At 54.9% G+C, this 70,012-nt stretch overlaps 1 protein-coding gene across 1 annotated transcript; it reads left to right on the forward strand.

Annotated features, from left to right (window-relative positions):
• Positions 1–3,540: 3,540 nt before the first annotated feature.
• LOC130021557 (vacuolar protein sorting-associated protein 33A-like) lies at positions 3,541–57,125 on the forward strand. Its single transcript, XM_056112316.1, is given in 18 exon segments — positions 3,541–3,591; positions 4,448–4,528; positions 11,963–11,968; positions 12,412–12,582; positions 37,137–37,199; positions 38,421–38,548; positions 40,268–40,454; positions 46,029–46,145; positions 46,636–46,810; positions 49,657–49,847; positions 51,443–51,569; positions 52,187–52,254; positions 52,907–53,036; positions 53,683–53,828; positions 55,000–55,012; positions 55,015–55,119; positions 55,122–55,158; positions 57,038–57,125. Coding segments are annotated over 18 exon segments (1,884 nt in total).
• Positions 57,126–70,012: the final 12,887 nt, after the last annotated feature.

The raw sequence follows: 70,012 nt of genomic DNA on the forward strand, positions 1-70,012 counted from the left end.
TTTCTAGCTACCTAGAGTCCGTTGCTAGGGTGGTTGCCAAGGGGGTAGAGTTGAGTGGTCCAAGGTCCTCTTAGAAATTCCTTTCCTGGCCTTTGTTCCTATTCCCTCGGGGGGTCCAGCCTGCTCTGGGCCTCCTAATGTGGGTTAATTTTGACCAGACCCTGGGTCCCGTGCCCTCAGGTGGTCTTTTGGTGGCCATGAAGCTATTGTTGACTTCCTCGGAGTTCCATTGCCATGGCGACGCTTCCCCCATTCACCTGTCTGCCTCAGTTCTGTGGGTTAAGAAATGCAGTTAATACTGGCTTGTGGTTATCAAACTTGGGCACCGTCACAAGGAACGAAGGAAACGCCAAAACCTCCTTCGCTCCCCTTTGGCGCATTTTTTTTCCTTTTTGGGTCACACCTGGTGATGCACAGGGTTTACTCCTGGGTCTGCACTCAGGAATCAGTCCTGGCAGTGCTCAGGGGACCATATGGGATGCTGGGAATCGAACCTGGGTCGGCCACGTGCAAGGCAAACGCCCTACCCACTGTGCTATCGCTCTCCAGCCCCCTTTTGGCGCAGTCTTGCTGGGCCCTTTTCCCTGGCACTTCTCAGCCCATAGAAAAAAGTGTGCCTGTTGCTTGCCTTAGCTTCTGTGTGTAACCCCGGGCCTCTCACACACATACATACGCACACATGCACACACAAGACCAGCCATCACTGCTGAGTCGCCTCCCGGCTAGTCAGTGTCTGGACGGGAAGGTGGTCAGTGGCACTCACAGTGATCAGGGACGATTTCTGGCTCCTGAATGTGTTTGGGGGTGGGTGTGATGCCAGGGAGGGCGTGAGGGTCAGCTGCCCGCAGGGCAAGTACCTGTCCCCTCTGCCCTCTGGCCCTGAATCTGCTGTTGTTTGTTTGTCTGTTTGGGATTGAGTTTTTGTGCAGGAATGACACTTGGTGGGCTCAGGGAGCTGTGCGGGAGGCTGGGGGTCGCACTCGGGGTGGCGAGTCTCAGACTGGCAGCTCTCTGGGCTCCGGAAGCTGCTGTGGTCGCTACCGTGAGACAGACTCTCTCCTCTGCTCTTCAGAGATTTATCCCTGAGAACGAGTGCGCCTCAGAAGGCCCCACAGTGGGCTCGAGAGTCAGGGCCCGGTAGTGGCCGCGGCAGCGTCTGACCACCTGACCATGAGTCTGCTGAGGCCCAGCGGGCTGAAGGCCCCCACCAAGATCTTCAAGCATGGGAGCTGGGCCCTGAAGGCGCCCTCGGCCGGTAAGTGCGCTCAGCCCGGGCCAGGGGAGACTCATTTCCACCCGGGAACCCCCTCCCGAGTCCTCGCCCGGGAAGGGCTCCCTGAGCTGTAGGCACGTTCGCGGCTCTGGGGACAGCTCTCACACATGAGTCTCACGTTGTGTGACTTTAGTGTCACGGCAACTGGTGACAGCTGAGGCGACCAACACGCTCCCTCCTAACTGCTAGCCCCCTCGCCCGGGCTTGGGGACAGGCTGAGGGAGGTGGACTCACCTGGACTAAAGGGCCTCATTGCCGGCCGTAGCCACAGTACAGTGGGGAGGGCAACCGGCACCCCATGTGACTCTCCAGCCTCAACCTCACATGAGTGACCCTGAGCGCAGAGCCAGAAATAGGCCCTGCGGACTGGCTGGAGTGCTCCCCCCCTAAAAGAAAAAGAAGATGGGCCAGTGGACACAGCAGAAATAAGACACTGTATTGGAGCTTTCGCCTGGCTTGGTCCCTAGCATCACGGGGTGTGTCCAAAGATTTCCCCTCAGCTGCCCAAATATGACTGTGGCCTGGGATGCTGCAGTAGGTAGGCACGTCCCCTTCACGGCGGGCCCGGCCAGGCTTCACCACAAGCAGCCCCCGGCATTGGCTGGGAGTAGTCCCAAGCACTGCTGGGTGTGGCCACCCCCAACCACACTTTAACTGGACCTGGACAGGCCCTTCCTGACCCTTCTGACCCTTCTGACCCTTTCTGCTGTTCCAGCGGCTGCTCCCGTTGAGAAGTCCGTGCCTGGGGAGAAAACCCCCAGCGCCCCCTCCTCGGAGACGCAGGAGGAGTTTGTGGACGACTTCCAGGTCGGGGAACGAGTCTGGGTGAAGGGGAACAAGCCTGGATTCATCCAGTTCCTCGGGGAGACCCAGTTTGCCCCTGGTCAGTGGGCCGGGATCGTCTTGGACGAGCCCATCGGCAAGAACGACGGCTCGGTGGCGGGTGTGCGCTACTTCCAGTGCGAGCCGCTGAAGGGCATCTTCACCCGGCCGTCCAAGCTGAGCAGGAACTGGCAGGCTGAAGATGAGACCAACGGCCTGCAGCCAGCGCCTGCTGCCCCGGCCACACCGCCCCGGTCGGCCTCCCCGGCCCCTGCCGCCGCCCCAAAGGCGCCCCAGCCCTCCACAAAGGAGGCACCGGCCGCCCCTCACATCAGCAACCTGACCAGGACGGCCAGCGAGTCCATCTCCAACCTCTCGGAGGCTGGCTCCCTCAAGAACGGGGAGCAGGAGCTGAAGCTCGGGGACCGGGTGCTGGTGAGTGCCGAGGGCAGCGGTCGCGGGTGGGTGTCCATTCGCCTGTCTGGTCCATCAGCTTTCCCAGACTCGCGGTTTGGGTGGAAGCACGAGCAGCCAGGACACCTGGTCCTGCAGTTTCCAGCGTGATGGATGCGTGCGGGGATGCTGCCAGTTTTACCAGTTTAGCCAAAACAGGGTGGAGGGGTCATGCCGTGGGGAGGCCGTGTGCTTTGGATGCCTCTGACCCGGGGTTTAAGTCTTGGTCCCATGTACAGTCCCCCAAGCACATCCCGGAGTGATCCCTGAGCACCAAGCCAGAAGTAAGCCCTGAGCACTCTGACTGTGACTCAAAAAACAAACCAATGTACGAAGTTGGAAATCGGTTCCATTTCTCTGGTTTGTGATGTTTGTGTTTGGGGCGTCACGGGGCTCACCCCGAGCCGCTCTGGGCCATTCCGTGCCCGGCTGTGCGCAAGCCCTGAGCCGTCTCTCCAGACGTGTGTGGTTTGGTGTTTGGGCCACACCTGGCAGTGCACAGGGCTTCCTCCTGGTGCTGAACTCAGGGATCTGGTAGGGTTCAGGGGACCATCTGGGGTGTCGGGGATGGACCCTGGGTAGGCCATGGGTAGGGACCCGTCTCCAGAACATTCTCAAAAGTATGTTTTGCTGACTTGGTTGCTTGATCTTCAGACTCAGCACCTGCTCTTGTGTTTCTCTGAGCAGCTCCTGGAAGCCCTTTGGTGGGGGCGAGGGGGCACCCCCGTGAGATGAGTTTCTGGTGGGGGTCACCAGGTCCCTGCACGTGGCATCCTCAGTCCACCCCAAGCCCATTCCTCTGCACAGGTCCCCAAAGCAGAGGCGCTTGGCTGTAGACAACTGTTCTCCCCCAGCAGAAGCACTCAATAACGCTTTCAGAACCCGTGGGAAGCGGCCGGGAAAAGTCCCCTTGGGAACCTCTGAGGCGGGCGGCTCTGACCAGACAGACTGGGGGCTGGCCCGGAGCCAGTGGCTTCCCGGGGACCACAGGGATGGCCATCGCCAGACCGGTGTCAGAGCTGTGGAGGCCGGAGAGGAGAGCTGTGAGGAGACCTGCCTGCAGGCGCAGGGTGGCCCTCGGAGGGTCCTGGAGGGTCACGGTCAGGGTTCAGGGATGGCCAAAGAGTAACACGGGGAGGGAATTGGAGCTGGAGGAGACACACGGTTTAAAGACTGTTTGGGGGGGCTGGAGCAGTAGAACAGCAGAGAGGGCGTTTGCCTTGCACTCAGCAAACCTGGGTTCCCCGGTATCCCATAGGGTCCCCCAAGCATCGCAGGAATGATTCCTGAATGCAGGAATGATTCCTGAGCATCGCCAGGTGTGACCCAAAGACCCAAAGAAGAAAAAAGACTTTTTTTTTTAACTTGCATTCACAACCGTCCACACCCGGACACAGGGACACCAGTGTCGTTGGAACAAGGGAGCGGGGACACCGCCACTGGCTCTGCAGTGAATAACTCTGATCAGTTATTCATTTATTGGTGGTGGTGCTCAGGGCTGAGTCCTGGCCCTGTGCTCAGGGACCACATCCGGGCAGGTGTGTGCAAGGCCAACGCCCTGCCCTCTGTCTGTGCTGTTTCATCGCTCCATACCTCAGCTAGAGCACGCCTTTCAAAAAAAAGTTTTTGGGGGTTTTTTTGGGGGACCACAACCAGCATAATGGCTGTTCTCTGAAAGAAGAAGGGGAAAAAAGAAAACCCAAACACTTTATTTGGTCTTTTTCCTAATTCAAGGAAGGTTTGCTTGGCACTCCACGGCCTAACGCAGCCGTGGTCAGGAGGCCGTGGCGAGTGGGGGCTGGCCTCGGGGCACTGAGGCGAAGCTCCCGTGCAGGGCTGGCGCCCTCCCGACTCTCCAAAGGGCCTCCTGCCCTTTGCCCCATTTTTCCCTGCGCACAGGAAGTCCAGGTTCTGTGCCAGCTGGCCTCGATGTTTACGGGACTGACCTCCGAGGAGCCCTTCGAAGGCTCTGACATGGCTGTTCCAGCCTCCAGGCCTGTGGAAGACGGTCCCCTGCCCCCTGCAGTCCCTGTCACTGGCAGTGGACAGACTGCCCCCATGCTTGTGCTACTTTGGTTCTCTCTGGAGACTCAGGGACCCTCATTGGGGTCACTGGAAATGCCCAGCTCTGACCTCAAGTCCCGTCTGTGCTCGCAAGTAGGCAGGGGTCGCAGAGCGGAACAGTCAGTCGCTCTGGTCAGTCTTATGGTGTCTCAGAGCGGGAGGTCACTCTGTCCGTCCTGTGGCGTCTCAGAATCCAACCGTGAGGAGTTTCTCCGGGCTGATGTGCGGTGGTTCTCCTGACCTTGGGAGATCACTTCCCTTCTCTCCAGCTGAGCTCTGACAGAATGTTCTGGAGACAGGCTTGCAGCAGTTTTGGGCAGATGATATTTCCAGGATATAATGTCAGGGTCTTGAGAGACTTGACTGCCTTCCAGCTGTGCTGTTCCAGGAGGCTGTTTCCGGGTCAGGGATGGCATGTTCTGTGCCAGATTCTTTGCCGATGAACTTTGCAGCCTCTTCTCAGCCCAGGGCCGCCACCCCAGCCACCTGTCTCTTGTTCTTTTATTCTTTGTCACACTCACAGTTCCCAGGGCCCACGCCTGGCCACGGAGGCTGTGCCAGGGCCTTTGCAGATGGGACTTCAGGACTCACAGAGACAGTCCTGGGTGACGCTGCTACCCCTCGTGCTGCGAGTGACCCCCGAGCACGTGAACCCAGTCCTGCCCCAGACCCGAAAAAAGAAAACCACGCTCTCAGGCATTATTAGTTGAGGTTTCTCTCTCTCTCTCTCTCTCTCTCTCTCTCTCTCTCTCTCTCTCTCTCTCTCTCTCTCTCTCTCTCTCTCGCTCCCCTTTCTGTTTTGACTTTTTGGTTTTGGGGCCACTCCTGACAGTGCTTATGGGTCACTCAGGCTTTGCACTGAGGAATCACTCTTGGCGGGCTAGGGGGACCATCTTGGGTGTTGAGGATTGAACCCAGGGTGGCCGCACACAAAGCAAGTGCCCTTCCCCCGGTGCTCTGGCCCTTTTTGTCAGCATTCCCGTCGGTGTCCAGCGCTGTGATTCTGTTTTGCTCTGCGTCCCAGGGGCCAAGCATCAAGCCAAGGCATAGTGAAGGAGAACTGGAAAATCGAACTCTGCTAAGATATGAGAACAGTCATTTTCCTTTAGCTGGTTTCTGGCTGAATTGTTCTCCAGCGGTGGGGTTGCCACGGCTCCGCTCCCACACCCGCGGGGCAGGGACCCCCTCGCCACACCAGGTGGCTGGCCTGGGTCAGAGATTCCCAGGGGTGTGGTCAGCCAGGCCGCCAGTGACAGCGAGTGGGTGTGAACGCCGCTGCCTTGCATGGACACTGAGCAGCAGCGTCTGCTCACCCTGTAGGGGTTGCGGGGGGAAGTGGCACCTTGACCTTTGGGGTTTCTTCCGGAAATCCCTACTCTGAAGCCAGAATGTTCCTTAGCGGGGGTGGGGGCACTGTGCGCAGTCCATGGTGCCTGACCCGCGTCCCTCTGGCAGGTGGGAGGCGTGAAGGCCGGTGTGGTGCGCTTCCTCGGGGAGACGTACTTCGCCAAGGGGAATTGGTGTGGCGTGGAGCTGGACAAGCCGCTGGGCAAGAACGATGGCGCCGTGGCTGGAACGAGGTGGGTCCTCCTGCCCCCCCCCCAGACAGCCTGGGGCAATGCACGGTGCCCGGGAGGTGCTGAGGGGACTGCAGGCCACTTCACTTGGTTCTTAGGCGGGGCCACTTCCGGTGGCACTCGGGGACCCTGCAGGGATGTGGGGACAGCCTGGGGCTCCCACATGCAGCTGTGCTCGGCCCGCAGGAACCCCCCGGCCTGCTGTCGCCCTTCAGATGCCGGGGAGGCTGCTTGGAATCGCCCCTGGTTTGTGCAGTGGGGGTGGGCGGCGTGCGAGGGAGTGTGTGTGTGAATGTATGAATGTGTGTGCTTCGGAGTGTGGATATGTATGTATGAGGGTGTGTGTATGTGAGCGTGTGAGTGTGGGGCTGTGAGTGTTGGTGAGGGCATGAGCATGTGAGTGTTGCTTGGGGGTGTGAGCATATTTGTGAGGGAATGAGAGTGTGTCATTGTTGGTTTGAGAGCGTGCAAGTGTTGGTTGGGTATGCGTGTGTGTGACTGTGGGGCTGTGGGAGTGTGGGAGTGTTTGTTGGGGTTTGAGTGTAAGTGTGTTTTTGTTGGGGTGTGAGTGTGAGTGTGGGACGTTGGGAGTGTGGGAGTGTGGGAATATCGGTTGGGGTGTGAGTGTGTGTGTTAGTTGGGGTGTGCGTGTGTGAGTGTGGGGCTGTGGGAGGGTATGAGTGCTTGTTGGGGGGTGAGTGTGTGTGAGTGTGGGGCTGTGGAAATGTGGGTGTGTTTGTTGTGCTGTGAGTGTGTGTGTATGTTGGGGTGGGAGTGTGAGAGTGTGGGATTGTTGGTTGGGGTGTGAGTGTGTTTGTTTCTTGGGGTGAGTGTGGGAGTGTTTGTTGGGGTGAGAGTGTTTGGGAGTGTTGGTTGGGGTGTAAGTGTGTGTTAGTTGGGGTTTGAGTGTGTGTGAGTGTGGGGGCTGTGGGAGGGTATGAGTGTTTGTTGGGGAGTGAGTGTGTGTGAGTGTTGGGCTGTGGAAATGTGGGAGTATTTCTTGTGGTGTGTTTGTTTGTTGGGGTGGGAGTGTGAGAGTGTGAGAATGTTGGTTGGGTTGTGAGTATGTGTGTTTCTTGGGGTGAGTGTGGGAGTGTTTGTTGGGATGTGAGTGTGTGTTCGTTGGGGTGTGAGTGTGTGGGAGTGTTGGTTGGGGGATGAGTGTGAGTTTGTGTTGGTTGGGGTGTGAGTGTGTGTTTGTTGGGTGAGAGTGTGTGTGAGTGTGAGGCTGCATGAGGGTATGATGTTTGTTTGGGAGTGAGTGTGTGTGAGTGTGGGGCTGTGGAAATGTGGGAGTGTTGGTTGGGGTGTGAGTGTGTTGGTTGGGGTGGGAGTGTGAGAGTGTGGGAGTGTGTGTTGGGTTGTGAGCGTGTGTGTTTCTTGAGGTGAGTCTGGGAGTGTTTGTTGGGGTGTGAGTGTGTGTTGGTTGGGGTGTGAGTGTGTGGGAGTGTTGGTTGTGTGTGAGTGTGTGTTAGTTGGGGTTTGAGTGTGTGTGAGTGTGGGGCTGTGGACATGTGGGAGTGTTTGTTGGGTGTGAGTGTGTGTGTGTTGGGGTTTGAGTGTGTGGGAGTGTGGGAGTGTTGGTTGGGGTGTGAGTGTGAGTGTTTGTTGTGGTGGAAGTGTGAGAGTGTGGGAGTGTTGGTTGCGATGTGAGTGTGTGTGTTTCTTGGGGTGAGTGTGGGAGTGTTTGTTGGGATGTGAGTGTGTGTTTGTTGGGGTGTGAGTGTGTGGGAGTGTTGGTTGGGGGATGAGTGTGAGTTTGTGTTGGTTGGGGTGTGAGTGTGTGTTTGTTGGGTGAGAGTGTGTGTGAGTGTGAGGCTGCATGAGGGTATGATGTTTGTTTGGGAGTGAGTGTGAGAGTGTGGGACTGTTGGTTGGGGTGTGAGAGTGTGGGAGTGTTGGCTGTGGTGTGAGTGTGTGGGAGTGTGGGGCTATGGGAGCGTGTTAGTCTGTGGGGGTGTGAGACTGTGGGACTCAGTGGACTCCGCGGTCGGCGCCTGTCTCTCTTGCCAAAGGTGTCTTTTGTCCCTCCCCTCCTCGATGTCGCAGGTACTTCCAGTGTCAGCCCAAGTATGGCTTGTTTGTTCGCATTCACAAAGTCACCAAGATCGGCTTCCCCTCCACGACGCCGGCCAAGGCCAAGGCGGCCCCTGGGAGGCGTGTGATGGCCACCACCCCCGCCAGCCTGAAGTGCCGCCCGTCGGCCTCCTCGCTCAGCTCTGTGAGCTCCGTGGCCTTATCCGTGAGCAGCAGGCCCAGCCACACGGAACTAGTAAGCAGCCCCCTCCCCCGCCCTGTGCGATGCTCAGGCCCCCACAGACTCCCAGGGCCCCAGGGGCGAGAGGCGGAACAGGACCGGGTGGGCTGAGCAGCTCCACGTGGCAGGCAAGTGGCTTCCCAGCCACCACCGGTGACAGGAGCAGGGATGGGCCTTTCCTCAGGTGCTCAGGGCTCAGGCCGCCTTAGGGATGAAGTGGGGGAGCTGAAGGGGGCGTCGGAGGGTCAGAGCGGGAACCAGAGACTCTGGGGAACGCTTGGTGCTTGGCGTTGCCCGTTTGCTCTCTCCGTCCCTCCCTGCTCCCTCCTGTCCCTCTGCACCCCTGTCGACACAGAGGGGCCTCGACTTCTGTCCATTGCGGGGCCGCAAGTCAAAGCTGGGGCCTCGTGGCTTCTCCCCTCACGTCTCTCTGAGTCCTAAACACTAAAGTGTGTCCGAATGTGCAAGGGTGTCCTGAGATATTGTCCACAGGGAAACGGGCCCACGATGGAGACGTGTCCCGGGGGGCTGGCTTTGCTGGGGGCTGCGCTTCCTGCCACCTCCTCTGCTCCCTGCATTGACCCTCGATGCGGAAGAGGAGGGAGTGAGTGTGTGTGCAACGGAAGATACAAAACAGGTGACACGGGAACGGGAGCCAGGAGGCCACGTGCCGTGGGCACAGGCCTGGGGCCAGTCCTGTCTTGCTTGACCACCACCAGGTTTCCCTGGCCTGCCTCCATCCTCACGTCCGACTCCTCCTTCCCCTCGCCTCGCCATTCAGGAGGGGAGCAGACTCAGAAGCCCCTCTCCTTCCCTCGCGAGCCAGCCCGTTTGTGGAATTCGGTTTTCTTTTTCTGCTTGACTGTGGGCCACACCCTGCAGTGCTTGAAGGGGCCGTTTGCAGTGCGGGGGTTGAGCCGGGGCCTCCCACATCCGAGCAAGAGCCCCACGCCTGAGCCGTATCTCCAGCCTCCCCCTGCTGTCTTGCTTTGTTCTGTTCTGGGGTCACACCTGGCAGAGCCCAGGGCTTTCTCCCGCCTCTGTGCTCGGGATTCTTCCTGGCGGGCCTCCGGGATTGAGCCTGGGCAGCGCTGGGGCTTCGCTCTCCAGCCCTTTGGCCCCTGCCTTGCATATCTTTACGCAGGGTGGAGCTCACTCCTACACTGCACATCACCGTTAGCGTCTATGACAGGGATATAGAATGAGTCTGTGTGACTTCATGGAAGTATACCTCGACAACATAATTCCATACGTGCACACACAAGCGATCACACACACACAGCCACTCATACATGTACACGTAGTGCATACCGTATATACACAGGCTGATGGGTATATACACACAGGCACGTACATGCATAAACACAACGCACACATGCACACGGGTTTGTGTAGACATGCCCACAGGAACGTACGTGCATGCATACATACATGCACACAGGTCCGTGCGTGCCCTGTGGGAGGCCTCCCGGTTCGCTTGTTGGCTGAGTTGCTCTTCTGAGGTACCAGGCTCCCACAGAGGGGCTGGCCTTGCTGGCATGGAGCCTGGGGCCTCACACACCATGCGCAGGGCAGAGGCTTTGGCATCAACATCCTGAGTTCAGTTCGTGGCCCCGACCTTGCCCAGCCCCTCAGCGCCCGCCTCCCCCCATGCCAGGGGTGCTGCTTTCTCCCTGCTCCAGCGCCTGAACCTCACAGTCTCATCTCCATGGTTTGCTTAAAGCCCTTCCCTCCCGTGCTGGTTTCCTCAGGGAGTTGTCTCGGACCCAGGAAGCGCATGCGTCCGGCCTGCCCCACCCGCTCAGGCCAGGAGGCTCAGGGAACACCGCCGCCCGCCTTTCCTAGTTTTTATTTTTGCTCTTTGGTTTTGGGGCTCACCTGGCAGTGCTCAGGGACTCCAGGCGTGGTGCTTGGGGGCTGCTCCCGGTTGAGGGGGTTTAAGCCCAGGTCTTGGTGGAGACCCCCAAGGCTGTCAAGCTCTTCCCAGCCACCCCTTGAAATCAGAGTTGAGTGCACTTCCCGGCAGCACTGCACATGGCTGGGCCCGAGAGCTCGTGTCCTCCTAGAAATTTTATTTATTTATTATTTGGTTTTGGGGCCACATTCAGGGGTGCTCAGGGCTTATGCCTGGCTCTCTGCTCTTGGGGTCACTCCTGATGGTGCTGGATCTTGAACCTCTGCAAGCACCTTCCCCCCCCCCCAAAAAAAAACTCTTTGGCCCTGGGGAGAGCATTTAATCTGACCAATATACTTTAAGTGTATTGGGGAGTCACGGCCAGATCCTTACGCAGAGGCAAGGATGAGCTGCTCCCCGGACAGAAACAGGAAGCTTGAGAGCTCCCAGCAGGCAAAGCAGCGGTGGACAGCCTGGGCCCTGCTGGGCCCGTCAGTCAGCAGGCAATTGGCAGCACCTCAGATGATGCAGGGAAGCGGCAAGAGACCCTGCGGCTGGCTCGCAGCAGGGCAATGGGTCAGGGGTGGCCAGGCAGAAGGAGCGGACGTCCTCGGCCACCCCCGCCCCAGCCCCCGCCACCGTGTGCCTGAAGAATGAAGACCAGGTCCCGCTGTGTCCCCGCCTGCAGGGGCCGTTGTGCCGCAAGGAAACTGGTCTGCAGAGCGACCATGAGTGACCATGAGCCCAGGACAGAACGGACAGGACCCCCGGTCCCCGCGGCCTTCCAGCCCACCCCCTCCCCTCCTCACTGTCTTTGCCTCTTCTCTCCTTCCCTTTGTGCTTGGTCTTCCCCTGAGCTGCCCTTGCTGTCCTGCTCGCTGGGCGTGAGCCCTCACAATGCTCACCCACCACTTGTTCCTTTTTTTCCTGGATTTTGGGCCACCCCCCAGCAATGCTCAGGACTTACTCCGGGCTCTGCACTCAGGACTCACTCCTGGTGGGCTCGGGACCCTGTGGGGTGGGTACCTGGGATCCAGCTCGGGTCAGCGGCGTGCAAGGCCAGCGCCTTCCCCGCAAATTTACCATTCTAGCCTCTCATCCCCCACTTTCGAAGGCAGATGGCACAGGGGTCTTTTATGGGGTCACACCCAGTGACCCTCAGGGGCACGGGGCCATTCCCAGAGACAAGAGTCTCTGGTTACTGCTGTTCAGGCCTGGGGCAGGTGCTGGGGAGAGCGAGGTGAGCTGGAAGGAAGAGGAAGAGAGAAGGGCCAGGCTGCCCTGGGGAGACCCTGATGGACGGACGTGCAAGGTTGAAGATGCTGGAGCCGGCCTCAAGCTCAAGCCAAGGGCTCAGCCTTAAGGAAGCTCAGGCCAGAGCGGGCTGTGGAGGGGGCTGCCTCCGGCTCTGCAGAAGAGTCTCTGGATTCCCATGAGGCCCGAGGTCAGTGGAGCCCAGGTCCCGTCCAAGGATCTTCGGGAAGGTTTCAAGACGCTTCTGCTGAGAGTCAGTGGCCCATATGCACGGATGCAGCGCTCCTCCATCTGCTTTGCTGAGGATAGCCACATGCATGCCCGCGTCCGCCGCCCCCACCCCCTTCACGTCTCTTTTTCCTTTCCAGTTGCCGGTAACTTCCTCCCGCTGCGCCCGCAAGATCTCCGGCACCACCGCCCTCCAGGAGGCGCTGAAGGAGAAGCAGCAGCACATTGAGCAGCTGCTGGCCAAGCGAGACCTGGAGCGGGTGGAGGTGTCCAAGGCCACGAGCCATGTGGGGGAGATAGAGCAGGAGCTGGCCCTGGCCAGGACGGGCACAACCAGGTGACGTCTGTGCAGACGGCAGTGCCGGGTCCGAGAGACACCTGCAGCAGAGGCTGGGCGCGAGCTTGGTGCAGGCAGTGCAGGGAGAGGCAGTGGGTCCCCGTCTGCCATCGTTGCGGTGGCGTCCGCCAAGTGGTTTGATCGCATGCACCTTCTGCTCGCCCCGTGGGGGTTCAGGGAGCGCCGAGTTGTCCCCGCCGGTGCTTTCGTGCTGTGTTTCCCGTCCCGCCTTCCAGAAATGCTGCATCTTAGGTGGGAGACGCGTTCAGCGTGCCACGGTGGCAGGTGGCGGTGCCAGCCCACAGAGGGCTGTCGGGGGCGGGCGAGGACACTCACGCACAGTTGCCTCCACAGTACATCCTGGAGCTGGAGGCCAAGATGGACGAGCTGCGGGCCATGCTGAAAGCGAGCGACTGGGAGAAGGTGGAGCTGCTGAACCAGCTGGAGGAGGAGAAGAGGTGAGGCCGTGCCAGGAGCTGGGGGGCTGCCTCGGGTGGGGTGCTCCTGGCCTTCCAGGGCTGTGAGAACCACAAACCAGCGGGTGCCCAGTCCGGAGAGTGGCCTCATTGGGGGGCATGGGGGGAGCTCACTGGAGCCCAGCCACCCCCGGCCCTCCCTGCTGTGTCCACGTGGCCTGGTGTTCAGGAGACCTGTGCTGGCTGGCTGGGAACTGTCGTATCCCAGTGGGGCCCTGTGGGAGTCCCTGGGGTTAAGTCCTGGGCGGGAGGAAACCTGCAGCACCCATGGGGCACGGCAGCAGACAGGCAGGGCTCAGGCCAGGCTGCAGACAGACGGACACGGGGTGCCGGCCAAGACCGTCTTCTCAGATGGGCTCCTGGCAGTGTGGTGCCCAGGGGCACTGCCAGTGCCCGGCTCAGCCCCTCAGCTCCACATGCTGAACTCACCCCTCCTACCCCCCCGCCCTGGCCCCGAGTCATTTGCTGCTTCTCTCCCAGGGGCTCAGTTGTTGTCCCGATGCGGGGACAGGCGCTGGCTGGGAGGGACTGGCACGCGCACCTGGTCAGTCTCTAACCACCTCTGTTAGCTGCGAGGCAGAAAAGGCTGATATGGCACTGCGTCTGGCGTTGGCTCGACAGAGCTTACTCCTGTAGCCTGCGGGTACCACCCAGTGCTCACAGCCGAGGGGACTCGCTTTCTCTTTTTTCTTTTTGGGTCAACCCAGCGATGCTCAGGGGTTACTCCTGCCTCGGCACTCAGGAATTACTCCTGGCATTGCTCAGGTCCGAATTGAACCCGGGTCGGCCACGTGCAAGACAAATGCCCTGCCCGCTGTACTCTCGCTCTGGCCCTCGCTGACTCTCTCAGCCCTCCTGTGTGTGGAGGCGGGGGCTGGGTCAGGCGCGCATCTACAGGATGGTGGCCCTCATGGGGGGCAGCAGTGACGCCCCTCACAACTCTCCCTCTCCCCCACAGGAAAGTGGAGGACCTCCAGTTCCGAGTCGAAGAGGAGTCTATCACCAAAGGCGACCTGGAGGTAAAGCCCGGGCAGGTCAAGAGGCTTGCAGGGTGCAGGCAAGGATGCGGGGTGGCCTGGCCGACCCCGCCGGGACCACTTCTGCTGGAGACTCCAAATCAGACAGGGATACCTGGTGTCATGCACCTGGCAGGGCCCGGCGGAGGCACCTCTGCTCCTTGGGGCCGGAGGCTGCTGTTGATGAGCGTTTTTCTCTCGTTCTGACAGTTGGGTCTACGCCTTTGCCTCAGCTTTGATTTTCAGTCAAGCAGCACAAATCAAATCCTTTAGAACCCCAGTTTTTTTAAGTAGGCGGGGGTCACACCGACCACCTGGCCCCCTGGCGCCGTGTAATCCCATCAGCGGCCAAGACTCAGAGACTATAAAATCCAGATCCCGGAACCTCGCGGCCACGCGACATCTTATCAGAACTTTTGTTTTATGACACCTTATTGTCTCATTCCTATTTTGGACAAACTTGCAGGCTATCGAATGTAGCCTGCCCACAGGGCAGAGTCTGGCAAACTCCCCGTGGCGTACCAAATATGCCAAATACCAGTAACAATGATGGGTCTCATTCTCCTAAATAGCCTTGAATATAATCTCACGGCTAGGATGAAAGAGACGTTACTGGGGCCTGCTCGAGGCAATCGACGAATAACAGGATGATGAAATGAAAACAATGAAATTCCTTAAAACAAGAAAAAGCAAACAGTCAGTTTGCAAAAGAATAATTTCTATTTCTGCTTCTTTTCCTTCCTGTTTTAAGTTCATGGAAATTTTGTTTTCCCACCAGAAGGAGGCGGCCTCCGAGAAGCTCGCCAAGGAGAACGAGTGGGGGAGGACCAAGCAGGACCATGCCAACAAGGAGAACGTGGACCTGATCGCCCCGTGGAAGTCCAAGCTGGAGACGGCCATCGCCCCGCCCCAACAGGCCATGGGCGAGCCGAAGGCGTCCGTGAGCCGGGGCGTGGGTGCCGAGGCGGCCGAGGTGGCCGAGCTCAAGATGCAGATGGAGAGGCTGCAGTTCGAGTCCCAGCAGGAGGTGGAGAACTTAAAGGCCCAGCAGGTGGCTGGGCGTGCAGCACACGCCTCTGAGCTGCAGACGCTCAGGTCGCGGCTGGTCAGGATGGCCCAGGAGCAGAAGAACAGCCTGGAGGCCGCGCGGGCCAAGCTCGACCAGACCGAGGACCAGCACCTGGTGGAGATGGAGGACACCCTGAACAAGCTGCAGGAGGCGGAGACAAAGGTAAAGCACCTGGAGGGGTTGCGGGCCATGTGTAGTCAGCAAGCCCAGGCCCTGGCCGACGCCACGGAGCAGCTGGAGGCCACCCAGGAGAAGCTCTTGCAGCTCGATGGGCTCCGGAAGGCCAGTTCCGAGGTAAATTGGGAATGGAGAGGATCAGGCAGCAGCTCCAGGTGGCTGAGCGGCAGATTCAGGAGTTAGAGAATGCAAAGTGGGCCGAGAGCGGCAGGTTGGTACCCGGGCGCCCTCGCCCACTTCCACGCTCGCTCCCTGCATGCTGTGTGTCCGTCTGCTCGCCGCCGTGTTCCGGCTTGGTGCTGACAGGTCTCCCGGTCACGTCCCGTGCGGTTCCCTCTGATGGGACTGAGAACGTGTCGGCACGATTCTGGGGCTGTCATTGGTCCCCAGCACCCGGATGCCATGCAAGCCTTGGCCCCGGCTAATTGGGCCCGTCTGGGGTCTTTCTGAAACTGAGAACTCTTCACAAGGCCAGTGAGAAAACAAGATAGGAGCCCCCAGAGCAAACCTCGGCCCCCCCGCCTTGGGCCCCCTGTGTACTCACCAAGTCTGCCCAGACCCTTGGGCTCGAGTCTGGCCGCAGGAGTCTTTCCCTGACCTTGCTGACCACTTGCTCGTGTGACTGGCTTTGCCATCCTGTCCCCGAGGTGCCTCAGTTTCCAGCTCGTGCTCAATGCCTCTGAGCCTCTGCGCTCCCTCAGGGCTGGTGACGTGGCCCATCTTGGTATTTCTCATTGCCGGCCCCTCCCTGCCTGCAGCACAAGCCCCCGCCCAGCCCTGCAGAGATTTCATCCCTTTCAGTCTCTAAGGGGTGCTTGGGCCAAGTCCGCCTTCCATCATGGCCTCCTGCTGACCACGGGCATGGACTCTCATGGTAGCCCTGACCCTGCGGAAGGACAAGACAGTGAGATCTGGGCCAAGCCGAGGAAGCTGCAGTTCTCACCAAGGAGCCCCGAGAAATGCCCTTTTCCTCCTATAGGATTGTGGTGGCAGAGACATGCCCTCCCAGCCGCCCCCCTCTCCCCGTTTCTCCCCCCCTCCCGGCGCTGGGCGCTTTGTTGGAGAAACTTCTCTGTTGGCCAAGATGGAAGGGCTGTGGGATTTGTAGACAGGAGTGACAGACATAACAGAAGGACCCAGAGACCCCCGGGAGTTCCTCTCAGGACTTAGGACTCCTTAGCTGGCATTCCGGAAACACCGGCTGAAACAAACGGAATCAATTCCTAGGACACAGCAGGGGATAGTTGAGCCACTTGTTCGCATCAAGATGTAACAAACGTCAAGTTCTGGTGACTGCTGCCTAGTGGATTACAGGTTCTTCATTTTAAATTCATATTGAAACCCCTCAAACTTTTAAAGTCACAGACAAGAAACTACAAGAAAGTAAATCTTGGGGGCCAGAGTGATAGTACAGTGGGAAGGGCATTTGCCTTGCACACGGCCTAAGTGAGTTCGATCTCCAGCACCCCATAGGGTCACTGTCATTGTCACTGTCCTCCCGTTGTTCATCGATTAGCTCGAGCAGGCCAAAAAAAAAAAAAAAGAGATAAACCTTTTCTTCCCTCCCTCCCCTCCCTTTCTCTTTCTTCCCTGTTTCCTCCCTCCCTCCTTCGTATCCTTAGCCTCCCTCCTCCCTTGCTTACTTCCTTCTTCCTCGCCAAGCCATGCTCTCGGCTCTGGGGTCCTCCCACCCAGCAGTAGCTGGTCTTTTCAGCTTGTGGACCGATCTCAGGCTCGCCCAGTGGTGCTGCAGTTCAAACTCGGGCCTGGTGTGTACTCCAGCCCTTTGTGCCGTCTCCCCGCCCCTGGAAAGTCAGTCTTTCTCATAGGCTTTCTTATTTTCTGGTCACTCCAAATGTAGGTCTAGAAAATGCCTCTGTTTGAGCCATTTTCAATAACCACTAGACAGTCATCACCAGAACTGATGGCGCCAAGGCCTTGGCTTTGAGAGCTTCAGGCAATCACGCTCACCTCACGCCTCTGTTCTTCGGGGTTGTGTTGGGTCATGGGCTTCTCATATGTGCTTTCTGTTTTGTTTTCCCCTTCCTGTTCCTGTTCGTATTTTTGGTCCATTCACTCCATCCTTGTCACTCTGGTAGGCCGAGAGCCTGGCTGAGGAGCTGCAGGGGAAGGAGCTAGCGCTTCGTAGTCTTCAGGAGAACTTGAACGAAGTCACTCGAGTGAAGGAGGCTTTGGAGAAAGAGCTTCGGAGTTTGGTGAGTACCAGGGGAGTCGGACGCTGATCTTTCCCTTGCTGAGGGTAAAGCGATGCCTCCTCAGGCGAGCTCGGCCCTATTGCCTCTGAGGCTCACGAGCGTGTCAGCTAGAAAGCCCCAGGGGCTGCGCGAGCCCCCATTGGGGCAGCAAAGGTAGGTGCGCTGCTCTGTCCGCGCTGTGCCCTCCGCCTCTGCCTGATCAGTGAGTGGCCAGCGATGCTCCCTGAGTGCCAGGCTCCTTCCTCCCCTCAGCAGCGCCTCAGGCTCCTCTCCCGTGCCCCTGCCCCCTCGGCTCGGTCTCCCCTGGCAGCCGGGAGCACTGGGGGCTCACATCAAGGGGAGGGGGTGAGAGACATGCACTGGGAAGGCCGCTTTTCTGGAACCTTCCAGACACCTTCCTGCACTGGATCAAAGTGTTTTTTCTGGTTTTCTTTTTAGGATTTTTGTGTGTGTGTGTGTGTGTTTGTTTTTTTGTGTGTGTGAGTTCGGGGTAGATTATTTTTGTTTTCTGTGGTTTTTTTGTTCCTGTTGTAGTTCTTGTTGTTTTTTGTCTTTTTTTGTCACAGTTGGGGACGTTCAGGGGTCACTCCTGGCTCTGCACTCAGGAATTACTACTGACGGTGCATCCCCTATGGGATGCTGGGGATCAAAGGCGGGTCATCCTTGTGCAAGACAAACACCCTCCCCGCTGGGTGATTGCTCTGGCCCTGGGGTGTGTGTATAAATATATTTTTTTTGATGGTGGTTGTGGGGGACTAGTGCCATGCCTGTCAGTCCTTGGAGGCGACTCCTGGCTTTGTGCTCAGGATATTCCTGTTAGTGCCGGGATTCAGACCAGGGCCAAGTGGCCTTACTCAGTGCTCTCTCTCTCCCAGCCCCCAGATGATCACCATGTTTATTGGGGCTCCCTCCAAACTCGGTGGTACTCCTGGCTCAGGGTCTAACCGGCTGGCTGTTCTCGGGCGCCTGGACCCTGTGCCAGCCCTTCAGCCCCCAATATCTATGTTCTAAGTGCAAGTTCATTTTCATGAACATTGTGTGTGTGTGCTGGTGAGCAGAGCAGAGTCGCCCGTGTGTGTGCGGGTATGTTTATGTGTTTGTGTGCGTTGTGTGTGTGTGTATGTGTGTGCGCGCGTGTGTGCTGGGGGTAGGCAGGAGGCCTGCGGCTGATGGTGGCCCCCGGCTCCCCGCAGGGGGAGAAGGTGGACGTGAGCCGCAGCCAGTCCCAGGCTCTGCAGGCCGAGCACGCCAAGTCCACCACGGAGAGCCAGGCGCAGCACGAGGAGGCGCTGCAGGCCCTGCAGAAGCTGCAGCTGCAGGCGGAGGAGAAGCTGCAGGCGGTGCAGGCGGAGAACGGGAGCCTGCTGCGGGAGGTGGCTGAGCTGAAGACGCAAGCCGACAAGGCCAAGGTGTGTGGGCGCAGGGCCGCCGTCTCGGGGTCGGGTTCTGTTGGGGGCCTCGGCCTGCAGCCTCAGACACTTCCTCCGCCCGTTGGCGCCTGTGAGAGCTGGAAGGGGGTTGCTCCCGGGGCGCCCGGCAGAGCACATAGAAGCCCAGGGACCCCAGCTTGGGTTGTCCGTTTTGTCTTTAGCTTGCTCAGTAAGTTCAGGCCTTCGTGTTTTCACTTGATTGCTCAAAGGCATTTTTTAGTGTATCAGAGAAATGTTAAGGTTCGAAGCTCAGTGGGGAGAAATAGAGCGGCTAGAATAGTGCAGTGAGAGGGCACTTGCTGTGCATGTGACCCACCGGGGGATCCCCAGCATCCCCCAGGGTCCCCCAAGCACCCAGGAGGAAGCCGTGACCTCTGCCGGGTGTGAACCCCAAAACAAGAAGGAAAATAATGTACACACACATATATGTGTGTACATACATAACATGTACATATGTGTACATCTTTATATCCATATAATAAGTGTATTTTAATTCATATGTACATATTTTGATACATTTTTAGTTTTACACGCTTGGTCCCATGTATAGTTTATACATATATGTGTATGCCTATACATATATGTGCTTGTATATATATGTGTGTGTATACATATCTATAAGCCAGTGGAAAGAAAACGGAAGCGAGCTTACATCAGAGGAAACCAGGGCTGCTGAGTGGCGGCCATGGCCCGCGTGTGTGTTGGTGCCCGGCCTCTTTCCACCACGCACCAGAGCCAGGGCTACGTCTCCTCTCTGGACCACCTGCACAGCCCAGTTCTGTGGCCAGCAGCCTCGTGTACATGCTCAGGTCAGCCCCATTCCGGTAACCTGACCGTCAGCGGTCAGCTGCCCAGCGCACACCAGTAGCCTGCTGCAGCTCATGGCTGCTGAGCTGGACAGAGAAGATAGCCCTTGCTGCAGAAAGTTCTGGAAAGTACATGGCGGTTAAACTATGGTGTGCATTGAGACTCAGAAAAGAAAACGCACAACCCATTGCTGACGGGCAGGGAGAGCAGGTGAGGGAGACCCTGGCCCGTGTGCGGCCACTCCTCCTGGATCCTCTGGGTCCCTCCCAAATTACTGCAAACACTGCCTCCCATTGTTCATCGATTTGCTCGAGCGGGCCCACTAATGTCTCCATTTTGAGACTTGTTGTTACTGTGTTTGGCAAGCAAAACCTGTTGGCTTCAGTCTCCAAAGCTTGGTGGATTAGTCTGGATTTTCTATAAAGTGTATAACTTTTGGGACTAAGTCCATTTCCTGCCTCTGTTTGTCCCTGTGAAAATCGTTTGACCAGCAGTGGTTGCTTTTGCCTTCCCCTTCTGCACAAAGTTCAAAAACAAAATACTTTTTGTAGTTCTTTGAATTGTACTGAAAACTAGTTTTTTAATGCATCCCTTCTATGACAGTGATGGATTTTATAATAGAATAATTGAAGTGGGGGGAAAAATCTTATGCCCCAACGTCAAGATCCAACTGTACTTAAACCTTCCGGGGAGCTGTCAGGAATAATTTAAGACGGCATTTCAAAAATAAAATGGCTGATAGTCAGAATGGGTAGTGCTGCCTTGTACTCAGCCAACCCGGGTTGATCCCCAGCATCCCGTATGGTCCTCCGGCCCTGCCAGCAGTGATCCCTGAGCACAGAACCCTGAGCGAGCCCGGAACACCTCCAGGTGTGGGGCCCCCATCCACAAAAAAGGCAGGTAGATATGTTGACCCTGTGAAGCTGTTTCAGCCTCTCCATCCTGCGTGTGTGTGTGCGTGTGTGTGTGAGTGTGTGAGTGTGTGCGCGCGCATATACACGCGTGTGCAGGTAAGACTACTCTGCCATTTTCATTTCTGGTATTTAGGCCACATGAAGTGCTTGGCTTGCTTGTGCCTGCTTGATCTCATTCTTGTTTCCATTCTTCCCCGCTTTTGTTTCTGTAGTCATTAACTTCCCTAATAACATCAGAGGAAATTGAGCTGATGTCGGAGGATCGCAGGGCCCTGAGGTCAGAGAATCAATTGCTGGCGAAGGAGAAGCTCTCTCTGAAGTCAGAGAGAGAGTCATTGCTATTGAAGTTGAAGGAAGCGGAGGCCAAAAACTCTTCGCTGCGGGAAGAGCAGAGGAAGCTCTGGCTGTTGAACCAAGCGATTCTTTTCGATAAAGAGAAGGTCATCGAGGCCAGGCGGGCCGCAGAGAAGCTCTGGCAGGAGGAGCGGCTCGGCCGAGAAGCCCTCGAGGCGGAGAAAGAGAAAGTGCTGGAAGAGGGCAGGGCAGTGCAGGAGGAGCTCCAGAGGGTGCGCGCGGAGAACGACGCCCTGCAGGTCGCCAAGGTGGGGCTGCAGGCCCTGGTGGAGGAGCTGCAGATGAGCAAGAGCGGTCTGGTGGCCGAGTGTAAGAAGGGCCTGGAGGAGAGGGGCCAGCTGGAGGAGCATGCGAAGAAGCTGGTTCTGGAGAACCTATCCCTGGCCAAGGACAAGGACAACATCATCCAGAAGCTGCAGTGCTCCTACGAGGAGCTGGCTCGGGATCAGAAGTCGCTGGTGCAAGAGATCGAGGAGCTCACGGCCGAGAAGAAGTCGGCCCTCGAGAAGCAGTTGGCCCTCGAGGCGGCGCTGCAGGAGGCCCGGGACGCGGCCCGCAGCCTGGAGAAGACACACGCCAGCGTGCTGCAGGCCAAGGAGGCGCTTGACGCCGAGCGGCAGGAGGAGTGCCGGCGGCTGGCGGAGGACTGGCTCGCGGCACAGCAGGCCCTGGTGCAGGAGCGGGAGGCCCGTGCCCAGGAGACCCAGGCGGCCGCCCACGAGGCCAGCCAGCTGCGAGGCCGCCTGGGGCTGCTGGAGCAGGAGGTGGAGGAGCTGCGGGTGCGTGCCCAGGGGCTGCAGGCCGAGCACCTGGACCTGGTGGAGGAGAAGGCGCGGTCAGACAAGAAGGTGGCCGAGATCCTGCGGGAGAAGGAGCAGCTGGCCGGCAGTTACTTCCTCCTCCAGAAGGAGGTCAGTCGGCTGGCCCAGACCAGCAGCCACGTCTCGGCCAACCTTCTGGAGGCCCAGAAGGAGAACCGCCTGCTGAGAAAGGACAAGATCAGGCTCGCCGTTAAAATCAGAGAGCTCGAGACGCTGCCGTCATTTACGGTAAAGTGGAGCAGGCCCGACCCCCGTTGGCCCCGGGCACCCCCTTGTAGCGGTTAAGAGGATTGCTCTTCGTCGGCACAAGGAGCGGTGGATCCCCACGGAACCCGTGTGTCACGGGCTGTTTGCTGCGGGCGCAGGGACAGCTCGTCACCACGTGCCTGCTGACCTCTAGGACAAGGCATAAGCTGTGAATAAAACCAAAAAGAACAGTATGTTCATATCCGGGGGGAGTTCTCACGGAAGATTGCACTGTGGCTCTTCAAGACGTAAGGGAAGTCATGAGAGAGGCACTGAGTTGTAAAGTAAAGCGGTGTCTTCCGGGGGGACTTTGAGCGGTTGCCCTGAGTCTGCTCACTTGGGACTCGGGGGTGCCCTGTGCCACCAGCAGTGTGCCCGGTGCAGGGCAGCCTGGACTCGAGGGTGCCTGGTGCCGGGCAGGTGTTCTCTCTTCCCAGCTCACTCAGGGTTTGCCTTTCTCCCACTCCCACACCTGTGCTCACGGCTCACATCTCCTCTCCTTCCTTTCCCCCCTGCCCACAACGCTTTCCAACCAGGCCTGCTTAGCTGTCCGCTCATGTCATTTTTATTCTGTGTGAGGAATGGAGGCTCTCTGGGAGCACTAGGCTGTTTCGGGGCATCAGTCTTGCCGCTGAGCGGTTTAGACGTGAGTCCCCGAGGGGTGAGCGGCGCCCAGCGGGGGCCGGAACCACTGTGGCAGGTTTGTGTGGCGTTTCGCGCTGTGCTCTGCCACTGCGGCCAACCCCTCCCTGGCCCCCAGGCCTGGCTCAACGAGGTTTCTCTCTCCAGGCTGTGCAGACAGCGGAAGATGCCAGGCATTTTATGGAACAACTGTCCCAAGAGAAGACAGAGACCCTGGCCTCCCTGGAGGACACCAGGAACACCAATGCAAACTTGCAGAATGAGGTGGGTGATGGTGGTGACCAGGGCGTATAGGCCCGGCCTCAGCCTTGAGAAAAACCATATCCTGGGCCAGAGCGATAGCACAGCGGGGAGGGCGTTTGACTTACACATGCCAGACCCAGGTTCAATCCCCGGCATCCCATATGGTCCCCTGAGCACCGCCAGGAGTAATTGGTCCCTGGTTCTCGCATGGGACAGGAGGGGAAGTGTACCCCTGCGTGACCCCTGTATGACCCCTGGGGAGGTGCTGCGCGGAGTGACCACACAGGATCCGGGGGACATGGGGCGGCCTGGCCAGATCACTGAACAGCTGACCACTCCCAGACTGCTCGGAGGAGCAATGAGCCCGGCAGGGACTGGACGCCCCAGTTAGCTCGCCCAGAGCCTGGGCCGGGACAGGAAGAGAAGCCACATGTGTTGACATACACAGCGTCTCAAGGCTCTTTGATGACCGTGAGAAGGCGAGCCAGTGCCCTCTGACCTCACAGCCCCACTTTCCCGGGCTCAAGTGACTGCTGACGGCCTGGGCTGCTCCTCCCTTGCCAGGAGTGATCCCTGAGAACAGAGCCAGGGCTTAGTTCCCACCCACCAAACAAACCAAACTGACTACCCACAAAGGTTATAGATAAGCATGTATACATACACAGACATGTACATATGTATATATGCATGTATGCTTCAAAAGAGTCGGGGAATATCTACCATTGAAAATATCCGAGAATGGGGCCGGAGCTATAGCACAGCAGGAAGGGTGTTTGCCTTGCACGTGGCCAACCCAGGTTCCATCCCCGGCATCCCATATGGTCCCCGAAGCACAGCCAGGAGTAATTCCGGAGTGCAGAGCCAGGAGTCACTCCTGAGCAACGCCCGGTTGTAACCCCAAAATCCCCCCTCCCAAATGAATTGATTAATCACAATAAAAGAAGCCAAAAAGAAGGAAGCTGAGGAAGAAGGGACTGTGCTCACCTGGCACGCGTGAGAACCAGGGCCCGGGCACCTGCTGCCAGAACCCCACCCCCACACGCTCCCAGCACAAGAGGTGATGCTTACGGAGTGAAAGGCCCCATGGACAAGGACACATCCCTTCAGTCAAGGGGTCACGTCCTTGCCAGAGCCGAGAAGCCAGACCCCTCCACTGCCCTTACTCCTGCTGCTCTCCCAGAACCTGGGCTTCGGGCTCCCATAAAATTGGCAAATCTTCACTTTGCCAGAGTCGAACACCACTTTGAAGGGCCTCCTTCCCATCAGGAAGGTCCGGTCACAAACGGAAACGTCCAGCAACATGTGACTGTCCCGGCCACGTTGCGCGTGCTCTGGGCGCAGAGCTGGGGGAGTCTGGTCCTCTGGGCTGCCTTCCTGCTTCTTGCTCCTGTCGAGGGAGACAGCTGGGTGGGGTCCTCTGGGGTGTGCACACTTGGCTGCAGATCCCAGTGCCCGCACCTACCATCAGCAGGCTCAGGTCTGGCCTGCGGCAGGAGTCAGCCTTGGGGCCTCCTTGATGTCTCTCCTTCCCCAACCCTCTTCCATCACACCCGGGCCTGCAGCGCTTTATAGTTTGAATCCTCTCTGAGGAAGGGGACCATCTGGGTCCCAGTGCCCTGAGGAGTTCCGCACACCCTCACTTCCTCACTTCCTGCACTTCTGTACTTAACAGCCGGTGGCCCTGGACGGCACATGTGGGCTGAAGTGAACTTTACATGTGGGCTGTGGACGTGGACCCTGCATGGGCTTGTTGGGAACTGAACATTTCCATGGTTTTTTTTATTTTTTTTTTTCAGCTGGAGGAAGAGAGATCTGTGTTTCTTGGCTCCAGTGTGGGGGGGCCTGGGCACTCTCAGAGACTCCTCATCAGAACTTGCCCTGAGGGAGAAAAAGAATCAGTCTGTTTTTCTGGTTTTCTTTCTTCTTTCTTTGGGGGCCACACCTGACGATACTCCAGGCTTCCTCCTGGCTCTGCACTCAGGAATCACTCCTGGCTGCTCTCCGCTGGCCCCTGTGGGATGCCAGGGATCAAACCTGGGTTGGCTGCGTGCGAGGCAAGCACCTTTCCCGCTGTGCTATCACTCAGACCCAAACCTGCCAGTTTTTAAATGAAACATGAATGTTTGTGCCGACAGTCATGCTTGCTTTTGTAAAGTGGGATTTTTCCCCCCGTGGATTTTAAAGAAGTGAGTCTGTCTTTGTAGGAGAGGGAAGGCCCTCTTGACTCCCTGCTCTGAGAGGAACCGAGGGGGCCCAGCATGTCCTCCTGGGGTCTTCCCTGGGGCACCTGGGAGCTTGCGCTCAGGAAGGGAAAGGGGAGCTCTGGCTGCCTCAAACCCTGGGGCGGGGACTGGAAGCGGGGCCCAGCCTCCTCTGTGGCGGGCTCCGATGGCTCCCGCAGATGGCTCACCGTCTCACGCTCTCCTTTACCACAGATTGATTTCCTGAATTCCGTGATTGTGGACCTCCAAAGAAAGAATCGGGACCTCAACAATAAAGTGGAGATGATGTCCGAGGCTGCTCTCCAGGAAGGGGGACGACCTCAACAATTGAACAATTACGACAACAATGGTTTCGGCCCGGCCACCCCATTCTCTGCACTGTGCAGAAATCTCCAGCAGTTGATGGATGACCTAACAGTGTACTTGTGAAACACCTATAATAACCAATTTACTGTTTTTATAAGCTTTACTTTTTTTGACTGTGCGTTTAGATGATGTATGATGAGAAATTCAACATTAATTCTTTTGGATTTTCTTATCACAAAAAAATTAAATGAAGGACCTCAACCATCAGAAGTTTATCATCCAGTTTGAATCTATTTTTTTCACTTGAATGTTTTCTAGTTCTGTAAAAAGTGATAAATAATGTACCATCCAGGCTACATGTATAATAAGAACTTCTATCATTGTATATATGCTTTTGATGTATTTTCCTCTGGAGATTATCAACTGTCTGACAAGTGAAAGATCTGTATCAATTGAAATTTTTAGTAATAACCATTATTGAAATTGTTTCACAAACTATGTAAAGCAGTATTAAAATTTGAGCAAACAAGTGTCCTATATCTACTTAATAAAATTATTTCTTTTTGCCAGTGATAACTGATTATGCTCAGGTTCATTTATAAAAGATTTTTGGCTAACAATCAAGAATTATAGAGTCAAATAAGTCAAACAGTTTCTACAATGGAATTCTGATACACCAATTTCTTTTTGTTTCTTTATGTTTGTGCCACCCCTGGTGATGTCTTAGGGCTTATTCATGGCTCTGCACTCAGGAATCACTCCTGACAGTGCTTGGTCAGACTATATGGAATGTCAGGGATTGAAGCCAGATTGGCCAAAGCAAATGCCCTACCAGCTGCACTATTGCTCTGGACCTGTAAACCATTTTCTTAAAAGCGTTTATCTTGGGCTAAAGAGATAGTGCAGTGAGTAGGGTACTTGCATGTGGCTGATCTGGGTTCGATGGCAGGAATCCCATCCAGTCATCTGTGCCCTGGCAGGAGCAATCTCTAAGTGCAGAGGCAGGAGTAAACCCTAAGAAGCACTGGGTTGGGGGTATGGTGCCACCAGCAGGTCAGTCTGTACCTGTGAGGCGAGTGCATCAGCAGCCTGATGGCGCCTTCAGACTTCCAGGTACCCCCAAATTGCTGCCGTGCGTTTGGCCAGACCCCAAAAACTTGAGGCAGAGTTGACCAAGAAAGTAAACAGGTAAAAGATATGTGGGAGATACACCCACAAACCACCTCCAGTTCAGCTATATAATTGGAGACATGGCCTCTCTGGTTCCTGATTGAACTGCTTAACGGCCATGATCCCAGAGAATCAGAAACAAATCTCGAAACCCAACGGCTTTTGGCAAAAATGTGTCCAGTCCCTGCAGTAAGTTAGAGGCGCTGGGCCACCCCAGGTGGGAATAGATTTTGTGCCTTGGCCTGTTCCCTCTGGCAGCCCGCTGGCCGCCATTCTCCAGAGGCCACTGGACAGTCAGATTTAGGCCCACAGTGACGAGACACGTAGGGCCTCATGGGATGGGGGTGGAGCTGGCCCTTTCCTCCCCAACAAGACCCCAAGTCGTCACCCACAAACGGCCTCTCTGGCTTCTGATCAAGTTGTTTAACGGCCATGATCCCATAGACTCAGACACAAATCTCGGAATCCAGTGGCTTTTGGCAGAAATGCATCCAGAACCTGCAGTAGGTTACTGTCGCTCAGCCATTCCAGGGAAGAAAGGGTGCTGTCCCTCCACCTGCTCCCCCTTGGCGGCTCGGTGGCCGCCATCCTCCAGAGGCCACTGGACAGTCAAGTTTGGGCCCTCAGTGATGAGACACGTGGGGCCTCACGGGATGGGGTGGGACCAGCCCTTTCCTCCCCATCCCAGCAAGACCCCTAGTCACCACCCACTAACGGCCTTTCTGGCTCCCGATCAATCTGCTTAATGGCCATGATCCCACAGACTCAGGAACAAATCCTGGAACCCAGCAGGTTTTGGGAAGAAATTCCTCCAGATTTAATTGTTAAAATTTTGGAATTTCAAAATCGCACAGCCACTACTGCAGCCACACGACACCATATGTTATTCATAACCAGGAATAGAAAACAAATTGTCTACTGATGCCTTTTCAGGAGATCTGAATTTTGGGGTAAAATCCCAAATAATAATAGTGGATCCAGTGTCAAAATATTGAATGAAATCAAAGTAGAGATAGAGTAATGTGGAAATCATCTCCTCCACAGGTAAGGGGAGGGTGTGGGGTGGGGGTATACTAGGGGTTTTGGTGGTGAAGAATGAGCACTGGTGAAGGTACGGGTGTTTCATTGTATGACCAAAACTTAAACCCAAAAGCTTTGTAACTGCTATCATGGTGATTCAATAAATAAAATTATAAAAAAGGAAAATAAAGAACCACTGGTGAGGTTTAAAGGTATAAAAAACCCTACACAGGGGGCTGGAGAGATAGCACAATGAGTAGGACCTTTGCCTTGCACGAAGCGGACCCGGGTTCACTTCCCAGCATCCCACATGGTCCCCTGAGCACCGCCAGGAATAACTCTTGAGTGCAGAGACAGGAGTAACCCCTGTGCATCGCCAGGTGTGACCAAAAAAGCAAAAAAAAAAACCCAAAACAAATAAAACCTTTATTGTATTATTGCAAAGCTTCCTAACCAACGTAGCCTAAAATGAATACCTTCAGTGATTCTCCATAGCTATTTCACAAGAAGAAATGAAAGGGACACCATGCAGTACAGACACCATCAATCCATAAAGTCTGGGAAAGAAACTGGAAGTTGCTATATTTTTAACCCAAAATGAACAGATCCAAAGATGTTTATAAGCACCAACTCCTGTACGTTTGACGCACGTGTCCTCAGGTTGATTTTTCTGGAGAAAGAGCTTGAACAAGACCGTCACTTTTAGCCTACATAATCCCCAATAGCAGTCCTTGACTTTAGAATCTATGGTAGGGAATTCAAACGGTCTATACATGAATCATGGTTACTTGGCAGGATATACAAATATTACATCGTACTGTGCATATTCTGTAATACGAGGTTGTAAGTCAGTAAACTCTAGATTGGAGAGAGAGCCCTGGGGCAAGGCTGATGCCTAGCAAGCAGCAAACCCAGAGTCTTTTCCCTGGCACTTCCTATGGTCCCCAGCATCCCCTCCAGGAGTGATGCCTGAGCAGAGCTCGGAGGAGCCTCAGCACTGCTGGATATGGTTCCCGAGTCCCTTCACAAATATAAGTAAGCACCCATTTTGTGGAACATGGTATATATGGTCACGGTCCTCCCGCTGTTCATCGATTTGCTTGAGCGGGCCCAGTAACGCCTCCATCGTGAGACTTGTTACTGTGTTTGGCATATTGAATACGTCATGGGTAGCTTGCCAGGCTTTGCCATGCGGGCGAGATACCCTCAGCAGCTTGCCGGGCTCTCCGAGAGGGGCGGAGCGTGCAAGGCAAACCCCCTACCCGCTGTGCTATTGCTCCAGCCCATAATATACACCAGGATCAGGATCAGGATCATCCTGTTGTCCGTCGATTTCCTTGAGCAGGCACCAGTAACGTCTCCTTCTTCCTAGCCGTGAGATTTAAAAAGAGCCATTTCAATGCTCTTTTAGGATTAGGGAATGAGCCCCGTCATGGTTACTGGTATTTGGCATATTGAGTAGGACACGGGAAGTTTGCCAGACTCTGCCATGTGGGCAGGATACTTTCGGTTAGCCTGCCGGGTTCTCCAAAGTAAGAACGCGATAATAAGATGTCATTATTCCGGGAGCTGGGTTTTATAGTCTCTGGATTTTGGCCGTTGATGGGACCAACCTGGCGCTGGCGGCAGCTGGTGGGTGTGACGTTTACCTACAGGAAGATGAGGAAGGGGTCTGGGTGGAGAAGGCCCAGTCCCGATCTGAGTAGGCTTGGAGACCTCAGCCCTGGGACCCGCATGCCTGGGTTCCTCTGCCAGTTCTTTCATGCATGAGGCCCATCCGGACGTGTGGAGAGTGGGCCCAGCATGGCCGTGGCTGGCTCCAGAGGTCCTCAGCTGCTGTGGCTCTGCTCGGGGCGGGGCGGGGGGAGAGAAACTCAACCCTCCCCCCTCCAAGGGGCCCCGGTGAGGAGAGCCAGGCGCAGGGGCAGGAGACTCTGCTCAGACAAGAACTGGATCATCAAGATCAGGCCAGGGCCAGCCCGCCCGCGAGAAGGGCGCCCTCCTGTGGCATCTTGGGAGAACAGCAGCTCAGACGCAGGCTAGAGAATCAAGATCAGGCCAGGGCCACCCTCCCAGAGAGAAGCGCGCCCTCCCGTGGCAGCTTTGGAGAACTGCAACACAGACAGGAGCTGGAACATTAAGGTCAGGCCAGGGCCACCCCCGCCAGCGAGAAGGGCGCCCTCCCGTGGCAGTTCGGCAGAACTGCAGCTCAGACAAGAGCTGGATCAAATCAAGATCTGGCCAGATCACCCCCGCCGGCGAGAAGCGCGCCCTCCCGTGGCAGCTTGGGGGAACTGCAGCTTAGTCAAAGTCCGGGGAGTCAAGATCTGGCCAGCCACCCCTGCCTTTGCCCCCAGGTGACCCTGTCTGCCTTGTTTCATCCAGCCCCCCCCCCGTGATCTCTTTCTCACCCCCTCACATTTCTCTAACTTTCTTTCAATAAAAACATTTTACTGAAGAATTTTATTGAAAATCTTTTTTCAATAAAAAGACATCATAATTCTTGCATTAGATTGCCAACATTGCCAGTATCATGGCCATGTTTACCATACAGCCACCAAATTCCACCAAATTTGTCCCAATGTCACCAAGCCCACCAAATTCGTGCCATAGCAAACCAAAACGGAAACACCCCCCCAAAACAGCAGTGGCAAACGTTACCGAATTCACCATACCAACACCAGATTCACCATGTTTGGCCACAGTGTACCAAATTCACCAGATCTGTGTCAAAGCCAACCAAAATCGGAAATATAAAACAGCAGTGCCAAACCTCACCAAATTTTACCGCCGTGTGCCAAATTCACCAGATTTGTGCCACATTCAAACAAAGCACAAATAGCAGAATAGTGGTGCCAAACATCACCTAATTTTCCATAATATCATCAAACTTGCCAGATTTGTGCCACAGCCAATCAAAACAGAAATAACAAAAAAATAGCAATGCCAAACTTCACTGAATGTACCAGTTCACCAAATTAACCAGAATTGTGCCACAGCCAACCAAAACAAATACAAAAAACAGCAGAGATAAACGACACCAAATTTGCCATAGCATCACCAAAGTCACCGGATTTGTGCCACAGCCAACCAAAACCAAACTACCCCAAAAGCTCTAGTGCCAAAGTCACCAAATTTGCCGTAGCATTGCCAAATTCACCAGATTTGTGCCACAGTCAACCAAAACGGAAATGCCCCCATAATAGCCATGCCAAAAGTCACTAATCTTGCCATCTCATCGCCAAATTCACCATATCGTCACCAAGAGTCATCGAACTTGTGCATGACTTCATTTTATGCCCGACATCATGATTACCACCACCACGAAAATGACCATGACCAGCCTCAGACCATGATCACCAGATCACCAGCATGATCTGATCGGCAGAGCGGCCCGCCAGCTCTGTCCGCATCACCATGTCACCATCATCACCGCAACTGCATCCCCAACAAAGGTGCCATTTTCACCACCAAAGCATCATCACCACAGCACCATGCGACAGCTATTCCTGCCACCATCACCACCGCCACAATCCTTGGCATTGCCATTGCTGCCTCAATAACCGTCACCGTTGTCGTTCCACCAGCTCAGCCTATCCCAGTGCCCCCCATGAGTGTGACTGATGTGCTGGGGGGTACCTCCCTCCATGATAAGTGCTGCTGTGCCAACACATGTGCCTGTGTGTCTGGGAAGTTCCTGCCCCCTGTCAGGCGTGGGCACTCTGAGCTGAGGGGTGTGGGTGAAGGTCCGTTTTCTTGCTCTCGGGGACCCCTAAATGGGGCAGCTGCAGGGAGCCAGTTTCTCTGATGATCACTGATGACAATCCGGTGCTTGCTGGGCTCCAGAACTCTGGGAAGAGAGAGACACACACACAGTGAGAGATCACTCACAGGTGTTTTGCTGACAGCTGCGTCCCCTGAGCAGAAATGATAATAATATACATATATACATAAATATGAGATTGATATCCAAGGTTAGGAAAATGGGGCCAGGAGGACTGGTCAATGGTTGGAAGCTCCCATAAGCATTGGGGACAGAGGGTAGTTAGGATAGAGTAGGGACCAGTCTGGCAATAATGCTTGGAAATGGTTGGAAATCACTTTGGACGGGAACTGGGTGTTGAAAGTAGGTAAAGAGATACACATAATAACCTTTCCATGTCTGTATTGTAAACCGAAAGGCGTGTGTCAGAGAGAGGGGGAGAGAGAAAAGAGGGAGAGAGGGGTAGAGAGAGAGCACTGCAGAAAGGAGGAGGGAGAGAGAGGGGCCTTGCCTGTCTGGGGGAGTAGGGAGACCGGGAAGACTCGTGGTGAGCGATGTCCACTGGTGAAGGGACAGGTGTTGGGACGTGATATGACTGAAATCCAATCATGATCAACTCTGTATTTCACTAGGATTGAAAAAATTCACAAAGAAAATAACATTTTAAAAAAGACAAAACAAATCTAAGTCAATCGTGAAATTTTGAGCGAGCAGCAGTGCAGTGGGCTGGTGAGCGGTGCTAGCAGAGCCTCACCTGGCAGCTGTGATGGAGTCAGCTCCCACGCTCCAGAAGCTTCCGAAGCTTGGCGCCCTCTCCCTGGCCCAAACTGAGCCTTACTCATCAGCGTTCCTTTGGGGGCTGCAGGGGCTGACGCATATGAAGCACATCCCTCCTGCAGGCAAATGCCTTGGACACTGTGCTACTGTAAGGCCAGAGATGGAAATGTAAGGGCCGCCCGGGCTAATAGTCATGAAAGAGTTAAGTGGTAGGAAAGAGTTCACCAGAGAACTGTAAAAGCTGTGAAACTAGAGCTGCAAAAGCTGGCTCAAAAGAGTCATAAGGTAGCTCCCACCTACACCCTGCTATGACCTTGTGGCTGGCCCGGATATGGGGACATGTGCTCAGATGTTCCGAAGAAGTTCATCTTGTCAAGTGTCGTGCTGTTCTTGGTAAAGCTGCAGGTTGCTGTACTGTCAGATTCCTTTGTTTACTCTTGGTTATAAAATCCCACTGTACTTTGGCTCGGGGCTCTCTGCCTCTGTCCTGTTTTCAGGACATGTAGTGAGCCCCAGCATGCTTGGACAATAAACCCTGTGCGTGTTGCATGAGAAATTCTCCTGGAGTCTCCTTCACGGGCAGCGAGCGTCTTGACCCTAACATTTGGAGGTCCCACCGAGATCTGCTCTGCTGCCCCGGCCGTCTCCAACGGGCTCTTCTCGGGGTAAGTAAGGCACCCCGAAACTGGGAATCGCCATCGCGTAAGGCCAGGTGCTGACTGGCATGGTGACTGTCGGTGCGAGGCGTGAGCCTTCTCGGACTGTGGCTGACAGTCGTGTCCGGGAGCCCAGGTCACGCCCCCGGGGGCGCCCTGGTGGTGTGATAAAGGAACTTGGGAACGCCTGGATGTCTCCTAGGAGGCGGGTGCTGCGACTTTGTTGCCAGCAAAGTCAGGGAGGCTGCTAATGGTTTAGTTTCAACATGAGTTTCTATAGTTATAAAATGGGTTCATCTCAGATGTCAGCTTGCTGTAATAGTTTCTGAAAATGGAGAATTTCATGGGAAAGGTGGGAAATTTTACTAACTATATTGTGAGTCAGCATGTCCAGTGCTTGAAAGTACATGCTACTATTTTGATAACTTTATTCCATGCAAAGCCTTGTCACCAGCCCTGATCTCCAGAGAGCTTTGTACACAAGTGTGAAATCCTTAATGTTGCATGATAATCTAGGACTGTTTTAATCTTTTTCCTGGAAATCAAAATTTTAAGACGTCTTCTGGTTAACTTCCAATGTCAAGTGATCTTTTGCCCAGTGAATACCTTGTAAGAGCTTTAATTGTGAGCATTTTTAAGACTTTTTGAGTAGCTCTAGAACTGATCTAATGCTTTTGAAATAGCACTGCAGAGTACAGTTTTGTTATGTTAAGTGAGATTATTGGTAGCTGTGTCCAAACTTGGGAGATCGTGTTGAACTAAGATCAGTAAAATAAGAGTTCAAACTTGTGGGATGACAGGAATATAGATGTAAGTCTTAAGTCAGAAAGATAAATGATGGAGATATCGTCAGTGGGAAAAGGGAAAGGGATCCTGTGAAAGTGAAGATGTTTTTTTACAGGACGGAATGAATGTTAAGGAATGTGCAGAAGGTTAGAGGTTGTCAAACTGTATTGTTACAAGAAAATTTGAATTACGCCTGCAGAATTGTTCTAGTGAATTTTTGGTAAGCTCTATGGAAAAGATATTGGACAGATTGGCTAGACTCCTGGTACAGTGCTCTTAGAAAATGGAAGTCAAGATTTAAACATGATGCTAAATTGTATCCTTTTTCGCTACAGATTTAAGCTTCTTTTGACTAGGACCCACAGCAAATGGGTGGATTGCACCTCACCGTGAGTAAGGTGACATGCTTGCTCTTCTCTTCTTTTATACCTTCAGTATGTTCTTTAATGCTCCATGGCACTATGTTGGTTTGTATGAATCTAGGTAAGTCTTTCCTCTCTTTAATAGGAGTGATGCTTGAGTGCACCGCCAGGAGTAAGCCCCTCACATCACTAGGTGTGGCCCGAAAAGAAAAGAAAAGAAAAGAAAAGAAAAGAAAAGAAAAGAAAAGAAAAAGGCAGATGGGCCTAAGCATATCTGAGCTTTGCTCTGAAGTCTGGGGCCGCAGGGAGCACAGGCTTTGCAGGAGGCAGAGTTCCCTCCCTCCACCCAGCCCCCAGCAAGGACCCAGGAGTATCCCCAAGGCCAGCCCACTGCCAGGCTGCTGAAGATGGAGGACACAAGGAAGGGAAATGCGTTTCCCATGAATTCTACTGTGCTGTAATTCCCTGTGACACAGCGCACCCGCCACCCCACCCCACTGTGAGTTCTGGTTGCGGGGAGACCCCCTCCTCTGTACTCTTGAGTGGCGATTGCCGGGGTCTGCTGCGCGTCCACGGTTGCCGTCCGTCTCAGCTCCTTCCATCCGCTCATCCTCCCAGCCCCCCAGAGCTGGTCCCAAATGGTCGGTTCATCCCTGGTGCTGTTTGCAGGAGACAGCTCCAAAGTTGGGGGCACACAGACACCAGAGTCCCATCCTCCCCTATGCTCCACACAACGCACAGCCCCCCAGAATCTAGACTGGTGCCCTGGCTTGAGGAGGAAACATCTATCAGAACGGGAAGCAGTTTTTTGTTTCATTTTGGTTTTCTTTTTTAAGGCACTCGTCTTGGGCATGCAACTTAGTGCTGGAGCGGTAGCACAGCGGAGTAGGGCGTTTGCCTTGCATGCGGCCGACCCGGGTTCAATTCCCAGCATCCCATATGGTCTCCTGAGCAACACCAGGAGTAATTCCTGAGTGCAGAGCCAGGAGTAACCCCTGTGCATCGCTGGGCGTGACCCCCGGCAAAAATAAATACATAAATAAATTTTGAAAAATAAATGACCCATTTACCCATTTGTCCTTTTCCCTCTGCTGTCTCATCACCTCTGTTCCCCTTCCCCCCCATGTCCCAGGAATGTTTATGCAGCCATCCATGGAAAGTCACTCCTTCAGGGACCGCAGAAGTCGTAGAACTGGTACTATCTTGTCTTGTACACAGCTGAGCTGGGTTCAATCCCTGGCACCCCATGTGGTACCCTGAGCCCAGAGCCAGGGTAAACCCTGAGCATGGCCAGGTGTACACACATCCACCCCAAAGAAAAAAAAACGTTCAGTGAATCAAAGGAACAAATGATGACTTTATTTTTTTTTGTGGGAGTAAAAAATTTTTAAACTATTAAAAAATTTTAAAACAAATATTGAACTGATTTGAACCAGTGAGTATGACACGAACATCCACAGCTGTCCTGGACCCCAGACTTTAATGAGATCCCCCACTTCACACGCACCTCTGTCTCTCTCCAAATATGCATCCCAGGAGCCACACTTCTGTCCCCTCTCATGTCCTTTCCAGGCTGTGGCATTGCCCCGTCTTGACTGGCCGTCCGTCCCCGCCCTGTGCTCTCCCACACACGTCCTTTTGTGGTGTAAATGCTCTCTCTCACACACACACTCACACACAGCCACACACACACCCGTTGGGTTGTATCTATTGTGTCTTTGCTCCTTCTCTGTCTTGCCGCCCTCTCTCCCCAGGCCAGGTCCAAATCCTCCTGCTCTGCAAGCCAGCCCGGAGGAGAGTCTGGCCGAGGCTGTGAGGCCACCCACTCTGTAGGCCCCGAGCTCTCATCCTCTACCGGAAACCATGTTCATCTTTCTGTTCTGGCCTTTTGCAAATTGCCTTTTTGTTTAAGAGCAACTCACTTTGGTCCTCTCCAGAGACTGGATGAAAACCATTCTCTGTTGGATTAGTCGGAACAATCTTTGCCCCTGTTCAGGCTCAGAAAGGTTTCAAAAACAAAATCTCCGAACTTGCTGAAAGTTACTGAAATGAGTGAGAACCAATGGATACTCCCAGCATAAAGCCGCTCTGCAAGACATTCGTATAATTGCTTTGCATGTGTGTGTTTTAATTGTTGTCATTGCTTGGTAATAATTTATTCCAGAAATAGCACTTCAACCTGGGATTAGGTGTTTAAAAGAATTCTTTTTTTGGGGGGGGTGCAACAAGTCCTTTTTTTTCTTTTTTCTTTCTGTTCTCCATCTCCCAAAGTTATTAACTTGTTTCTTTAAATTCAAATGGACACAACGATACGCAGGTTCTGGCATGTACACATAGGCAACCTTTTTCTCCCTCACAGTAAGTAAAATTTCACTAAACTGCAAGCATCAAAGCCTGGGCCCCTCCCCCTGCAACAGTCCAGGGAGCCGTTGAGCCTACGTTCTAGGGCAGTTGTGCACTGGCCTCCCTCTGGGTTGATTTCTGGCATTTTGAACTCTTTGGTCTTTTAGAGAATCCGTGTTCATAAGAGACCCCGATGAAGAGAAAGCTTCCCTGCAGAAATCCATCAGTATTACCAGTGCTTTGCTCAGGGAGAAGGACGCAGAGCTGGAGAAGCTGAGAAATGAGGTCGAGCCCCGGCCCCGCCCACGTGGACCCGAGCCACGCCCATCTCCGCCCGGGCCACGCCCACAGGGCCGAGCCACGCCCATCTCTCTGAACCACGCCCACATTGGCCTGAGCCACGCCCACCCCAAGGGGCCAGGGTGGGATAGCCGGGGCTGGGCGGAACCAAGAGGCGGAGCCCCAGACCCGGAAGAGGCACGGAGTCCCTGGCCCATTCCGGCTTCTGGCGGAGGCGAGACGTCACGATGTTCACGTGACCCGGGCGTCACGTGGCGGCGGGGCTGGGCGGCTCCGAGGCCGCGCCTGTCCTCCGCGCGGGAGACCCTGGACTCCCTGCGCGATTCCCGGGCGAGTGCGCGGGCAGCGAGGGGAGGGCCCCGGGCAGGCGGCGGCCTCTGGAGCCGGGGGCGCCCCCAGTGCAGCCCGAGCGAGGGGGCGTTGCGCTCCCGCCCTGCGGCCCGGCCCTGGGAGGGAAACGGGGCGACTCGAGTCCGTCTGGCAGGCCGAGCGCAGCCCCGCGTCCAGGCCCTCCCCGCTGTCCCGCGTGCGGGTGTCGCCGCCTGCGACCCTGGAGCCACTTTCCCAGCTGCCTGCTCCTCCAGGGTCTCCTTGGCAGTTCACCCGGGGGTCCATGACCCCAGTCCGACCCCAGGACCCTGCAGACACACTCTTTGTGGAGGACAGTGACTGTGCGTCCGTGGCCAGTCGGGCCCCTTGCCCTGATGGTGTTTTTCTTCAGGCCCCGGAATATGAGTGTGTCAGCTGTTGCTCACTGCAAGCTTTGTTTGTCCGGAGTTTGCAAATGACTGTTGTTTGCTGCTGGCTGTTACTGAAATTCCTTTTACTCAAAGGACGGGATGCTTCTCCCTCCCGCAGGCAGTAGTTTGGGATGAGCATCTCACAGGACCGTTTAGCTTGCTTGCACAGTGCTCACTTCTAAAGGTAAAAGGGTTTTGGTTATTTTTTTTTTTTGAAACTGTCATTCTGGACTCTAGCAAGAGTAATGTGATGTTCCACTTCTGGAGTAACTGGTGTGCAGAGCTGTCTGGCTTTTAGAATCACTGACGCTTGTATGAGTGGTAAATGTTTTATCTTCTGTGGACCTTTTGTTTATTTATTTGAAGGAAAAAACCTTTTATTTGGTGACTTTTAGGAAGAGGACGAGCGGAGAGAGAAACATTTCAAGAGAGACCGCGGGCTTCTGCAAAGGCAGAGAGAACCCCTACACACATCCCAAGATTAGACAGGAAAGCACAAAAGTCCCCATCTCAAGGAGAGCTGCGGGCACCGCATTGGCTCGGCTACATGGGCACAGGCAGCTCAGGGGCTCGGGCAGCATCGGAGCCTTCAGTGGACCTTTCAAGGGTGGGTGTGCTCCCCCCTCTTCTCGACGGATCAGCATGTCTTCTGATTGTTACTTAATGTGGCTCAAAGTTTTTCAGACACAGGATTGGTTACTTCAGCCTGAATTTATACACCTGGCTTTGGGGAATCTAAATTTTTATACTAAAGTGGTTTTGAATTTTATTTGGAGGCTCGTGCCAGGCAGTGCTCAGGACTTACTCCTGGCTTTGCACTCAGGATCACTCCTGGCAGTGCTCAGTGGACAGTATGGGGTGCTGGGGATAGAACCCCGGGTCAGCTGAATGCAAAGCCAGCACCTTCCCCGCTCTACTTTCTCCCTGGCCCCGGGTCTCCTGAGCACTGCCCCAGGGCACCTCCTGGTGGTGATTCTTAGCAGTTCGATGATGCTTGGTGCTGTGGTGGCAGCAATATCCCAGGCCACTCCAGTGGCCTCTCCAGGGATGCACATGGCAATGCTAGAGACCCTTGTGGTGCCAGGGGGCGAAGTTGGCAGTCATGTGTCAGGCATGTACCTTAACCCCTGCACTCTCTGACTCTACACTAAAGTATACTGTGCTTTGGAGCGGGAGTGTTACAACACCTGAGTTTTTGTTGTTGGTCTGTTTTGTTTGGGCCACCTTTGGCAGTGCTCAGGCATACCCCTGGCTCTGCACTCACGATTGACTCTTGGTGGTGTTTGGGGACGGTGTGGGACGCCAGCAGTCCAACCCAGGTTGGCTGCCTGCAGTGATGCGCAAGTTTGGGTCGGCTGGTAAGTTTTAGGGGTTCTGTTCACCTTTTGTATGTGTGCTTTCCTAGGAACATGAGGTGGAGAAAATGTTCACACTCAAAGGAAGCCTCTTGCCAGCAGCCGATGTCAAGAATATCAATTTTTTCGTCAGACCCCGGCTAGAACTGATGGATATAATGGCTGAAAATGTGCTTAGGTATCTCAGAGCTGATGCTGGGTCCATACGGAATCATTCCTCTAGTGGTTTGAGTGCTCATCAGGACACCTTTGCTTGCCAGCGCTTTGGGAAGTGGATCTTTGGACAGATGTGAGAGTGTGTTGGAGGAGAATGGGGGGTCAGGAGCAGGATACTCTGCAGTCAGCCAAGGATAGATCCTCGGAACCCAGTGCGGTCCCCAAGTCTCCCGGGAGTGACTTCTGAGTGCATAGCCAGGAGTTATCCCTGAGCACCTGCCGGGGTGGCCCAAAAACTGTAAATAGAGAATGGGAAATTTTGTGTATTGGGGGTTGGGGAGGCAGGGCAAACCACATAAACCCCCTGTCTCAGGACAGTAGAAAGCTCCGGCCTGTCTCAATAGAAGGACCCGAATTTCGTTATAAAAAGAAAAGCAGCTAGGGCTGGAGCAATAGCACAGCGGATAGGTGTTTGCCTTGCATGCAGCCAATCCGGGTTTGATTCCCAGCATCCCCTATGGTCCCCTGAGCACTGCCAGGGGTAATTCCTGAGCACAGAGCCAGGAGTAACCCCTGTGCATTACCGGGTGTGACCCAAAAAGCAAAAAAAAAAAAACAGCTTTTCAAGTACTGAATACCATTGTTGGGGTCGGGAGTTCCCTAGCCCTGGGAGGCACGGAGAGACCAGACAGACAACGTTCCTGCAGGAATTCAAGCGGGGTTTTATTCAGACCAGCATGTTGGGGCTCCACAGCATACCCAAGAACGGGCAGAGGCTGGGAGCCTCGAACTCAGAAGCAGGTAATCTTTTATACAGTTTGAGAACAAAGACCACATATTGCCAATACGTGTTATTTTGCACAAGTTTTGCCAATACGTGGTTTGCTGGGTTCCTTGCAGTTTTTCTTGGAGTATCTCGACCCAACCTTCTTGACCTGGTCACATAGTTTCAGTTTCCAGGATGGTCAAAACATTCTACCTATCCTTAAATAGTTATGTCTTATTCTAGCTCATACCTTACACATCTACTGGGTTCAATCCAATTTTGCAACCTCAAGGCTGCTGAACTGTTTACAGAAAGCAATTTTGCAAGTTAATTAACTCCTTCCTAGCCTTCCTAGCTCCTTTCACCATATGCTCAAATTTTATAAGCAAAGTCAGGAGAAACTGATTAAAAATTAATGCTGCAGCATCTGTGGAGGAAGTGCACCAGCCCAGTCTGCATTACGTTTAATCGACATGGCCCCTAAGGACTTAAAAGCATGGGGGCTATTTGCGCGAGATCGGGCACGGTGTGGAGCAACCTTTTATTTTCCTAGAGACAAGCCAACACATTGCTTGATTAAATAAAAACATGTTTTCTCTGCAAGAAACAGATGTCCGTTGCAATAACCCTGAGAGGTTTTTTTTTCTTTTCTTTTTGTGTGATACCCGGCAATGCACAGGGGTTACTCCTGGCTCTGTACTCAGGAATTACCCCCGGTGGTGCTCAAGGGACCATATGGGATGCTGGGAACTGGGAATCAAGCCCGGGTCGGTTGTGTGCAAGGCAAACGCCATACCTGCATCAAAAAGCATCAAAATCAAGAGAGCAAGAAAACTAGAATCTTGGGCCGAGTCAGTGGTGGGGGGTAGCTCATAAGCGTCTCTTTACAGCCCACTGTTTGTCAGGCACGGGGGGGCCCTGGGGAGCAGTCCTCGCCTTGGGGCCTCGGGCCAACGCACGGTCCTTCTCTTGCAGTGAAGACAGACGTGGCCCCACAAGAGATTTCCACATTTTGTTTGTGCCCCGGCGTAGCCTGCTGTGTGAGCAGCGGCTGAAGGACCGGGGCGTCCTGGGCTCCTTCATCCACAAGGAGGAGTACAGCCTGGACCTCTTTCCCTTCGACGGGGACCTTCTCTCCATGGAGTCGGAGGGCGCCTTCAGAGTAAGTTCAGTGTTTGCCCTTTGAACTTGACACTCGTTTCTGCCTCGTTCGTGATGGCGACACTGACACTGGCATTTCAGTGATTCCTGGAAGCCGCCAGTTTCTTCCTTTTGGGGAGAGACGGGAGTTGGGCCACACCCAGCAGTGCTCAAGGTTTACTCCTGGTTCTGTGCTCAAGGATCACTCCTGCCCATGCGCGGGGACCATATGTGCTGCCGGGGATAGAACCCAGGTTGGCTGCGTGCAAGACCAGGGCCTTCCCCTGTGCTGTCTCTCGGGCCGCTGCTCCTCTTGCGTATGGAGACGCTCCTGTTTCAACAAATTGGCTTAAAATTGTGATTGCCCTTACTGAATTCTCAAAAATCAATTGTCCTTAAATGTGTTTATCTCTGGTGTTTCTCTGCTGCTGGTCGATGTTTGTCCTTGTGCCCGTCCCACCCTGACTTGACTGGCTGTGGAGGAAGCTTCGAGAGTGGAAGGCAGGGCCGCTCTAGCCAGAAATACTCAAGTCTGTCACTGCGTTTTTCCAGTTAGCCATTTGTGAGGGATTTTGTTTCCATGACCCGCCTTTCCCCTTGATTGAGACTTGGCAGGACCTGAAGTCTCTTATCTTACATTTTCATTTTCTAGAAGTGAAATTGCTTACATTTTTCATTCAAACTCTTGAGGTTGTTAGGGCGCGGATCGTGATCTCCCTTTAACGACAGAGACTCCAGAGACTGCAAACAGCAAGCAAGGTTTATTGTAAGACTGGCTAGCCAGGGTCAAGCCTCCTACACAGACACGCAGGTCAGTTAGGTGAGGCAAGACCCCGAACTTCTTCAAAGGGGATCTTATATAGGCCTTCACTGGCCGTTGCAGCAAAGCCCGCGCATTTCATAACCAATAGATTTGTAACAACATATGCTTTCTTAACCAATCCCATTAAGGGTACATCACTTCTTAGCCTATAGTTTAAAGATCAGCATTTTGCGTCAGTGCTTAGGAACTGACAGGTTTTTAAGGCAGTCCTGGGTCTTGCAACATGGGTCTTGTGAGAGACATCCGGTTATCTGGTCTGACCCCCACCCTTTACCTGTGCCTGTATCTGAATTCCTTGGTCAGGGGCAGAAAAACCAGTTATTTTGCAGTGCAGACTCCTATAAAGCGATCTGAAAAAGCTATCTAGACCTGTTCCTTGAAAAACAAGTTATTTTGCAATGCAGGTTCCTATTAAGCTAAGCTAAATTATTTCTGGTGGTAGTCCATTTTGGGCCCGTCCCTCACAAGGTTCTGCAGTGTGACCTCAGGGCTGGGTGCAGGGTGTGCGGAAATTCTGTTTCTCTCACATGCCTGAACCAGCCTGTTTCCTATTGGTTATTTTCAGCACATATTTATTTGTTTGCTTTGCTTTGGTTTTTGCTTGGGTCCTCACCTGGTGATGCTCAGGGATTACTCTTGGGGGTCCTCAGGGGTCCATATTTGACTCTTTGATGCCAGGGAAGCACCTTCGCACTGAACTACCTATCTGGCCCCCCAGAGTTTTTCTTTTTCAAATGTTGTCTTTTTCTGAAAGGTGGATTTTTGTTTGCAAATATGATTTTATATGTTTTGTTTACTATCTTTATGACAGGGAGCACTTCTGAAAAAATTCTCTTTAAAAGTGTCAGCTTGGCTCTTAGGGGTTCCTGGGCCAGAACTCTGGCTCTTTCTTCTGTAGGGTGAGATTTCGCCATGCTTAGTCCCTTAAGAGAATCTGTAGACCCAAAAGCATTGATTTATGTGAGTTTTCAACTGTTGGAGTGCACGGAGCTTAGGTTTATCAGGTTGCACCCATCACAGTGCTCCGAGTCACTCCCATTACTTTGTCTGTCTGTAACCACTTCTATGCTCTCTTCCCCAACCAATTTGTAAGGTCTCATCCTTCTTAGACACTGAAGCTGTACTGTAAGTTAATATTGCCTTTCTCCTCCCTTATGTCTTTTGAGCAGTTTACTTTAATGCAGTGTCCTTTTGTATAGATACAGGAAGACAATTAATTCATATTATGCTTTATAACTTAGAATTTAATTGGCTTTGGATATTATTCACTCCCGGGCATCTGCTTTCTCAACTTAAGCCTCAGTTGCCCTCACTTCCTAGTACCCCAAGGGCAGGGTCCCGATGAGGGACTAGATGGAACCAGGGCAAGCCGGTAAGTTATGTGCTACCCTGGCATCGCGATGGGCCAGGCCAAGGTGCCACAATTCTTGACTATAAGTTAAGAGTTTGATCATAGGCAAATGCTGTCATGATCCAAAAGTAACGATGAGACTAGGACCCTGCTGCTAGGAATAGGAAAGATATCTGGCCTGAGCACTGCAGTCTGAGATTGAGATGGCCCTAGGAGAGCAATTCTATAAGCTCAAAGTATTTCTTATTGTGTCCATACAAAATGATTAATATTATGTATGCTTATATGTTGGTTGGACGAGGAGAGGAGAAACATGTCCTAGAAGCAGTTTCCCTGTGTGTCCTGACTAGCTTGGATGAGACTGAACTTTCTCCCCTTCAAACTGCCTTCAGTAAATGATTTCAGTATATTGAGGCAGTTTCCCTTATTCACATGAACCTAGCAGGCCTTAGGTATGCAGATCCCAGGTGCTTAGCCAGGCCTGATCTTTGGGATGTAGATGCCTGGCTCCAGGCAGGCTGATGTAGATTCCAAGCTCTAGGGACTGGTCTTTGTTGTGCTAATCCAAGTGCTTGTAGCTTGTAAAAGGTGAGGCCAGGATTCAATGTGGATGTAAAGAAACAATGTATGGTTTGCTGCCTCAATGTTCTTTCTGTAACTCCTTTTGATGACATCACTATATTGCGCCCTTTAGAGGTACTGTGATCTATGTAAGGGAGATTTAAGGGCTCTCTGGGGGGACATGTGCATCAGAGAACCTGGGAAGATGGGGCTGAGGACCTAAGCTGAGAGAACAAAGGAGCACATGCTTGAGAGATCCTGGGGCCTCCATGACATACATCTCTTCCCTGTAATAAACTGCTGCTAAGACCAACCAGCCTGGTCCCCATTTCCTTCCTTCACCTGACCAACGCCATCCACCTCCCTGGAGTGGGGAAACGGCCTGAGACCACCGAACGCGGGCGGCGGGAGAGATAGACCGCCGGCCCTTTAATTTTTTGTGTGTTTACACATTCAACCAGATGTTTTTCCTATGACATATTATTCACTGTAAATAGGGGAAATTGGGCATGGGTGGAGTTCTGGAAGCCCGAGTGAGACCCCCCGCCCCCAAGTGGGTAACCACCACCTAGAGTGTGCGACCCTCAGCCTCAGCGAGAAAGGGAGGGAAAGGGAAAATAAGTACCGGAATGAAGGGGAAGATGCAAGGGGGAAACACATCAGCTTGATAATGTCCTCTAAAAATGGTGTACAAGGGCCAGAGAGATAGTAAGGTGGGTAGGGCACTTGCCTTGCCCCTGGCAGACCCGGGTTCGTTCCCTGGAACCCCATATGGTCCTCCAAGCCTCGCCTGGTGTGACCCCAGTGCTGAGCCAGGGAGTCAGCCTGAACCCGTGCCCAGCCCCAATGCTCCCGGCGCTGCTCAGAGAGGCGGGACTGAGTAAAAATGTGTGTATGTAGTCTCCGTGGGTTTAGCGCTGGGCCCTCGCAAACGGCCCTGGGGGCTGAACGGCCCTGTGAATTCCACTGAGAAGAGTAGAACTGGGCTGATAATGCAAAGGTTCACCCCAGTCCCAGTTACAACCGAGCAAAACATGCAGGGTAGACATGTGTTGTTAACGTGTGTGTGTGTGTGTGTGTGTGTGTGTGAGTGACACATCTGGCGATGCTCAGAGGGTACTCCTGGCAGTCTAGTAGCCTGGCATTGGTCACTATCGCTCTGGCCTCTGTTGTTAGCACTGTAGCACTGTCCTCCCATTGTTCGTCGATTTGCTGGAACGGGCACCAGTGACGTCTCTATTCTGAGACTTGTTGTTACTGTTTTTGGCACATCGAATACACCACAGGGAGCTTGCCAGGCTCTGCTGTGTGGGCAGGATACTCTTGGTAGCTTGCCGAACTCTCCGAGAAGGACGGAGGAATCTCACCCGAGTAGGCCATGTGCAAGGCAAACGCCCTACCTGCTGTGCTATCGGCCCCTGTGGTTAACTTTAAAAAATATTTTTTAATACGGAATTATGGGTGGTAGGGAGATAGCTTAGAGGGCTAGAGCCCCAGCATCACCTGGGGAGCCCCGGGTTCAGAACAGGAGGGACCCACACACCACCCTAGGGGCTTTTAAAGGGGAATTACAAGGGCTGGAGCAATATGCATTGGGAGAGCATTTGCCTTGCACGCAGCTGACCCAGGTTCAATCCCCGGCATCCCATATGGTCCCCAAAGCACCACCAGAATAATTCCTGAGTGCAGAGCCTATCCCTTGAGCCTCGCCGGGTGGGAGTTGTTAGAGGTGTCTCTGTAGTAATACGCCGTTTTTAAACATGAATGTTTTGTTTGGGTGCTCGGGGCTGGGCAGGGCCGGGCAGGAGCCATCTTAGCTGTCCGCAGGCAGACACAGTTCCAGCTCTGAACAGTCACCTGGGCCCCTGAGCAGTTCGAAAGATGCCCCCTAATGCTTTCCTTCCCCTGAATCTTCCTCTCTGCTCTGCTCCAGTGCGGAATTTCTGGTCCTTTTCTGAGGACTCTTTGGACATCCCGACCAGGATGTTTTGGACTGAAGTGTGAGGCTACACCCCAGACTTGGCAGAGACATCCTATGGGACCTTTGGGGATACTGTGCTCATTCTGAGCCGGGCTCCCTGGGAGGTCTCCCTAGGAACCCCGCCCCCAGTCTGCACCCCTTGTCCTCACGCCTTTGGGTTGCACGCCTGTTGGCCGCTGCCTTAGACAGGGTCAAAGATTCCACGATGAGGGGCGGGAGCAAGAACACAGCGGGTAGCGCGTTTGCCTTGCATGAGGCCGACCCGGATTCGATTCCCAGCATCCCATACGGTCCCCCGAGCACCACTAGGAGTAGTTCCTGAGTGCATGAGCCAGGAGTAACCCCTGTGCATTGCCGGGTGTGACCCAAAAAGAAAAAAAATAGAGTCCCGCGATGGGCACCAGCAGTGCCTCCGCATCAGGTGGAGTGCAGGTGAAGCACGTTGCGTGGTTTCCCTCCTCTGCTCTCTGCACTTACTGGATGAAGGGATTGAGGCGCAGGAGTGATCTTGAGGCCCCGCTGGGGGCCGTGTGTGCTCTGTCAGCCCTGCTGAACCGCCCGGCTGGGGGCGCGTGCGTCCTCTTCCCTCTTTCTGGGCCAAAGATGTTTCTTTTTGTCTGTGTGTTAAATGGACCTTGTGGCCCTTCTCCGAGACCGTGGCTGCCCTGCTCCTGTCCCCTGTGACACTCGCTGCTGTATGTGGGAGAGGCTGCCTGCCCTTCTGCAAGCCCAGAGTGTCCTGCTGTGGGGTCACGCGGGCATGCAGAGGCCAGCCTTTCCTCGCCCGCCCAGCGATGCTCACCCCCAGTAGAGGCGCTGCCTTGGGGCCTCAGTGCTGACTCGCAGAGCCTGTGCCCAGGCGCCCGGCCCTCTCCCACAGGAGTGCTACCTGGACAGCGACCAGACGAGCCTGTACCACGCGGCCAAGGACCTGATGACGCTGCAGGCCCTGTACGGGACCATCCCCCAGATCTTCGGCAAGGGCGAGTGCGCCAGGGTGAGCCGGGGCGGGGAGGGGGGCCTCTCTCCTGTGGGTGGAGATTGGGGCTCCACCTCGCAGTGCTCTTGGCTCTGTGCTAGGGCCACCAAACTGAGGCTGTCTGCGTGCAAGGCGTGACCCCTGGCCCCTCTGCTGTCTCCCAGCCCTCTTTCCTTTTCTCTTTTCTGTTCTTTATCTTTTCTTTTCCATCCCTCCCTCTCTCGCCCTCTCCCTCCTCCCACCCTCTCCATACCCAGCAGTGCTCGGGGCTCACTCCTGGCAGGGTTTGAGGGATCGTATGTGGTGCCAGGAATTGAACCTGGGTCAGCCACCTGCAAGGCAAGCATCCTACCCACCATACCGTCTCAGGCCTATCTTGTTTTATTTTATTGTTCGATTTTTTTCCGTCTTATTTTTAAATTTTGGATTGCCGGACTCTTTTTTAGCTTCATTTTAAAATCCGCCCATTGCTAAAAAGGCTCTGCCTGGTTCTGTACTTTGTTTCCAGCAAGTGGCCAATATGATGATCAGGATGAAGAGAGAGTTTGCAGGAAGCCAGAATTCCATATTTCCTGTTTTTGATAACCTCTTGTTGCTTGATCGAAATGTGGATTTATTAACGCCCCTTTCGACTCAGCTGACATACGAGGGACTCATCGATGAAATTTATGGCATCCAGAACAGTAAGTGAAGTGACATCAGTTACTAATAGGTTAGCTGAGTAAAATCAATCTCAAAAGTGTCTGTTTTCGAAGGTGCGGCCTTTGTGTGTAAGTCAGAATACTTGAAAATGTCAGGCACTGACTTTCAGCCCAAGGTTAAAGCGAGCTCGAGCCAGGTCACCATCGGGGAAACCGAGGTGAAGGCCTTGTGCAGAGGGCCATGCGGTGTGCAGCCCCGTTGCTCGGGCCGCCCAGGGAGGCGTGAGGAATAGAGCGTTTCTGAGGGGTGCCTGGGTCCAAGGTCACGGAGGTTTGGCCCCGGATGTTAGATTCTGTAGCATTTCAGATCTGAGTGGGGACTAGGAAAGCTCACAGGGCTAGTGCCAGGCACACAGCCAGCGCTCAGTTCCATCCACACTCCTGCCTCGTCCAGTGAGCACTGAGCCGGGAGTAGCTCCTGCTGGGATACAGTCTGAGAAGTTTCCCACAGTCTGATTTGTGTCTTTTCTTCAGAACAGGGAGCCCTAGGCCTCAAGAGGGGTAATTCCGGCGCCTTCAGGAGTGGCCCTGGTTGTGGGCTGGGGAAACAGCCCTGGGGATGGAGCCCCGGTCTGGAAGGACGGGGATGCAGCTAACTGCATGGGGTCTCTCTGGGGACACAGAGCCCTGCAGCCGCTGAGTGCTGGTCGAGTCCAGACAGTGCTGTCTGTCCAGTGTGCCAAGCTTGTTATTGCAGAGTGGATTGCGATGGCTTGTGTGTGTGTGTGTGTGTTTCTGCAGTGGTGAATGTGTGGCTCAGTGACGGCGGCCACGGAAGCAGAGCAGGACCACATGTGGAGGCATTTCCACACAACAACCCGTTTTCCTGCTCTTTAATGATTATGAAGGTGTTTCCGGTTTGTTTTTTACCAGTTGTTCCGAAGGATAACCTCTTAAGTTGTTTCCTTTTGTGGGGACAGTCGTAAGCAGTGCCCAAGGGGCCGTGGGGCTGATCTCGGTGATTTTCTGCTCTGTGGGGCCAGTCTGTGGCCCTGGAGCCACCAGGGCTGTGCCTGGTAGCAGCTGGGGGTGATGCCACACACACAGCCCCTCCCCAGACTCCTGCTCCGAGCTGTCCTGGCACGGGAGCACCCTGTGCGAGGGGTCCCCACCTCCTGGTGCTTCTGCAAGTCTCTCGGGGGATCTGGCAGAGGTGCTGGGGTTGGGGGTGCGGAGGTGTGAGAGATGGGACTCGTGGGGTGCCTCCGGGAGGAAGGAGTTTCGGGAACTCACAGTCTCTTCATATCACACACTTCCTGCTGATCAAACATTTAATTAAGGGAGAGGGCTGGAGTGATAGCAGAGCGGGTAGGGCATTTGCCTTGCACGCGGCTCAGCCCGGGTTCGATTCCCAGCATCCCATATGGTCCCCTGAGCACCGCCAGGAGTAATTCCTGAGTGCAGAGCCAGGAGTAATTCCAATGCATCGCTGGGTGTAACCCCCCCCAAAAGAAACCGTTAAGAGAAATCTGAAAAACAAGGGGAAATTGGGCTTCCCCATAGCCCCCCAGCTCTGCGCCCGTGGCTGGACCGAGGGCGATGGCAGGCCCGTGCAGGAGCTGCGTGCAGGCTGCCTGGGCCAGCGGCTGCCCCTCTGCTTTGAGCTGGAATGCGAGGTCTTGCCGACCTCGTGTATCTCAGCATGTGCTCAGGCCCCGGGTCCCGTGGCGTGCTGTCTCCAGACGCTGGCGCCCGGGCTGTTCGGAGGGACTTAGGATTTGGAAAGCATCCGAGAAATATTTTCCTTCCGTCGGTCACTTTCTCTCCCCACATTCTCCGATGCAGGAGTTCTTGTTGCTTTATGATTCTCAGCTCCACCCCACAGTTCTCAGGGCCCACACGGGGCAGTGCTCAGAGGAACAGACAGCTGGACTTGAGCGTGTGCTGCCCCCGATGACCCGTCTCTCTGGACCCACAGCAGTGGAGCTGATTGTATGTAGACACGTCGGGATTTGTGTTGAAACTGGAGATGTTTTTTTGAAAGGAACCAATTTGGAGCTAGAGGCAGAACAGCAGTTAGGGTGAGTTTGGTCCCCAGGACCGCATATGGTTCCCCCAGTCACTGCCAAGAATAAGCCCAGAGCACAGAGCCAGGAATAAGCCTTGAGCACTGACAGGTGTGGCCCAAATATCAGAGAAAGGAAAAAGAAAGGAAAGAAGCCTTCGGAGCTGTCTCCGCCCTCATGCACACTTCCATGCTGAGGTGATTCCTGGGATCTTGTTTTTCTTTTTCTTTTTTGGAGAGTATCTTGCCCACACGGCAAAGCCTGGCAAGCTACCCGTGACGTGTTCGATATGCCAAACACAGTAACAAGTCTCAAAATGGAGACGTTACTGGGCCCGCTTGAGCAAAATCGATGAACAATGGGAGGACAGTGACAGGGGTCACACTTGGCAATGCACAGGGGTTACTCCTGGCGCTGCACTCAGGAGTTACTTCTGGCGGTGCTCAGGGGGCCATATGGGATGCTGGGAATCGAACCAGGGTCTGCCCAGTGCAAGGCAAACACCCTCCCTGCTGTGCTATCACTCCAGCCCCATCCTGGGCTCCTCTTGGCTTGTTGAGATGTCGGTGTAGACTGCATGCACTTGCACGCGCCAGCAGGACAGACAGTGGGCCGCCCGGGGGCATGTTTCCTCGGGTGGCCCCATCCTGAGTTCGGTTCGGGCTGGCAGTGGCAGAAGGCGGCCCACGGGCCAGGCCAGGGAAGCCGTGCGTGAAAAGTGTGAGCGTCCTCTGCTCGTGCACAGCTAGTGACTCAAAGCCCAGTGCTCTCCCCTGACAGGAAGTCTCTGGAGTCTCACTTGGGGTGTCCCCTCCCGTGCAGGTCATGTAAAGTTGCCGCCCGAGAAATTCGCCCCGAAGAGGCAGGGTGACGGGCAGGACCTGCCCACAGAGGCCAAGAAGCTGCCGCTGAACTCAGCCGAGGAGCTCCACGCCGAGATCCGAGACTGCAACTTCAACGCCGTGGGCGCCGTGCTCAGCAAGAAGGCCAAGGTCATCTCGGCCGCCTTTGAGGTGACTGGGGCCTGGGGCCAGGCGGCAGGCGGGCTGCGGGCGCCTGGGGAAAGGTGGTGCCAGGCCCTCTCCTGGTGTCAGGTCCTTTGCCAGTCACCGTCCGCACTCCCTGTCCCTCTCTCCTTCCTCCCAGCCGCTGGCGGTGGCGGCATCTCCGCTAGCTCCTGCATCTAGGGAATCCGGGATCAGCCCGAGCAGGCGGGGACGGCGGGTGATACTGAGAGCACAGTCCCCGGCCCCCAGCTTCCTTAGCGCCTCGCGCCCTCCTGCTGCTCTTTATTCTGGGTTCAGGTCACTTTTGAAACCTGAATCAGTAAAATGATAGAAGCTGAATTTTTTAACTCTGGGGAAGTTTTTAAAAATCACTTTTTCCCTTGAAGGATGGATTTCCTGATTTCATCTTTTTTAGGAGTTATCTCCACTATATCAGTATTTGTATTTCTTTGGATTTTGTTTTTGAGGGGAGGCACACCCAGAGGTGCTCAGGGCTAAATCCTGGCTCTGCGCTCAGGGATCACTTCTGGTGGGCTGAGGCAACCCCATGGGATGCTGGGGATCGAACCCAGGCTGGCCGCATGCAAGGCGAGCACCTCGCCACTGTTCTGTCACTCTGACCCCATGGTTGTTGTATTTCTGAAGCTGCTTTTGTCTCACTTGGGTTTTGTTCCTCAATTTTTTATTTCCTCATCGTGACTTATAAAGCTATGGATAAGAAGTGTCGGGCATTCACTGTGCCAGCTCCGAGCTCGCCGTGGTGTCCAGTTCCCTCCCTTCCCGCTGCCAGTGCTCAGGGCTGGCTCCTGGCAGGCCTCGGGGTTCTGTGGGGAGGCCGGGGACTGAGCAAGCGCCTCCCCCACTGTATAGCTTGGACCCAGGAAACGTTTTACACTTGATTTGCTGTTGTTGAGGTCTCAGGCTATACGAGCGTTAGCTTTTGTGGCTTCAAGGCAGTTTGCTGAGCTCCACATCCCTGGCAGGGACCATGCAGTGTCAGGTGTGGCCTGCGTGGCCCCTGGGATCCCTCCCTGTCCACATGGTCTCCCAGTGCTGCAGGAAGTGGCTGTCGGAGTCCCTGGACCCACCAACCTGCCTTTTCTATTTTCGTGTGGCTGTGGGATCTGGTTATAGCCGAATTCGTTTTGTGTCCGTTTCTCACACTAAAAATTAATTTGGGGGTGCCGGAGGGATAGCACAACGGGCCAGGCGCTTACCTTGCATGCAGCTGACCTGGGTTCACTCCCCAGCATTCCATGTGGTCCCGGTGCAGGCCAGGAGTGATCCTTGAGCTCCAGGCCAGAAGGAAGCCCGGGGCACTGCCTTGCACGTGATTCAAACATGCCCTGGGAAACCCAAAGACCCAAACTCTTAAAAATGCACTCTTGGCAGCCAGGGCTGGGGCTGAGGCACAGTGTGTGTGTGTGTGTGTGTGTGTGTGTGTGTGTGTGTGTGTGGCCTTGGGTACCTTCCCAGCACTGCTGTGGCTGTGACTGGGGCACGCCCTGTGTGTGTGTGTGTGTGTGTGTGTGTGTGTGTGTGTGTGTGTGTGGCCCTGAGTGCTGTCCCCAGTACTGTCGTGACCTTCTCCCCTCCCTCAGGAAAGGCACAACGCCAAGACGGTGGGCGAGATCAAGCAGTTCGTCTCCCAGCTACCCCACATGCAGGCGGCGCGGGGCTCCCTGGCCAACCACACCTCCATCGCCGAGCGCATCCAGGACGTGACAAGTGAGTGCCCTGTCCCGGGCTCAGGCTCAGGGTGTGTCACTGGCTCCCTGCTACTTCTGGGGGCCCCGGCTACTATTTCACTTGTGCTTTGTTCCCTGTGCTAGCCGCTGTGTCCTCGCAGAAATGTTCCGAGTGTGACTGTTGGGTTCTGCGGGGTCAGGTGGTGCAGCAGGGCTCTCCCAGGCTCCGGGTGGCGCCAGCACTGCTTCGCCAGACCTGGCACTGATTGCTGAGGTTGGTTTCAGTCGGATGTTGCAAGGAGCTGGAGTTGGAGCGGTACTGCAGTGCCTGGCACACAACCGGCCCGGGTTGGGTCCCAGAGTCCCATATGGTCTCCGAAGCCTGCCAGGAGTGATCCCTGAGCACCACCGGGGGTGGCCCCCAAACGAACCAAAGTAAAATGCCCTTGGGAAATTGAAGGGGGAGCTGCTAGGGCCCAGGCCCCGGGGCTCTGTGTCTAGGCGCACCTTGGGGCACAGGCCGTCAGCCTCACTGTTCTGGAAGGTGCCTTCCCGGTGATGACTTAAACTTGGTGCTTGCTTGCTACTTTGCATGCCTCCGGGAGAAATGAGCATTTCTCCCACTTCTGAGATGCTCGTGTGTGAATTATGTTTCAGCGTCTGAAGACTTCTTTGATCAGTTAACCGGGGAGCAGGAGTTGATGTCTGGAATAGACACTGATCAGGTACGTGAACACTAAAACCGTTTTAGCCGATAGTTAACCAGATTGGCAAACAGAACTCGAGGTAGGAAAGGAATCGCTTTGATTCCCGTGTCTGGCCTAAATACCTGTCAGGGCAGTGCAAAATGTGCGGAAAGAGATTCTGCCAAGAGATAGGTTTCTGTTGACCGGGGGTGGTGTGTGTGTGTGTGTGTTCCATTGTGTGTGTGTTCGTGCATGTGTGTGTGTGTGTGTGTGTGTTCCATTGCGTGTGTGTGTGTGCATGTGTTCCATTGCTGTTTGCTGTCCTCAGAGAAACAAGACCCAGCCCTGAAGCCCAAGACTATTGAAGCCCATCACGGATAATTTAAGAGCGTGCGTTGTATGATCCCTTTTCCTGTCTGCCTGTCAATAAATCCCGCATTCTCACTTGCAGCAAGCAAGCGCCCAAATTCCCCACAGTCCCTGCTACTTTACTGATGCTGCTCAGGTGTGGCTGACAAGTGGGACAGTTGCACCCGCCCGCAGCCCCTGGAGCTTAGGTTGTCCAGGGAGTGTGGGCAGGAGCGTGAGCCAATCTCCAGCCTCTCCTTGATCGGGCCTCTGAGGGGCCCGGGAACGCCCAGGCCTGCAGGCCCAGACCCGGCGCTCACGCACAAACCTGCCATGACTCTAGGTCAACAGTTATATCGAGGACTGCATCGCCCAGAAGCATCCACTCATCAAGGTGCTCAGGCTCATTTGCCTGCAGTCGGTGTGCAACAGTGGGCTCAAGCAGAAGGTTCTGGATTATTACAAAAAAGAGAAATTCTCCAGGTCAGTGTTTCTAAGTGACTCATTTGCCAAGGGCGAAATTTTTTAAAAAGGCAGTTGGCCTTGCACGTGGCCCACCTAGGCTCGATCCCCGGCACCCATATGGGTCCCCTGAGCCCCACCAGCACTGACCCCTGAGCACAGGAAGTGGGGGGCAAAAGCAAACAAAACAAAGGAGACATCTGGAAAATAGCACGTCAGGAGGTGTGTTTGGCCTCCTTTTCCTACTCAGTTATTTCAGTACACTGTCATCTATCTTCCTTACCTTGGGCCCATGCATTCTGGCTTTAAAGTGAAAATGTGGGGTCCAAAGAGCTCGAAAGGGGCTACAGCAATAGCACAGCGGGTAGGGCGTTTGCCTTGCACGCAGCCGACCCTGGTTCGATTCCCAGCATCCCATATGGTTTCCCGAGCACCGCCAGGAGTGATTCCTGAGCGCAGAGCCAGGAGTAACCCCTGAGCTTCGCCGGGTGTGACCTGAAAAGAAAAAAAAACAAAAAACAAACCAAGAGCTAGAAAGGGGTAAGGCACTTGTCTTGCATGCTGCCGGGTATGACTCAAGAACAAAAGTATCAGAATGAGAGTGAAAATGTTCGCTCCCTCTTCGGAAGTGGGAGATCTAGCAGGCTCCCCAACTTCTCTTGCAGACATACGGCTACGAGCACATCCTGACGTTACAGAACCTGGAGAAGGCCAGGCTGCTGCGGCCCCAGCAGGGGGACAGGAACAGCTACCCCACCTTCCGGAAGACCCTGCGCCTCTGGATGGACGATGTGAATGAGCAGGTGAGCCGAGTCTTCGAGCACACGCAGTCACATGCACACCATCTAATAGGCGAGCCGAGCCTTCACGCACATGCACGCGCGCCAGCACACACACAGACACGTACATAGACATACACACACATTTCCCCAGTGGTGTGGCGTCCTGCTGGTGGGAAGGCGCTGCCCTTGCAGAAGCCAGGACTGAGTGGGGCTTGTTGGGGGACACTTTTTGAAGATGGGGGCTGGGGGTGGGAAGCGGGGGCCCTTGTCCACTTAGGCCTCAGGGAGGGGGAGGCTGGTCTGGACTCAAGGAAGCCTCTGGTCAGCGAAAAGGCCAGCCTCAAGTAAGAGGATTGGGGACCAACACAACTGACTCACCGTGGGCAGTTGGGGCTGCTGGACTCAGAGTCACTGTGAGAGAGGGGAGTTTCAGACTGGGGGTCACTGTGATGCTGGGTGCTGTCACTCTCACTCTTGGGAGATTTGGGCGTGGCTGTGCCCTGGGGCCTCGCCCCCGGAAGAATGCCTGAGAGTAGCTTGGCTGGGCTTAGAGCTCTCCACATTCCGTCCCCCCAGTTGGCCAAGTTTCCATAGGAGAAGTTTCTCACCAAATCGATGAACAGTTTTTCTTCTGTGGGGGTCAGATGGAATCTTTCCTGGGCAGACCGTTGAATGTTCAGACCCAGCGGTGCTGGGGTTTGGCCACACCCCTGCCCTCTGCACGGGCTGCCGGGCACTGGCACCTTCCAGCACACAGGGGCACCAAGCAGCTTTCTGAGATTGGTTTGAGACAGAAGGACTCAGGGCCAGGAGAGGTGAGGGCAGAGCCATGCGTCAGCTCTGCACCACGAGGTCTGATGCATAAAGCTGTAGGGGTGGGGGTGGGGGGGAGAGAGAGAAGGAGAGAAGAGAGAGATTGGGAATTGGGTAGAGGGTGGAGATGGCAGGGCTCAGCGGGCTAGGCTGGAGCACACTGTGTTCCTCCCCAAAGTCAAATTCAGGACGGCAGCGTGGAGGACATTTGCCTTTAATGCGGCCAACCCACGTTGTGATCCCTGAGTGCAGCACCAGGAGGGAGCCCTGAGCACCGCAGGGTATGGCCTACGCCAAAAAAAAAAAAAGAAAAATCCCATGGCCCATTAGGCAGTGAGGAGTTGGTTGACTCCAGGTGTCCCTCTCGAACCCTCCGCAGAACCCCACGGACATCTCGGCTATGCCCCCCTCAGCATGCGGCTGGCCCAGCTGCTCTCCCGGCCTGGTTGGCGCAGAATCGAGGAAGTTCTGCGCATTCTCCCGGGCCCCCACTTCGAGGAGCGCAGCCGCTGCCCACGGGCCTGCAGAAGAAACATAGGTTTGTGAGGGATTTTATTTTCATGACCTGCCTTTCCCCTTGATTGAGTCTTGGCAAGACCTGAAGCCTCTAATCTTACATTCTCATTTTCTAGAAATACAATTGCCTACATTTTTCATTCAAACTCTTGAGGTTCTGCAGTGTGACCTCAGGGCTGGGTGCAGGGTGTGCGGGAAATTCTGTTTCTCCCACACGCCCGTCCCAGCCTGTTTCCTACTAGTTATTTTCAGCACATATTTATTTGTTTGCTTTGCTTTGGTTTTTGCTTCGGGCCTCACCTGGTGATGCTCAGGAATTACTCTAGGGGGTTCTCAGGGGTCCATATTTGACTCTTTGATGCCAGGGAAGCACCTTTGCACTGAACTATATATATGGCCCCCCGGAGTTTTTCTTTTTTAAATGTTGTCTTTTTCAGAAAGATGGATTTTTGTTTGCAAATATGATTTTATATGTTTTGTTTACTATCTTTATGACAGGGAGCACTTCTGAAATATTTCTCTTTCAAAGTGTCAGCTTGGCTCTTAGGGGCGCCCGGGCCAGAACTCTGGCTCTTTCTTCTGTGCGGTGAGGTTTCTCCATGCTTAGTCCCTTAAGACAATCTGTAGACCCAAAAGCATTGATTTATGTGAGATTTCAACCAGATGCTTTTCCTATGACGTGTTCTTCGCTGTAAATAGGGAAAATTGGGCATGGCTGGAGTTCTGGCAGGCCGAGTGAGAACCCCCCCCCCCCGCCCCCAAGTGGGTAACCACCACCTAGAGTGTGCGACCCTCAGCCTCAGCGAGAAAGGGAGGGAAAGGGAAAATAAATACCGAAATGAAGGGGAAGATGCAAGGGGGAAACACATCAGCTTGATAATGTCCTCTAAAAACGGCATACCAGGGCCAGAGAGATAGTAAGGTGGGTAGGGCACTTGCCTTGCCCCTGGCAGACCCGGGTTCGTTCCCTGGCACTCCATATGGTCCTCCAAGCCCTGCCTGGTGTGACCCCCAGTGCCAAGCCAGGGAGTCAACTTGAACCCGTGCACGGCCCCAGCGCCCCCGGTGCCTGCCTGCGCCCTCTGCGCCCTCTGCCATTGGAAGCTTGTGCAGGTGTGTTTGAGACGCGATCGCATTTCCCTGCGTTCTTGGCCATGTGAGTTGATTTGTGGTACTGGTACTGCTGGTCTCAGGACTTGACCTTTCAGAACGCAGGTGCATCACCAGATTTCCGGGCCCCCTTTCCCCTCAGCATGTTGGTCTCAGCAGCACCTTAAGAGAAAGAACCTGGGGCTCGCTTGTGTTCTGGGCTGCTGTCACCCAGCTACCCATGGGTTTGCTCACGTCCCTGGGCTTCGGCCTGTGGAATCCAGAACTTTCCTGGGATCCCCCGATGGTCTCTCCCCACCCCAGTCTTGGAGCAGGGAAGGGCTTGCATGCCCTTGTGTGGTGACAGGACAGGGGCCTGCCCGGCCCTGTGTGGTGACAGGACACGGAGTTCACCTTCCATGCGATTCATTGCATGTCTGGGAGAGGCCTCTCTGCTCCTTCTGTTCCCAGTCAGCAGTGCGGAAGCGTTGAGGAAGCGGCTTGGTCACCCCAGCTGAGGGTAGGGGCTGTCTCGGTCACACCCAGGGTCGCTCCTGGCCCTGCGCAGGCGGGGTGGGGCCATCCCAACAGGCAGACCCGAGACAGGTCGGAACCAAGGGCCCCACATCCCCCCGTGGATGCTGCATTCACATCTTCTCTCCCGCCCTGAGCCACGATGGCCCCCGAGCCCGCATCCCGGTGGGGGAAGCCATGGCTCTGCTCACCTGAGCTGCTCGCAGTGGCCCTCACTCCGGGTATTCTGCTCAAGGGACCCCAGAACATGGGCACCCTGGCGTGTGTCATGTGAGCAGTCAGATTGGGCTCAAGGCGCTGGGGGGCTCGCCCCACCTGGTGGAGTTTGCCAAGGGCCCAGGCGCCCTCACCAAGGTCCGTCTCTGAGGCTTCCTCGTGTGAATATGAGGGACCTTCCAGCCCTCACAGAACAGAGTCTGCTGCTCGTGTCCGATCCCCCCCCACACACACACACACTCGGAGCCCTAGGGGCTTTTAAAGAGGAATTACAAGGGCTGGAGCAATATACATTGGGAGGGCATTTGCCTTGCACGAGGCTGACCCAGGTTCAATCCCCGGCATCCCATGTGGTCCCCAAACCACCACCAGAATAATTCCTGAGTGCAGAGCCTATCCCTTGAGCCTCGCCGGGTGGGAGTTGTTAGAGGTGTCTCTGTAGTAATACACCGTTTTTAAACATGAATGTTTTGTTTGGGTGCTCGGGGCTGGGCAGGGCCGGGCAGGAGCCGGCTTAGCTGTCCGCAGGCAGACACAGTTCCCGCTCTGAACAGTCACCTGGGCCCCTGAGCAGTTCGAAAGAGGCCCCCTAATGCTTTCCTTCCCCTGCATCATCCTCTGTGGTCTGCTCCAATGCAGAGTATTCCGTTCTTTTCTGAGGGCTCTTTGGAATCCTGACCAGGGTGGCTTAGACTCAAGTGTGAGGCTGCACCCCAGACCTGGCGGAGCCATCCTACGGGGTCTTTGGGGATGTTATGCTCACTCTGGGCCAGGCTCTCTGGGAGGTCTCCCTCTGCACCCCGCCCCCAGTCTGCACACCTCCACAGTGTTATCTTTTTATTGTTAATTTTTTCACCCGGAGAGGCACGGGGCTTACTCCTGGCTGTGCACTCAGGAGTTACTCCTGGCGGTGCTCAGGGGACCATATGGGATGCCGGAATTTGAACCCAGGTTGGCTGCATGCAAGGCAAATGCCCTCCCCGCTGTACTATCGTTCCAGCCCCGACACTAGAAGCTTTGACCTGGGGATCCTTGTTCCTTCAGCTCTTTTGCATGGAAGGGCGGGTGTGAGTCAGAACTGAGCGGCTGTGAGCGTTGGGGGGATTCCATGGCATGTGGGGTGTCCGTGAGTTTTCCGAGGCATGTGGGGTGTCCCCTGGCGGGTTCTGCAGGGCAGCTGGGAGACCGGCCTCACCTCCAGTCACCTTCTCTCAGTCCTGTTTGCCGGCTTGCTCTTCGAGCTCTTGCTAACTCTGATTTTTCCCCCTGACACATAAAAATTTCCTCTATCTGGATATTTTGAAGTTGAATGCCAGCATGAGACGGGTGACAGGGCTTGCTGATGACAGTGAATAGATGCCATTTGCATATGTCCTGTGCCTTCAGGCTGTATATAGTCTTGAACTGTGTCTGCAGCTCCTGAAATTTTGTTTGGAACGGAAGACTGATTTTTATGTAACTTCCTGATAGAATGTCGTGAGGTGCTGCCCGAGGGGTAAGGGGTCCTCGGAGCCCTAAGGGGGGAAAATGACCCAAATTGAGGTGCTTCCTGTGTGCCAATGTCCCATCACGCCACACCTCCCAGGGCTGGTGTTTCCCTGTCCAGAAGACGCTGGACAGACGTGAGCCAAAGCTCTAGCAGAGAGGAAGCATTTGTGCTGCGGGATGAAACAGAACTGCCTTCGGAACCCCCAGCTTTGAGTCAAGCTGACATTTTCAAGAAATACAAAACAGACTTTTTTTTCCCCATTTTTAGTACCAGAGCAGATAATCCCCTAAGGTTATTTGCTTCCCTGCGAGATATTTAGCTTACCCTTTCAAGGTTCATTTAGAGCAGATCTTGGCGTTAAATCAGAGTTGGGTGCTAACCGAGTTCAGAGTGTTTGCTTATTTGTGGCCTTCTTTGTCTCTTAAGAGGAACAACCGTAGTTACAGGCCTCCAGAGAAAACAAAACACAAGCACCCGCTTCCTCCAGGCCTGGTTCCTCTGTTCTCAACCCCTGGCCATTTTTCTATGCATCGTCCCCAGATCAGGCAGGGGACAGAGGCAGAGAGGGTCTGAGCAGCCCCTGAATGGTGCTCCCTGAGCAGTGCTCCCCATCTTTGTGGCTTCTGTTGAGGTTCTGAAGTGAGTCATCAGGTTCTAGTGACAAATGTCTCATGTACGGCGTGACACAAAGATGGAGTTTGTGCCATCAGTCCCCGGGGTGGGAGGAGGGAGCGTCAGGTTTTGGGGGTCAGTGGCAGGAGGATATGACCCATAGTATGTCAGCTTTATCTCAGTTGGGGGAAAAACAGATCATTTGTGGAGGAGTGTGCTTGGGGTACAGATTGGCGGCGTTTTTCTGGATTTCTCTGTCTCCCTCTTTTTTTTTTTTATTTAGGAGTACTGCTATTTATCCAGCCACTGATTAGCTGATTGAATTCTGCATGAACTCCACCTTACTTTTTTTTTATTTTTTATGATTTTATTTATTGAATCACCGTGAGAGCAGTTACAAAGCTTTCAGGTCTAAGTCTTGGTCATACAATGAAACACCCGTACCTTCACCAGTGCCCATTTTCCACCACCAACAACCCCAGTATATCCCCATCCCACACCCTCCCCCTATGTGTGGGGCAGATGATTTCCAAATTATTTTCTCTCGACTTTGATCACATTCGATATTTTGACACCAGACCCACCATTATTGTTTGAGATTTTACCCCAACACTCAGATCTGCTGAAAAGGCAACAGTAGACAGTTTGTTTTCTATTGCTGGTTATGAATAACCTATGATGTTGTGTGGCTGCAGTAGTGGCCACGTGATTTTGAAATTCCAAATTTGAACACTTCAATCTGGAGGGATTTCTGCCCAAACCTGCTGGGTTCCGAGATTTGCTCCTGAGTCTCTGGCATCCTGGTCATTAAGCAGCTTGATCAGGAGTCAGAGAGGCCGTTCATGGACAATGACTTGGGGTCTCGTTGGGACGGGGAGGACAGGACTGGCTCCACCCCCATCCTGTGAGGCCCAACAAGTTTTGTCACTGAGGGCCCAAGCCTGACTGTCCAGTGACCTCTGGAGGATGGTGGCCACCTGGCCGCCAGGGGGAACAGGCCAAGGCATGAACCCATGGGCCCAGCACTGCAGGGACCAGACGCCTTTCTGCCAAAAGCCACTGGGTTTCGAGAATTGTTTCTGAGTCTGTGGGATCATGGCCATTAAGCAGTTCAATCAGGAAGCAGAGAGGCCATGCCTCCAATGATACAGCTGAGCCGGAGGGGGCTTGTGGGTGTGTTTCACACATACCTAACTTTGGCTGTTTACTTTCTTGGTAAACTTTGCCCCAAGTTTTTGGGTTCTGGCCAAAGACACAGAAGCAATTTTGGGGTATCTGGAGTCTGAAGGTGCCATCAGGCTGCTGATGCATTCGCCTCACAAGGACAGTGTTTTTCGTTTGTTTGTTTGTTTGTTTGTTTGTTTTTAATGTAGGAGTACTGCTATTTATTCCGCCACTGATTAGCTGATTGAATTGGGCTTGAACTCCACCTTACTTTTTTTGTTTTTCATAATTTTATTTATTTATTTATTTATTTATTTTTCTTCTTATGTTTATTTATTGAATCACCGTGGGAAAAGTTACAAAGCTTTCAGATTTAAGTCTCGGTCATGCAATGATCAAACACCTTTCCCTTCACCCTTCACCAGTGCTCATTTTTCACCACCAAGAACCCCACTATACCCCAGCTCCCACCCACCCAATGCCTATGAGGCAGATGATTTCTACTTAACTCTTCTCTACATTGATTACATTCATTATTTCGACAAAAGATGCACCATGAGAGCTGGAGCAATAGCACAGTGGGTAGGGCGTTTGCCTTGCACGCGGCCAACCCGGGTTCGATTCCCAGCATCCCATATGGTCTCCTGAGCACCGCCAGGGGTGATTCCTGAGTGCAGAGCCAGGAGGAACCCCTGTGCATTGCCAGGTGTGACCCAAAAAGCAAAAAAAAAAAAATATGCACCATGATTGTTTAGAATTTACCCCCCAGCAATCAGAATGGCTGAAAAGGCATTGTGAAATACGTTGTTTTCTATATAAAGTTTGGAGTTCGGGGCTGGAGAGATAGCATAGCGGGTAGGGCGTGTGCCTTTCACGTTGCCAGCCCGGGTTGAGTCCCAGCATCCATATGGTCCCCTGAGCACCGCCAGGAGTCACTCCTGAGTGCAGAGCCAGGAGTAACCCCTGTGAGTGCAGAGCCAGGAATAACCCTTGTGCATCGCCAGGTGTGACCCAAAAAGCCAAAAAAAAAAGTTTGGAGTTCCTCCCCTCCAAACACAGGTGTGAGGTGCTGCATTTCGCTGAGCAAGCAGAAGGAAAGCAGAGAGCTCGGGCCCAGTGGTTGATGCAGATTGCTGGGCCGGGCCGTCGAGCAAGGGAAATTTGGGGATCTCTGGGACCCGACCTCGGGCCCAGTGCTCTCCGGGGCCCCTGGCTTGGTCGTGTCCTACGAGTTGGGGGCGAGCCTGGCCTTTGTGCTTGCATTGCGTTTGGACGGGCAGGTGGGGTGTTCAGGGCCCAGCTGCTGACACCTGATCCCGCCCTGGCCAGGTGGGAGGACGGAGCTTGGCGGCTGGCCCCGGAGATGCCCAAGATAACCAGTCAAGGAGATAACCAGAGTCAATCCCAGTCGAGTTGGGTGATAGGCTGAGATAACGCACCGAGCCGCTGAGACAGATCCTGTCTGGGGACGCTCGGGCACCTTGATCCCAGGCCGGCCTGGCCTGGCGGGGGTCGGGGGCGAGTGGGCACCAACCAACCTTGGCGTTTCCGTGGCTCAGAGCTTCCGGGCCCTTCCGCTTGCTCTGCTGTTGTTTCGTTTTTGGGTCACACCTGGACATGCTCCGGGGTCACTCCTGGCTCTGCACTCAGGACTTACTCCTGGAGGTGCTCTGGGGTCCCTATGGGATGCCGGGATTGAACCCGGGTCAGTTGTGTGCAAGGCAAACGCCCTCCCTGCTGTACTAGAGTTCTGGCCCCATGGCCCAAAACTTAAAGAAAAATCCTTGCTGGGGTTGCCCCGTCCCTGGCGCTCTGTCAGCCTCGTGGGTCTGCACACGGCTTGTGCGACTGCCTCGAGTGGCCAGTGACAAGGGCACCCGCCTGTTCTCCTGCTCCCCAGGGCTACTCTCTGCCCAGTGCTCCCGGGCCTGCAGCCCTCAACTCCTGCCCTGTGTTCCCTCCTCCTTTCTGTGGTGTTCCCCTCCTCTCTCATGGCCCTCCCCCTGGGGTCACCCCCCTTCCTGCGTGGAGCTGGGACAGCAGAGCTGCCGGGTTTGTGCCAGCTTTGTGCCAGGTGCACGTGCGACCCCGGGGGCTTGGACTCAGGACCTCATGCTTGTGAGGCAGTGCTCAAAACCCCCTCTCGGACATTCCTCCCCTCCAAGCTGAAGGAACGGACTTGACCCACGTTCAGGCTCACACCTCTGCTTCCTGCCGAATCACTGCCGGCCGCTAGCAGGCCAGGACCCGTGTGCCACGCCTGTGTGAAGCAGGGACGTTCTGGGGCGTGAGCCTGCTAGCGTCTTTGTCATGGACACACGTGATCCCATCACAGGATTTAGGGTCACGGTCCAAACACAGGAGCATGGGGGTGAGGGGGTCGGGACTTGTTCAGGCCGGAGACTCTACTGGGCTCACACACGGCAGTGAGTGCTCAAGTCTCCGGGAGACAGTGAGGCTCAAACACTTTTTCATTTTTTTTCTTTTTTTTATAATTTATGTATTTATTGAATCACTGTGGGAAAAGTTACAGAGCTTTCAGGTTTAGGTCTCAGTCGTGTAAATATCAAACACATTTCCCTTTACCAATACTTATTTTTAACCGCGAACCCCAATAGAACCCCACCTCCCACCCCTCCCAATTCCTGTGAGGCAGATGAGTTCTAGTTAACACTCTGTCTACTTTGACTAGATTCATTGTTTCGATAAAAGATGCACCATTATTGTTTAGAGCTTACGACCGCCCCCAAATCAGACATGCTGAAAAAGCGTTGTGAAATGATTTGCTTTCTACAGCTGGGTTTGGATTTCTGCTCTTTTACTTATTAACCCTGGAAATATTTCTATTAAAAGTTAGATAACTAAGAGATTGGTTTCTGTGCTTCTGGGGCCATGGCCGTGCCGGAGAGCCGCTCGTGGGGGGCAACTGGCGACCTCGGTAGGGCGTGAAGCTCAAACACTTTTTCTTTCGCGCTGTTTTTTTCTCTTTTTTTGGCTTTTTGGGTCACACTCAGGGATGGCAGGAATTACTCCTGGCAGTGCTCAGGACTGGTGATCGAACCTTGGTCAGCCGAGAGCAAGGCAAACCCCTCCCCACTGTGCTCTCACTTCAGCCCCTCCTTTTGCATCTTTTTGTGTTTTTTTAGAATTGATTGACTTCCTCGTAGCGTTTGCTGGCCCTGACGTTCTCTGTAGAGTCCCTTGTTGCACACTGTGTTTCGTGGGCACCTTGGCATCAAGACTTGGCGCTTGCCTGGTGCATGGCTCACCCCATAGGTCCCCTGTGCACCGCCAGGAGTGATTCCCGAGTGCAGACCCAGGAGTAACCCTGAGCACTGCCGGGTGTCCCAAGAAACAAAAGGAAAGAAAGAAAATAGGTATCCTTGCCCGGAAGGGTAGCCCAGGGCCAAGAAGCCTGCCTTGCCTGCGACTGACCCCACCCCACCCTGTACGTCACCCACCCCACCCTGTACATCACCCCCCACCCCCAGATCCTGCCAGCATGAGCCCCGATGACTGGATCAGAGTCGGCCCTGAGCACCGCCAGGTGTCCCGTCCAGGTGTCCCGTCCTGAGCCCCCAGGTTAGGTCACTCTGCCCTCCCCACCTCCCCACCACTCCCCCGTTCCTGCTCACTCATCCTCGAGGGGACCCGCACTCATTCAGCTTGTGCTCCCATCCGGAGCAGGCCAGGCCATACTCCTCTGTACAGCTCTCAGGCCTTAGTGGGCTGGGCCACTCCCTGGCCACGGTGCGGCAGGTGTTGCTCACAGCACTGGGGTCACAGAGAGCAGGGCTCTCAGGGTCGGGCTCAGGGCCTCTGCCCTGTCGCTCTGCCCCTCCGACCCCCCCCCCCCCCGCCCACAGATTTTATGGCCCAGCTCCTGAGGAGGGCCCTGGGCACGGTCACTGAGTCCAGGTCCCACTCAGGGGACGCCAAATGACCTCAGTTGGAGATCTGTAACTGATAAACATTTGTCAAACGTTTTCTGAAACCACTTTCTCAGGGCCCAGGGGTCCAGAACTGGGCCCCGCAGGGACCAGAGGCACATTGGCCAGCTAGTGCTGGCGTCTGCAGGGCAGCCCTCCGGAGCCTCAGCCGGACCCTGGCGTCACGAAGGGTGGCGCCTGCCCCTTTAAGAAGGGCCCATGATGCCCTCCTCCTTGCTGAATTCTCATTCTACCTTGGAACATTCTAGACTCCAAGTGCCATTTTCAGTCTCTGTAGGAGACTGGCACGAGCCTGTTTGGCAGAGCTCAGTTCTTTAAGCTGCGAGTGCAGTGTGACACAGGTGAATCTGAGTTTCTGGGCTTTTTGCCCGCGTGCGGGCGGCTTTTTTCTCTAACAGTTCTTTAGTGTATGATAGTTTTTAATCTGTAGTTCGTTTAAGTTTTTTTAGTAGTTATATATATTTTCTTGGGGGGTGGGGGTGGGGTGGGGTGGGGTGGCCATACCTGGCTGTGCCCAGGGGTCACCCTGGCCAGCTAACGTCCCTGTGCTGACGGAGATCGAGCCCAGGACAACTGGATAGAAGGCAAGTGCCCTCCCCACTGTCCTGCCTCTCTGCCCCCTGCGGACTTTTCTATTAAATACGGAATTACTCTAAAGTCAGTGGGCCCTCATGGGGGGCTGATGAGAAGCAGAGGAGAAGATGTCACGCCCCCGGGACTGGCTGGAGCGCTGGCACTGATGAGCGCAACGAGCCCTGCCAGCCCCACGACACCCACTAGGCCTTCCCGGGGTCTCGGGCCAGAGTGAGGGGTTGCCCTTTTCAGGGAAAGGGAGTCGATCCTCGACCTCCTCAGGCCCCCGGGCCTTTGTCCTTCTCGCAGAAAAGCATTTCAGGAGATGAGCATGAAGCAGGAACATTTTATTTGGAGGCTTTTAGGAAGGGGAAATGAGGAAGGGAGTAACAGGCTCGAGAGAGAGTGCGGCTTCTCCAGAGGCGCAGAAAGCCACTGAACACGTTAGGTTGCCTGGTTGCGTTCGGTCTGAAAGTCCACACCTCAGGAGGGGAGAAGCCCGTGACATGACCGACCTCGTAGGCAAGAGCAGTCCCTGGGCTCGGGCACACATGAGCGCCCTCCCTTGGTTCAAGGTGGCTAATCTCGGGTTTTCCCCAGGCTGCCCCTGGTGGGAGTTTCTAGCTACCTAGAGTCCGTTGCTAGGGTGGTTGCCAAGGGGGTAGAGTTGAGTGGTCCAAGGTCCTCTTAGAAATTCCTTTACTGGCCTTTGTTCCTATTCCCTCGGGGGGTCCAGCCTGCTCTGGGCCTCCTAATGTGGGTTAATTTTGACCAGACCCTGGGTCCCGTGCCCTCAGGTGGTCTTTTGGTGGCCATGAAGCTATTGTTGACTTCCTCGGAGTTCCATTGCCATGGCGACGCTTCCCCCATCCACCTGTCTGCCTCAGTTCTGTGGGTTAAGAAATGCAGTTAATACTGGCTTGTGGTTATCAAACTTGGGCACCGTCACAAGGAACGAAGGAAACGCCAAAACCTCCTTCGCTCCCCTTTGGCGCAATTTTTTTTTCTTTTTGGGTCACACCTTTACTCCTGGGTCTGCACTCAGGAATCAGTCCTGGCAGTGCTCAGGGGACCATATGGGATGCTGGGAATCGAACCTGGGTCGGCCATGTGCAAGGCAAACACCCTACCTACTGTGCTATCGCTCTCCAGCCCCCGTTTGGCGCAGTCTTGCTGGGCCCTTTTCCCTGGCAGTTCTCAGCTTATAGAAAAAAGTGTGCGTGTTGCTTGCCTTAGCTTCTGTGTGTAACCCCGGGCCTCTCACACACATACATACGCACACACGCACAAACAAGACCAGCCATCACTGCTGAGTCGTCTCCCGGCTAGTCAGTGTCTGGACGGGAACGTGGTCAGTGACACTCACAGTGCACAGGGATGATTTCTGGCTCCTGAATGTGTTTGGGGGTGATGCCAGGGAGGGCGTGAGAGTCAGCTGCCTGCAGGGCAAGTACCTGTCCCCTCTGCCCTCTGGCCCCAAATCTGCAGTTGTTTGTCTGTTTGGGATTGAGTTTTTGCACAGGAATGACACTTGGTGGGCTCAGGGGGCTGTGCGGGAGGCTGGGGTTCGCACTCGGGGTGGCGAGTGTCAGACTGGCAGCTCTCTGGGCTCCGGAAGCTGCTGTGGTCGCTCCCCTGAGACAGACTCTCTCCTCTGCTCTTCAGAGATTTATCCCTGAGAACGAGTGCGCCTCAGAAGGCCCCACAGTGGGCTCGACAGTCAGGGCCTGGTAGTGGCCGCGGCAGCGTCTGACCACCTGACCATGAGTCTGCTGAGGCCCAGCGGGCTGAAGGCCCCCACCAAGATCCTCAAGCATGGGAGCTGGGCCCTGAAGGCGCCCTCGGCCGGTAAGTGCGCTCAGCCCGGGCCAGGGGAGACTCATTCCCACCCGGGAACCCCCTCCCGAGTCCTCGCCCGGGAAGGGCTCCCTGAGCTGTAGGCACGTTCATGGCTCTGGGGACAGCTCTCACACAGGAGTGTCACATTCTGTGACTTTAGTGTCACGGCAACTGGTGTCAGCTGAGGCGACCAACACGCTCCCTCCTAACTGCTAGCCCCCTCGCCCGGGCTTGGGGACAGGCTGAGGGAGGTGGACTCACCTGGACTAAAGGGCCTCATTGCCGGCCGTAGCCACAGTACAGTGGGGAGGGCAACCGGCACCCCATGGGACTCTCCAGCCTCAACGTCACATGAGTGACCCTGAGCGCAGAGCCAGAAATAGGCCCTGAGGACTGGCTGGGGTGCTCTCCCCCTAAAAGTAAAAGAAGATGGGCCAGTGGACACAGCAGAAATAAGACACTGGGTTAGAGCTTTCGCCTGGCTTGGTCCCTAGCATCACGGGGTGTGTCCAAAGATTTCCCCTCAGCTGCCCAAATATGACTGTGGCCTGGGATGCTGCAGTAGGTAGGCACATCCCCTTCACGGTGGGCCCAACCAGGCTTCGCCACAAGCAGCCCCCGGCATTGTCTGGGAGAACCCCAAGCACTGCTGGGTGTCCCTCCCCCCCAACCACACTTTAACTGGACCTGGACAGACTCTTCCTGACCCTTCTGACCCTTCTGACCCTTTCTGCTGTTCCAGCGGCTGCTCCCGTTGAGAAGTCCGTGCCTGGGGAGAAAACCCCCAGCGCCCCCTCCTCGGAGACGCAGGAGGAGTTTGTGGACGACTTCCAGGTCGGGGAACGAGTCTGGGTGAAGGGGAACAAGCCTGGATTCATCCAGTTCCTCGGGGAGACCCAGTTTGCCCCTGGTCAGTGGGCCGGGATCGTCTTGGACGAGCCCATCGGCAAGAACGACGGCTCGGTGGCGGGTGTGCGCTACTTCCAGTGCGAGCCGCTGAAGGGCATCTTCACCCGGCCGTCCAAGCTGAGCAGGAACTGGCAGGCTGAAGATGAGACCAACGGCCTGCAGCCAGCGCCTGCTGCCCCAGCCACACCGCCCCGGTCGGCCTCCCCGGCCCCTGCCGCCGCCCCAAAGGCGCCCCAGCCCTCCACAAAGGAGGCACCGGCCGCCCCTCACATCAGCAACCTGACCAGGACGGCCAGCGAGTCCATCTCCAACCTCTCGGAGGCTGGCTCCCTCAAGAACGGGGAGCAGGAGCTGAAGCTCGGGGACCGGGTGCTGGTGAGTGCCGAGGGCAGCGGTCGCGGGTGGGTATCCATTCGCCTGTCTGGTCCATCAGCTTTTGCAGACTCGCGGTTTGGGTGGAAGCACGAGCAGCCGGGACGCCTGGTCCTGCAGTTTCCAGCATGATGGATGCGTGCAGGGATGCTGCCAGTTTTACCAGTTTAGCCAAAACAGGGTGGAGGGGTCATGCCGTGGGGAGGCCGCGTGCTTTGCATGCCTCTGACCCGGGCTTTAAGTCTTGGTCCCATGTACAGTCCCCCAAGCACATCCCGTAGTGATCCCTGAGCACCAAACCAGAAGTAAGCCCTGAGCACTCTGACTCTGACTCAAAAAACAAACCAACGAACAAAGTTGGAAATCGGTTCCATTGCTCTGGTTTCTGATGTTCGTGTTTGGGGCTTCACAGGGCTCACCCCGAGCCCCTCTGGGCCATTCCGTGCCCGGCTGTGCGCAAGCCCTGAGCCGTCTCTCCAGACGTGTGTGGTTTGGTGTTTGGGCCACACCTGGCAGTGCACAGGGCTTCCTCCTGGTGCTGAACTCAGGGATCTGGTAGGGCTCAGGGGACCATCTGGGGTGTCGGGGATGGACCCTGGGTAGGCCACGGGTAGGGACCCGTCTCCGGAACATTCTCAAGAGTATGTTTTGCTGTCTTGGTTGCTTGATCTTCAGACTCAGCACCTGCTCTTGTGTTTCTCTGAGCAGCTCCTGGAAGCCCTTTGGTGGGGGCGAGGGGGCACCCCCGTGAGATGAGTTTTGGGTGGGGGTCACCAAGTCCCTGCACATGGCATCCTCAGTCCACCCCAAGCCCATTCCTCTGCACAGGTCCCCTAAGCAGAGGCGCTTGGCTGTAGACAACTGTTCTCCCCCAGCAGAAGCACTCAATAACGCTTTCAGAACCCGTGGGAAGCGGCCGGGAAAAGTCCCCTTGGGGACGTCTGAGGCGGGCGGCTCTGACCAGACAGACTGGGGGCTGGCCCGGAGCCAGTGGCTTCCCGGGGACCACAGGGATGGCCACCGCCAGACCGGTGTCAGAGCTGTGGAGGCCGGAGAGGAGAGCTGTGAGGAGACCTGCCTGCAGGCGCAGGGTGGCCCTCGGAGGGTGCTGGAGAGTCACGGTCGGCGTTCGGAGGTGGCCAAAAAGTAACACGGGGAGGGAATTGGAGCTGGAGGAGACACACGGTTTAAAGACTGTTTGTGGGGCTGGAGCAGTAGTACAGCGGAGAGGGCGTTTGCCTTGCACTCAGCAAACCTGGGTTCCCCGTATCCCATAGGGTCCCCCAAGCATCGCAGGAATGGTTCCTGAATGCAGAGCCAGGAGTCACCCCTGAGCATCGCCAGGTGTGACCCAAAGACCCAAAGAAGAAAAAAGACTTTTTTTTTTAACTTGCATTCACAACCGTCCACACCCGGACACAGGGACACCAGTGTCGTTGGAACAAGGGAGCGGGGACACCGCCACTGGCTTTGCGGTGAATAACTCTGATCAGTTATTTATTTATTGGTGGTGGTGCTCAGGGCTGAGTCCAGGCCCTGTGCTCAGGGACCACATCCGGGCAGGTGTGTGCAAGGCCAATGTCCTGCCCTCTGTGCTGTTCCATCGCTCCATACCTCAGCTACAGCACGCCTTTCAAAAAAAAGTTTTTGAGGGTTTTTTTGGGGGACCACAACCAGCATAAGAGCTGTTTTCTGAAAGAAGAAGGGGGAAAAAAGAAAACCCAAACACTTTATTTGGTCTTTTTCCTAATTCAAGGAAGGTTTGCTTGGCACTCCACGGCCTAACGCAGCCGTGGTCAGGAGGCCGTGGCGAGTGGGGGCTGGACTCGGGGCACTGAGGCGAAGCTCCCGTGCAGGGCTGGCGCCCTCCTGGCTCTCCAAAGGGCCTCCTGCCCTTTGCCCCATTCTTCCCTGCGCACAGGAAGTCCAGGTTCTGCGCCAGCTGGCCCCGATGTTTACGGGACTGACCTCCGAGGAGCCCTTCGAAGGCTCTGACATGGCTGTTCCAGCCACCAGGCCTGTGGAAGACGGTCCCCTGCCCCCGGCACTCCCTGTCACTGGCAGTGGACAGGTTGCCCCCATGCTTGTGCTACTTTGGTTCTCTCTGGAGACTCAGGGACCCTCAGTGG

This window comes from Sorex fumeus, unplaced genomic scaffold, assembly GCF_029834395.1.
Source record: "Sorex fumeus unplaced genomic scaffold, SorFum_2.1 ptg000017l, whole genome shotgun sequence".
Classification (NCBI taxonomy): Eukaryota; Metazoa; Chordata; class Mammalia; order Eulipotyphla; family Soricidae; genus Sorex; species Sorex fumeus.